Source organism: Notechis scutatus, chromosome 5, assembly GCF_049901735.1.
Source record: "Notechis scutatus isolate UNSWTSFEM ecotype Mainland chromosome 5, rNotScu1.2, whole genome shotgun sequence".
In the NCBI taxonomy this organism is placed as follows: domain Eukaryota; kingdom Metazoa; phylum Chordata; class Lepidosauria; order Squamata; family Elapidae; genus Notechis; species Notechis scutatus.
The window spans coordinates 31,057,887-31,129,975 of record NC_142013.1 but is presented as its reverse complement, the minus strand read 5'-3'; the positions used below and the strand labels follow the sequence as shown (position 1 = coordinate 31,129,975).

The window sequence follows — 72,089 nt, the reverse complement described above, 5'->3', positions numbered from 1 at the left end:
CTTCTCCAACGTCCTCCTGTCATAAAGGGTGGGGTGACTGGGAAGATGGGGTCATGATAAATAATAACATAACGGATAATCAGAGTTGGAAGGGACCTTGTAGGTCATCTAGTCCAACCCCCCCGCCAAAGCAGGAGACCCTACACCATTTCTGACAAATGGCAATCCAATCTCTTCTTGAAAATCTCAAGTGATGGCATTCCCACAAGTTCCAAGGGCAAGGTCTTGTATTGGTTGATTGTTCTCACTGTCAGAAAGTTTCTCCTTATTTCCAGGTTAAATCTCTCCTTGTTCAGTTTCCATCCATTATTTCTTGTCTGGCCTACAGGAGCTTTAGAAAATAGCTGGACCCCTTCCTCCCTGTGGCAGCCCCTCAAATATTGGAAGACCGCTATCATGTATCCCCTGGTCCTTCTCTTTACTAGACTAGCCAAGCCCAGTTCCTGCAACCGTTCGTTGTATGTTTTAGCCTCCAGTCCCCTAATCATCCTGGTTGCTCTTCTCTGTAATTTTTCTAGAGTCTCAACATCTTTTTTATAATGTGGTGAACAAAACTGGATGCAGTACTCTAGGTGTGGTCTTACTAAGGCTTTATAGAGTGGTATTAGTACCTCCCTTGATCTTGACTGTATCCCTCTGTTAATACAATTTAGGATTGCATTAGCTTTTCTGGTGGCGGCTGCACACTGCTGGCTCATATTTAGCTGATTGTCCACTAAGACTCCAAGATCCCTCTCAAAGTTACTGCTATTGAGCCTGGTTTCACCCAGTCTATATGTGTACTTTTGGTTTTTCTTACCTAAATGTAGGACTTTATTTTTCTCTACATTGAATTTCATTTTGTTAGATATGGCTGAGTGTTCTAGTCTGTCAAGATCCATCTGGATCTTGAGCCTATCTTCTTGGGTGTTAGCTATTCCTGCCAGCTTAGTATCATCTGCAAATTTGGTAAGTTCCCCTTCTATTCCCTCATCTAAGTCGTTAATGATCCATTCCTCTGGTGGATACCACATTGATGATGGCTTGCATTTGTGCTGTTTAAGATTGGTGTTCCACATTCTTCATCATTGTTTTAGAAGTAACAAATTCCTCCTCTGAAAATTCTAACTGTACCACATAGTTTTCTTGCAATAAACCACACAATGATTTGTACCATTGATAAATCCAGAAGTGAATTAAAGTTAAAATATGAGACAAATCAATTAATGGGATACTATAAAAGATGATCACATAGAAGCTAGTTACTTGAATCTCACAATTTTATGAATGTGGTAATTCCTGTATTAAGAATATAAAAATTAAGCAAGTAGATTTAGATTTATATTTTTTTGCTTTTTTTTTTTTTTTGCTTTATTATTGCAGCTGAAGCATGTGGCCTGCCTTGAAAAGATTGAATGCAAAATTACAGACTTATCTTCATGTTTTACCAGTTGTGGCATAAAAACATGTTACTAACCATTTTTAATGATGTGCCCTCATCTCATCCCCAGTCTGCTTCTAGGGCAGCCTGAAGTAATCTATAATTATTGTGCTGTTAAAGTGGCATTTCCCCTCTTTTTTCATCACAAATCTTGCCATACAAACATTCTTCTGCATTTTGGTGATGATGAGGACAGAGGCGACGACAGCTCACATCCTATTGGCTGTTTAAGTCTGCTGTGGGCATGTTTCCATCACCAAATAATGCTCTCAATTACTATGGCTTTCGATGAGAAAGAAATCAGACAGCTGTCTTGTACAGTCTGTTCCTCTGGGGATGGGGGATATGGGACAGTATGGTGGGTATAAGAATATCATGGGAGAATAAATGCAGGTCTTTCTGGAGATCAATATTCCTTCATCTACCCTCTCCCTCCAAAAAGGGATTTGAACTTAATAAATTGATAGTCAGAGGAGTGTGCATGATGAAGCTGGAATGAGTTGACATATAAACAGAGGTGTCTGTTGACCTTACACCCAGGGGTGGGATTCAAATTTTTTAACAACCGGTTCTGTGGGTGTGGCTTAGGTGATGGGCGTGGCTTGGTAGTCATGTGACTGGGTGGACATGGCTTGGTGGTCATATTATTGGCTGGGCATGGCCAACTCAATATCACTCACATCAAGGCACGCATCTCCTCACCTGGCCTCTCATGACTGTGGGGATGCTGCAACAGTCGTAAGTGTGAAAAATGGTCATAAGTCACTTTTTTCAGTGCCATTGTAACTTTGAATGGTCACTCCACACAAGCAAAGTACCAGCAAAGGAGGGGGAAAAAACTCCAGAGATGTTCCTGAGACAGGAAGTCTAGTCCTGCCAAGAATGTAATAAGAGTTAACAGAGAGGCAGTTTCTGTAAGCAACACCAGAATGTTTCCTTCCAGCCTTCCTTACAGGATTAGGCCAGTAATTTCTTCTAACAACTGGTACTCCGAACTGCTTAGAATGTTAACAACCAGTTCTAGCGAATAGGTGCAAACTGGTAGAATCCCACCCCTGCTTACACCCTTCTATTACTTAGGTTCACATTGCTGGGAGTTAGGAAGACTGGAAAGGCAAGACTGGAGTTCTTCCCCACCCCCCAAACTTCAGTTGGCAGGCCTTGGAGAATGCTTATGCAGGAGATGTCAGGCAGCCTTTAGCCAGCTTGTACTCGCCACCAGCATTCCTCTGTGAGGGAGCAGAGGTACACTGCTGCTTCCCAGTATCTATATTTACATAATGTTGAGGCCACAAACTCCAATCAGTTCTGGATGGCTTATACTTTAAACACAGGAACAATTTTTAAAAAAATAAAGAACAAATTATAAACATCAAAAAGAAGAAACTGAACATAACAACAACAACAACAACACTACCTATAGCAGCACCCTACTGCAAACTTGGGAGAACAATCAAGTTTTCAAAGATTTTCAGACCATAATCAGTGTGATTTTTTTTCTTGAGTTTATCCATTTTCCCCCCGATAAGAAATTAATAGTCCTTTAAAAAAAGAAAAAAGAAAGAAGAGAGAGGAAGGGGGGAATGACACATAGACATAATAAATCACTACATTTTTCCTTCCTTTCCAGGTTGTACTGCCCTCCCAATTTCAATAGGAACTAAACATTTATGGTTAGGAATGGGAAATAGAGCTTTCTTCATCAGCCAACTTGAGTGAGAGGAAGTGAGGGGCAGATGAACTATTACATTTGCTCATTTTAAGGTAAAGGACGAAAAGTGGGGCTGGCTTTTGTTTCCCCACCCATCTTGTAGTGGGTAATGATACCTGAAATAATCATATCCTCCTATTTGCAGAGATTTAGAACAAGGATTCAGCCCTCAGAACCAAATTGCCTGATGAGTTGGGGTAGAATAATGAAGAGTTTCGGCTTGTAAATAAACTTATCTCCCCAGATTAATTAGTAAAAATATGTGAAATTCAGAGTATTCCTTCTAAAGGTGTCTTAGGAAACACCAACTTCTGCTGACGGCCCAGGTAGTCTACACACTTGACTATCTCTTGCTTTCGCTCATGTGATGCATCCATTGGGTTATCATTTAACAACCGACCTGAGGACTCCAAAATCAGTTAACATTAGCAGACATAAACCAAAGCCATGTTTAGAGTACATAACAGAACAAGGCAGTACTATATTAAGTAAGTTGTAAAAACAAAGTAGTGGCAGAGAAGGGAGTAAGTATTAAGAAACACAGGCTATATTACAATTAGAAACAAGGTTTCTTTGTTCAAATTTCCGTCTTACACAATTCCCCCCAAAATCAGCCAGTTAGAAATATGCAGGGACAATGGAGTTCTTTTCCTAAACCAACTATTATTTGTACCTAATAAGGTAAGTAGGAAAGTGATGAACCTGATCACTTTTTGCTGAAAGTACTTATTTGTTTGCCACTTTTTTGTTTAAAGAGAACATCCCTTTAGCAACAGATCAATAAAACTTCAAAGCATGCTCGTTGTTACAAAACAGGTTGTATTGTTATAAATTGGGATCAGGGAGAAAAAAAATTATGTTGCAATGATGGGAAAAGGAGATAGGTTTGATAAACAACCTCAATTAAATAGCTACGCTCTGTTAGCTTCTATCTCTGAAATGCACAGCGCCAGTTTTAGCTCTTCTGACAGAGGGAAAGCAAGAAGATAAAAATGCTTTCAAAGACTGCTTGAATCATCAGCAGGGAACCCCTAGTTTTAAAAGTATGCTAAATAATATATGAATTGAATTAAAAATTGCTCACCGATCCTTTGATAATGATTCCTAGCCTTTCGATACTGTGAATGACAAGTCTTGTATTTAACAGAGATTAGCTTGTTGTCGTCAGCTTTGCACATGAATCTTGATTTCCAGGTCTTGAAATACAACTGATCGTGTCTCCCCTTCCATTGAAGTAAAACCAGAAACCACCTACGCAACATTGAATGCTGTTGTGGGAAGCATCACACATAGATAGGGCAATGGGTATTAAAAAATGAAATAGAATGCTATAGATATTCTTTAATTTAGAAGAAACAATCCTAGAAACAACTTTTACCGTATCATTTCTTTTGAAATGGCAATGACAAAAAGGATTTTTCACCATGTACTTACTACTATAATAGTAAAAGAAAGTGGAAATGCAATTGACTCAAAACTAATCAAGTTCATTAGGGCATATTACAAGTAATACAATGATAAAAGAAACAAATACAATAAAGTACACTATGTATATGAGCAATATATTATATAAATCACAATGGTTTAGTGACATACCAAGCATACCAAGACAAAAATCAAATGAAATACATTTGGAGTTACATAATAGGTGGATATTTTGATATGAGTTCTACTCTTGCTTTCAGCATGGAAACTGGCTGGATGACTTTAGGACACTCACTTTCTCTCAAACCATCCCACTCCACAGGGTGGTTATTGTGGGAAAACAAGAGAGAAAGGAATATTGGTATGCTCACCACCTTGAGCTACTTATAAAAGTAATAAAGGTGGAATAAAAATCTAATAAATGAATATTTTTTATTTTAAAAATTATGTTGCCTACTGTAAGGATGCTGGACAAAACTGAATTGAGGGCCTCCCTGGATATAAAAAAGGTATATATTGATACTTAGGTCCAGTGGTGGGATTCAATTTTTTACTACCAGTTCTGTGGGCGTGGCTTGGTGGGAGTGGTGTAGCTTGGTGGGTGTGGCAGGGAAGGATACTGTAAAATCTCCATTCCCACCCCACCCCACTATCCTGCTTTCTAGCTCCGTTCTCCTGTGCAGGGCAACAAAGATCCAGCCGATCAGTTGGGACTTGGGAGGCAGAGCATAGCTGGGGGTAGGGCCAATCAGAGGTGGTTATTTGCCGGTTCTCCGGACTACTCAAAATTTCTTCTACTGGTCAGAACCTGCTGAACACCACCTCTGCTTAGGTCCCACTAAAAGATCTGTCTTATAATACAATTCCATGTAATATTGGGGGAGGGGGGGAGGGAAAGAATTCAGACCAGGCCTTCCTTTGGTGTTTGAACCAAAAGAATAGAATCACGCTAAGCAAAGCAGACCCTGACACAACCTGGGTTACCCTGTATAGGGGCTTCATATTACTACCATAATGGTGCCTTATCCAGGGTTGCCTTTTGAAGATACTAACAAATAGTTGAAGGCAGTTGCCTGCCTTTTGACAAGTTAGAAGACAAGTTAGAAATTATTTAGTAGGAGAACGCTATCCAGAAACACCATTACTTGCCAATAGGTTTCAAATTTAATGTGCTGGTAACATCATATAAAATCTTCTATGGCCTAGTCTTTGCTGCCTCCAGGACCATTTGCCCTGTCCAGATTGGCATGCTTCTGATTGCTTCCTTACAAGATGTTAATTATATTCTAGCTGTGTGGAGCACTTCTTCCCAAGTCAGAATGGCTCCTTCTCTGTTATTTTTTAGAAAAGAAGTCAAAAGGGTCCACTAACACCATCCTATTAGGCTTTTGGGATATACATGTAGTCCTCAGTGACTGTTGCTGACCCTTAATTGAGGCCGTAAACTAGATCATCATGTGACCATGATCAATTTTATGACCTTTTTTGTGGTGGTTGTTAAGGAACACCAAGGTCATTAAGTGAACCCGTTGTTCTCTCTGGCATTCCCCCCCCAAAAAAAAAAAACAGAAATAAATGGCAATTTCTGAAGAAATATAAATCGTGGTCATGTCCTGCAAATGGCTATAAATGTGATCCGGATACCAAGTGTCTAAAATGCAATCGTACCTACTACCTCAAGGGGAAAGAAGATGCTGGAAATTCAAATCTGGGTGGTAAGTCCCTTTTAGGGGTGGGGGGTTGTTGTATCTTCAAATGGTTGCAGACTGACTGGTCTTAAGTTGAGGACTACTGCTATTTTACCAGTTGCTGTGCTTTTTATGATTCTATGCCAGAACTGTATTTTTTTTAATGTACCATTTACTACAGCAGTATATATCTTCAACAAAATGAAAAATGAAAAAAATAAAACTTTTAAATCTGGGGCGATATGTCTATTCTTATAGTATGCATAGTTTTTATTTGGATATAATATGCTATTGGTAAACTTTGAGTTTGACTTTATTTCTTGTTGAGGGAATTCATTGAACTCTTACAATTTCATAAGAATAAAAATTAGGAACTTGGACCTACTTTTAGCCTTAGATGCATCAGAAGAGAAGAAATTCTGGACCTATTAGTCAGAAAGAAAGAAAGAAAGAAAGAAAGAAGAAAGAAAGAAAGAAAGAAAGAAAGAAAGAAAGAAAGAAAGAAAGAAAGAAAGAAAGAAAGAAAGAAAGAAAGAAAGAAAGAAAAGAAAAGAAAAGAAAAGAAAAGAAAAGAAACATCATGACATTAATTATAATGTGTTAACATTAAAACTGACCTCTACCCTGCCTGCTAATTTAAGGTTATCTCTCTTTTCTTTCCTATCCCTCTTTTCCTATTCCACATGTTGGTTTTTTTTACCACTGCAAGCAAATAGCTATAACTGTACAATTGTTAGAAAACTGCAGACATTCTATTTTTCTGTCCAAGTGTGATCTTTATGAACTAGAAAAAAAGCTAAATGATCCATGTGACAATACTGAATAGTCACCTTCAACTTTATATCCTTGATTATATGGTTTTATGATACTTGGAGCAAATCCTTATTTGCAATATTTTTTGTTTATTAATATAGCTAACATCTCATAAAAACTGTTTCTGGGTGGCATGCAACAGTTCAATAAAAACATGTTTTACAACAGGATTGTTAAAATACAAGCCACTAGGCACAGGAGAGATTATATATTAACAATAGTGAAGCCATTTTAAAATGTCACTTGTCCAGATGCCAAAATGTTGCTTATCTCCATAAGTTTACAGGGCTTCACCTGCTTGCCAAAAGTTTATTTAGTGAAGGATTACGATTTAAAAAGACGTTAAACCAATTATCTTGGATTCATTATAGAAGTTTATTATGCTTTTTCATACTCCTTTAAAAATAGCTTTATAAATATAAATATAAATATAAATATAAATAATATAAATATAAATATAAATAAATGGTATTCAGCTTTGTTCGGGTATTTTCCCACGTCATTATAGTTGTGCTTTTAAAGTTGTAGCAACGTTTTGGCAGAATCTCATCTGCCATCATCAGGCTTCTGTATTGTGTTCGTCTGTGAGTCAGACTTTTACAGTTGTTTCAGTTTTAAATTTGGGGCTAGCCTACTGCTGTGCCAGAATGGTTTTTTCTTCATCCCCACATTATACTAAGTTAGTGGTTCTCAACCTGTGGGTCATGACCTCTTTGGGGGTCAGACGACCCTTCACAGGGGTCGCCAAAGACCATCGGAAAACACATATTTTCGATGGTCTTAGGAACCGAGCCATAATTTTATGGTTGGGGGTCACCACAACATGGGGAACTGTATTAAAGAGCTGCGGCATTAGGAAGGTTGACAACCACTGTACTAAGTCATAATATCCTATGTTTGATTTTGGATGATCATGTTCTGTGAATTTAGCCACTTTGGCTGGTAAACCATGGCTTATCATTTAGTGTGGTATATGAATGCTAATTCAACAAACCATTGTTAAATTACAGTCTGACGGTGCAATATGTGAATTGGTATTATGTTCCATCTATTTTTCATTGTGTCTTTTGGACTCTGAGGTTTCAGTTGCCTAACACAATTAGGCCCTCTCAATTTCCATTTAATATCTATTCTTCATTAGTTTTAATCAGGGCAAATCCATTTACCTTTCACAGCCTTGCTTACAGATAAGGTGACATTTTTATTACAAATTTTGAACTCATTACTTTTGAATTTATAGTCTGAGTTATTAGTAAATTGTGACATGACCTAGATTTACATTCTATATAAATACATAGTTTTGCTAAACTTCTGAGGAGATTAAAAACTTGTGTATCTTCTAAATGTCAAATTAACATCCAGAAAAATAAAGCAATAATTAACAAAAACTCTTCCAATTAAGAAGTCAGAATGGGACTTCCAGTGGCGCATCCGTCAATGATGGATGAGAGACCGTGATCGTGCGCGGCTTTGATCTGTTTACCTTGTTGGAAGGGTCCCTACGGGACTGGAGTCATCTGACCCACCTTGGAGGGGTGGGGGAAGGGGGGAGACCACCAACTGGGTCGAGGGGAGCCGCATCTCCCCTCCCTAGGTAGGTATTACATTTTAGACAGAAGTCTAAAATGGCTGCCCTGAAGATGGAAAGCTGCCAGGACCCTAAGTTTTGCACTGGAGCAGTGAAGTCGTGAGCGATGTGTAACCAGATAAAAGAACTGAATTTTTTCTTAACAACCCCAAGAAGTAGAAAGTGCCCTCACGTAAGAGTATCACAGCAGCGAGCAGAAAAGAAGAGGAAAATATAAGGTAAACAAAATTGAAATATAAAAAGTTACAACGAAATTAGAGACTAAATTTTTTTTTTTTTGTAAAAGTTTTATTGATTTTAACAACAAACAAAAACACATAAAACATAAAACGTAACATAAAAACATCATCATTCTTCATAAATTTACAAACAGTGTATCGGTTGGTTTACCACTCCTTTTTGTGCATCCGTTTCATAGTCATCATAATAATTATGTTACATAATAACTCATATTATCAATCAACAATTATATATCCTAATATCATTATTAAACAATCATTTGACTATAATTTTACTAATTCATACTTAAGCGAGATAACTATAATTTAGTTAATTTATTTTATAACAGATCGTAAAATCATACCAAGTCTATCTTAATAAAATATTCTAAAAATGCTATCAAAACCAAGAAAAAATGTATATTCGTTATTTCCTAGATTTCTAAATATTCTATTATATTGTATTATCTAACCATTGATAAAAAAGATCCCAAACTTCATAAAATTGTTTATCTTCTTGTTCTCTAATTTCAAATGTCAATCTACTCATTTCAGCACATTCCAGTATTTTCTTAATAATTTCTTCCTCTAATGGTATTTTCCCACTCTTCCAATTTTTAGCAAATACAATCCTAGCCGCTGTTAATACATTTACAATCAAATATTTTAAGTTTTTATTATATGTATCAGGTAAGATTCCCAATAAAAAAATCTCTGGTTTCAAATCTATATGTTTCTTTGTCATTTTTTCCAACCATATGCGAATTCTAGTCCAGTATTTCCTGGCCTCCTCACAAGTCCACCACATATGGTAATATGAGCCAGGAATCTGATGACATTTCCAGCATTTTTCAGATTTGTTCTTGAACATTCTTGCAATTCTTGTCGGGGGAAAGTGCCACCTATAAAACATCTTATACAAATTTTCTTTATATGCTGTTGACATTGTCATTTTGTAATTTTGAGACCACAATTTTTGCCATTTCTCTAAATCAATCCCATATCCAAAATTCTTCCCCCAAGCAATCATTGTTTCTTTAACTTGTTCTTCCTCTAATTTAATTTCCAACAAATAACTATATAATTTTTTGATCACTTTTTCATCAGTACCTGTCAAAATCCTATCTAAATCAGTCAATTTATCATAAAATCCTTCCATTTTAGAATCTTTAAGATACCTTGAATGTATTTGCGCATATGAAAACCAATTCATCTTTATACCTTGTTCTTCTAAATTTTGCATCGTTTTAAGTTCACCCTTTTCATCCAGTAATTCCCCATATCTAACTGTTTGTTCCTTCTTATAGGTTATAGGATAAGAAAAAGCTTCAATAGTTGATAACCAAACTGGGATTTTCAAATAACATTGTTTCTTAATTTTCTCCCAATTCAACCATGATTCCCGTATATAATGCCTTCTAAAGTAACCCTGTGATTTAGTTCCCTTATACCATAGAAAAGCATGCCAACCCAATAATAAATCATGTCCTTCTAATGCCAACAATCTAGTCTTTCTTAACGTTATCCATTCTTTAGCCCACATTAAGTTTGCAGCTTGATAATACAACTCCCAATTAGGAAGGCCAAATCCTCCTCTAATTCTAGCATCCTGTAAGAGTTTTAATTTTATTCTCGCTTTCTTACCTTGCCATATATACTTCAACACAATTTTATTTAATTCTTCAAAGTAATCCTTACCTAACCTAATTGGTATTGTTTGGAACAAATATAAAATTCTGGGTAAAATATTCATCTTAATTGTTGAAATTCTACCTATCAATGACAATTGTAGGTTTTCCCATTTTTTCAGATCAGATGCTATCTGCTGTTTAAGTTTAATATAGTTATTCTCTTTCAGTGTAGTACATTTTGACGTCAAATATATCCCCAAATATTTAACTTTGTTCGTAACTTGAATTTTCAATAGGTCTGCCAGCTCTTCTCTTTGTCTTAATAGCATGTTCTTTGTCAGAATCTTTGTTTTGTCTTTATTTATTTTCAAGCCAGCCATCTCACCATACATCTCTATCTTTTCCAATAGTTTTAAAGCTGTCTCTAGAGGGTCTTCCAAAATAAAGACCAAGTCGTCTGCAAAGGCTTGCAATTTAAATTCCTCCTTTTTAACTTTCATTCCTTTTATGTTTGTATCCTCTCTAATATTTCTATTTAACACTTCCAAGGTCAATACAAATAACCAAGGAGATAATGGGCATCCTTGTCTTGTACCTTTTTTAATATTAATAGAGTCTGTAAATTCTCCGTCTATCATTACTTTTGCCGTTTGCTTATAATATATGGCTTCTATTGCTTGGATAAATTTTCTAGCAAAGCCCATCTGTTCCAATAATAATAACATAAATCTCCAATTCACATTATCAAATGCCTTTTGGGCATCTAAGAATATCAAAGCCATTTGTTTTTCAGGGTGCGCCTCGTAATATTCCAATGTGTCCAGGATTACTCTCATATTGTCTTTAATTTGTCTCTTTGGTAAAAATCCATTCTGATCAGGGTGAATAAAGTTGTTTAAGTATTTTTTAAGCCTTTCTGCCAAGATTGAAGCAAAGATTTTATAGTCTGCATTCAATAAGGAAATAGGTCTATAGTTCTTAATTTGTAATGGGTCAACCCCTTCTTTTGGGATAAGTGTAATATAAGCTTCTGACCATGTTTTAGGTATTTTCTTATTTATCATAACTTCATTCATGACTTCTAACAGTGAAGTGCTCAACGATTCTTGTAATGTTTTATAAAATTCTGCCGGGAGACCATCTGGTCCTGGTGCTTTTCCATTGTTCTGTCTGTTGAGTGCTTTGGTTAATTCCATCATTGTTATAGCACTTTCTAGCATTTTCCCAGTTTCATCATTTATCTTAGGTAGGTTAGCATTTTGTAAATACTGTTTAATTTTTTCCTCATCAGGATCCTCCTGTTTATATAATTGTCCACAGAAGTCTCGAATGATTGCCTTTTTCTCTTTATTACCATAACAAATTTGACCTTGATCATCTATTAACTGTAATATTTTCCTTGATTCTTTCTCTTTTCTCAATTTATATGCTAACCATCTACCTGGCCTATTTGCATCTTCAAAATAGTTCTGTTTAGCACTTCTAATTTTTTGTGCCAGTTCTTCTTTCTCTACTTAATCCATTTTATGTTTGATTATGTCCATTTTAAGTTTAATATCTTTTTTCTGTGGCGTTTTCTGTAATTCTTTTTCCAGTTTTTTATGGTCATCTTCTAGAGCTTTAATCATTTGCCTCTTCCTAATGTTCTTTTTCTTTGTATAGTCTATTATTAATCCTCTTGCATATGCCTTCATTGTATCCCAAACATTCTGTATTGAAGTATCTTCTTTTTTGTTTTCATTAAAGAAGAAGGCCAATTCTTTTTCCATCCATTGTGTAGTTTTTTTCCTTTAAAATAGTATTATTTAATGTCCATCTAGATCTTCTTTTTTGTCCTTTCCATTGAAATTAGAGACTAAGTTTTGAATAATATTAATTAGGCATTGGATAAAATGCTGGACTTGCCTGAAATTGGTTACTATTAAGAAAATTAATCGTGGAAATGGTTGGAAATTAATGTTTAACATAATTAAAAGAGAAAAGAAAAGAACTTTGAAAAGTGGAAAGTGATACAGAGCACCATCTAATGGTCAAAGACTTTTTTTCCTACAAAATCTTATGGAAATTTACTGGACTTATAATTGTTATGAAACAAAAGATAAATAAAATAACAAGAACCCCGGACATTTTTAAAAAGGGGGGAGACACTCTACTAAGAGGATATACAAATGCAATTCCCTGAGACTGTTGGGTGTTGATTGTGAAAGAGACAGAAGGATTAACAAGAGAAACAAAGATTAAAAGAGACTTTTGGCAAGGATTGCAATACAAGATTTTGAATATTAATAACTTAACTGATTGTAAAAAATGGAAGAAATAAGCAAAGACTTTAAGCTGGAATTGCGAATTGTAAGAGGAATGTTGAAATAAAGAAGGGAATTATTGGAAATACTGGAAAAGAAAATAATGGCGATGGCAGAAGAACAAAGAAATTCCAGTGAGGCGGAGTTAAAGGAGGAAGAAAGAGGCCCAGATAGACTTGGAGAACAAGAGACACTGCCAAAAGACACCAAAGAAATTAAAATTATGACATTGATGACAAAATCAATAAATAAAAGAGAAAACACTCCAAGGATTAAACAAAAGAAGAAGAAATTATACAAGAAGAAACTTCCAAAAAGAGAACAGGAAAGGGGGAAGAGAAGATTAAAATATTCTTAATAAGTACTTTGTTCATTACACAGTTGAATGTGCTCACAACAAAATCACACAAAAATTATCAATGGAAATCAAATTTAGCAACCCATGGAGGTCTGGATTTGGAGTTACACTCAAAATTAAAGTGGAAAAAACCACTACAGGCTGATCCAACTTTGATGTAACGTTCTTAAAACAAATCAAAATGAGGCTCAGTAGTGTGTGTCTGTTTGACCACATGTCTGTTTGACCTCCCTACAACGCCTGGGCATGCTCCTGATGAGGTGGCAGATGGTCTCCTGAGGGATCTCGTCCCACACCTGGACTAAAGCATCGTCCAACTCCTGGACAGTCTGTGGTGCAACGTGGCGTTGGTGGATAGAGCGAGACATGATGTCCCAGATGTGCTCAATTGGATTCAGGTCTGAGGAACGGGCGGGCCAGTCCATAGCATCAATGCCTTCATCTTGCAGGAACTGCTGACACACTCCAGCCACATGAGGTCTAGCATTGTCTTGCATTAGGAGGAACCCAGGGCCAATGGCACCAGCATATGGTCTCACAAGGGGTCTGAGGATCTCATCTCAGTACTTAATGGCAGTCAGGGTACCTCTGGCGAGCACATGGAGGGCTGGGCGGCCCCCTAAAGAAATGCCACCCCACACCATTACTGACCCACTGCCAAACCGGTCATGCTGGAGGATGATGCAGGCAGCAGAACGTTCTCCACAGCATCTCCAGACCCTGTCACGTCTGTCACATGTGCTCAGTGTGAACCTGCTTTCATCTGTGAAGAGCACAGGGCACCAGTGGTGAACATGCTAATCTTGGTATTCTCTGGCAAATGCCAAACGTCCTGCACGGTGTTGGGCTGTAAGCACAACCCCCACCTGTGGACATCGGGCCCTCATACCACCCTCATGGAGTCTGTTTCTGACCGTTTGAGCAGCCACATGCACATTTGTGGCCCGCTGGAGGTCATTTTGCAGGGCTCTGGCAGTGCTCCTCCTGTCCCTCCTTGCACAAAGGCGGAGGTAGCGGTCCTGATGCTGGGTTGTTGCCCTCCTACGGCCTTCTCCACGTCTCCTGATGTACTGGCCTGTCTCCATGCTCTGGACACTATGCTGACAGACACAGCAAACCTTCTTGCCACAGCTCGCATTGATGTGCCATCCTGGATGAGCTGTACTACCTAAGCCACTTGTGTGGGCTGTAGACTCCGTCTCAAGTTATCCCTAGAGTGAAATCATCACCAGCATTCAAAAGTGACCAAGCCATCAGCCAGAAAGCATAGGAACTGAGAAGTGGTCTGTGGTCACCACCTGCAGAACCACTCCTTTATTGGGGATGTCTTGCTAACTGCCTATGCTTTCTACCTGTTGTCTATTCCATTTGCACAACAGCACGTGAAATTGATTGTCAATCAGTGTTGCTACCTAAGCGGACAGTTTGATTTCACAGAAGTGTGATTGACTTGGAGTTACATTGTGTTGTTTAAGTGTTCCCTTTATTTTTTTGAACAGTGTATATTGGTATTTAGTTTAAAACTTGTTGGGAAATACTTTAGGAATGTATAATTACGTATGTATGTATGTATGTATGTATGTATGTATGTATGTATGTATGTTATTCAGCTTTGTTCGGGTATTTTCCCATGTCATTGTAGTTGTGCTTTTAAAGTTGTAGCAACGTTTCGGCAGAATCTCATCTGAAACGTTGCTACAACTTTAAAAGCACAACTACAACGACGTGGGAAAATACCCGAACAAAGCTAAATACCATACATGTAAGTACCCATGAAAACTTAAGAATGAATATATATATATATATATATATATATATATATATATATATATATATATATATATATATATATATATATGAACTGTATATATGAACTGTATATAAAACGTGTTGTTATGAACCCTTTTCTTTTTTGGAGGATTGAAACAAGGGAATGGAAATGAATTTAAAAATATGATTATTAATGATTATAAGTAAAGTGAAGATAAAATGAGAGATATTAAGAAGTTATCTTAGTGATTTACTGGAGGGGATATATACAGTTGACTATATAGTTGATTATTTAATGGATATTAGAATTGTATAACGAGAATATTTTATTATGATTAAAGTAGGGGAATGGAAAATATCATGTAGATCCTAAATATATTGGCTTTATTATATTTTTACTCTTTTTAGATTGTTTATTATATATTATATACATTATTATATTATATATGTATAGATGAAATGATATTGAATTAATGAACTGAAATATAAAATGCAAATTTATTTAAAGATGAGTGAAATGGATAATAATATGAGTTAATATTATATAAGATTAATGGAAATGAAAGTATGACTATGTATGACAAAGTATGAGTATGTACAAGTATTATAATCTGGAAACATGGTAAAAAAATTTAAAAAATAAAAAACTTTTTACGAAAAAAAGAAATCAGAGTAATGGCTCTTTGTCTTCATGATTGCCTTATGAGATGGGTTAAATATTTAGATGTAGACCAGAGTTAAATAGTAAAACATTTTTCTTTACCATGCTTTTGGAGTAAGCCACAATTGGTTGGTCTGTGCATAGTGATAAACTATAAACATGCTTGTGAACCATAATCATTGGAGTCACAAAATATGCTAGGCCACACTAAACAAACCAATGCAATTTGTAAATTCAACAGTTTAATTTCAGACCAGATTCTTTTCAAATATAGCCTGAAACTTTGGCAAATACACAGCACTGACACTAAGCCTGTGAACAAAAGTTTTAAAAAGAGAAGCGAAGCCCAACAATTTGGTAACAACAGATGACCGTGATTATGAACCAAATCCTAAAAAGGAGGAAGGTTAAACTAAAAACTCAAAATCGTTTAACTTTTACCTCACAGAGATTAATAGTCACATTTGTCAATCAGCCAGGGAAATCCACTGATACGTGACTTCTTTCACATTTTCCACTAAGTTAAACCATAATGGGATATGTGAATTCAGCCATATAATGTTATTGGCCCAAGGCATCAGGGTATGGTCCAAATGTACTTTTAAATGAAAGTTTTGCCACAGTCATGAGATTTCACAATAGAGGACAGGAAAAGTACATCTAAGAAAATCATGTGAGTTCCACTTTACCTCAAGTACAAACTGTTTCATGGTAGCATTTAAATATTTGTTTACTTCATTGTTTAACCTGAGATTCCAAAAAAAGTATTTGAGAAATTATTTTGAAAAATTAAGATTTAATTGAAAGAATCTGAGCCAACCAACCAACAATATTTGTATGTTGTATGTAACAGTTTGTAGTAGCACAAAATAAAGTTTTCCCATTGTGCAAACTGTTTGCTGTGATAATGTACACACTTTGTTCTATTCTTTCCTAGCTTAATAATAAGTTAATAAGTCAATATCAAGTTCTGTGTATTCCAAGTATATATAATATATAATACCTACTACAGAACAATGTATCTTTTCCGAAAACCATAATGCCTGTTCCAAAAGGTCCTGTCAGGTTTTTGCTTGAATGCTAACTCATTATTTGAATTTATTCCTGAACCAAATAACATGCTATTATAAAATAAATGATCAGCATGACTTAATGTATATTAAACTTGGTTATTATCCTGGTAAAATTCTTATAGAGCAGGGATTTCCAACCCGGGGTCTGCAGACCAGGAGTAATCCATGGACCGTTGGGAACTGGGCCACACAAGCAGTGGGCAAGCATGCGAAACTCCATTCACACAAGCAGTTGGTGGGTGTGCACAACCATCTTTTCCCCCCTCCCCCGCCGCTGTTCCATGGAGCAGGAAGAGTTGGGGACATCTAAGAAAACCATGTGATTAACATGATTTGCTGCCATCCAGTGTTATCAGAATGTTTGCAACCCAAAGATGATGGCCTTAGCTCACATGATGATAAAACCAAGTAACTTAGATCTTGGGAGCTCTAGTTAATTCACTGATTTCTATGCCTTTTTAAGTAAAATATTTTTTTTTATTGTTCTGAAGTTTTTAAAAGCTTATTCTGTGTCCTACAATGTGTGTCCTGCACATTTTAAAAATGAATAATTATGAGCTTTATAAAAACTTAACAATAAGTCATATAAAAATACTGTTTGGAATATATACACTAATAAACATTAAAATATACCCTAAATTTCCAATTAATGCTTATTGGGAAGGGAAGCCACTCAAGCTTTCCACTAGACACTAAGTATCTCAATTCCAACTACAACTGGCCTTAAATGCAAGCTACTTAATGCAAGAAGCCTTGTAAATAAACTCCCAAAACCAGGAAAAACAAACTACCCATAACAATAAGGAAGCTCCAATCCAAAAAGAAATCCCTTTGGCAGAAAAACAAAACTGGTCACATTGCCAACTTTAAAAGCTGATACAAAAATTTATGCCACCAGATAAAGACTGAATGCACCAATTATCACATTAAACAAGAGGAAAACCTACGCACCAATTCCACCCGCGCTTTCTACAATTTTGTAAACAACAAACTAAAAGACTCAAGGTCTATCCCACCCCTGAAAGGACCTAGTGGTAAAGACTGCAATGATGACACCATTAAAGCCAACCTCTTTAACACATTCTTTGGCTCAGTATTTGTAAACAGCAATGGATCCTGCCCAATATTTCGTCGTCGAACCACAGACAACTACAATGATCTAATACATATCAATTTTACAGTAGACAATGTTGAAAAAGCACTACACAATCTAAAACCATCTCTATCTATTGGACCGGATGGAATATGTGCTTACTTCTTAAAAAAGCTATCCACTGCCATAGTCGAACCTCTAAGCATAATCTTTGAAAAATCTTTCAGGACCAGCTCCTTGCAAAACCTATGATCACTAGCCACGGTCATCCCCATTTTCAAAAAGGAAGACACCAGCCTAGTTGAAAATTACAGACCAATCTCTTTATGCTGCATCATCTGTAAAGTAATGGAATCAATTATTAACCAATTCATTATCTTCCACTTAGAGACAAACAACTACTCTCTAACAAACAATTTGATTTCAGAAAAAAACTATCCTGTAATCTCCAACTCTTACACTGCAAAAACATATGACTACACAACTCGATCAGGGCAAAGCAATAGACACAATTTACATAGACTTCTGTAAAGCCTTTGATTCAGTGGTACATGACAAACTACTCCTAAAATTAAAATCTTACGGTATCTCTGGACACCTGCATAACTGGATAGAATAATTCCTGTCAAACAGGCAACAAATGGTCAAAATTGGGAGCATCCTATCAAAGCCTGTACCTGTCAACATTGGTGTCCCCCACGGCAGCTTTCTAGGACCAACTCTCTTCATACTCTACATAAATGACCTCTGTGATCATATTAAGAGCAACTGCGTTCTTTTTGCTGATGATGTAAAGCTATTCAAAACCACCGACAATACTGATACCCTTCAAAAAGACCTCAAATATGTATCAGAATGGTCAAACAAATGGCAACTTCAAATCTCAACAAATAAATGCTCTGTCTTACATATTGGCAAAAAAATATCAGAAAATAAAATACAAGCTGAATAGTCAAGACCTTGTTAATGACCCAAACTTTGTCAAGGACCTTGGAGTACTCATCTCAAATGATGTAAGTGCTAGAGCCCACTGTAACTACATAGCCAAAAAGGCCGTAAGAGTTGTAAACCTAATCCTGCATAGCTTTTTCTCTGGTAATATCACTCTACTAACTAGAGCATATAAAACATTTGCTAGACCAATACTTGAATACAGCTCACCTGCATTACATATCTGATATTAATACAATTTAGAAAGTCCAGAAATATTTCACAAGAAGAGTTCTCCATTCCTCTACTCATTGCAGAATACCTTATGCCACTAGACTTGAAATTTTAGACCTAGACAACCTAGAAGTACGCTGCCTTCGGTTCGATCTAAGTACAGTACATAAAATTATATATTACAATGTCCTACCTGTCAATACTTCAGCTTCAACCACAACAATACAAGAGCACACAATAGATACAAACTCAAGGTAAACCGCACCATAATTGATTGCAGGAAATACAACTTCAGCAACAAAATGGTCAATGTCTGGAATACTCTACCTGACTCTGTAGTTTCTTCCCCAAACCCCCAAAAACTTTAACCTTAGACTGTCTACAATTAACCTCACCCCTTTCCTAAGAGGTCTGTAGGGGGCGTGCATAAGCGCACCAACATGCCTACTGTCCCTGTCCTATTGTTTCTTTTTTTTCTATTCATATCCATTTCATGTATTCATAACCATGTTTATACTTATACCAGTTATCTAATAATCGCTTGACAAAATAAAATAAATAAATAAAATCTCCCAATGGTTATGTTGGAGTGGAATTATAATGGCAAGTTTTATATTCTAGTCATCCAGTCCTCATTGTTTTAACATGGAACATAAAAATGTGCTTTAAAATTGTTGTTATTTGGTCACTTAAATAAACCTGAATGGAGTAAACCAACATTAAACTCTTATGTTGGGTTTATTGATTGCACTAAACCTTTGCTTGGATTTGTTTTTTGTTTGAATCAAGACATTTAAGTTTCTAATCCATGATTTATGGCTTTGTATGTTATGTGAACCCAACTAATTGTGGCTTATTTAAAATATGGAAAAATAAAACATGGCTTATTACAATAGGTGAACGTGCCCTAAGCCTTTAATGTCTAACAGCTTACACAAGCAACAGGATCTTAAAAAATCATTGAAAAAGAATATCACGTTTACATTGCAATCTTATGTGCATTTATATATTTTTCAATAGTTTACAATTGTGAAGCTGATTTAGTTAAATCTGTATTCTATTAATACTGTAAGACTTAGTATGTGCCTTTTATTCTTGTTCAAATAAAGATTAAAGAACAGCAAATTCCATATTAATGTAAGATTAATTTGAAAGATCTTAACACTCTAAGCAAAAAAGAATGACTTCACCTGGTCCTGAAAAAGCATCCAACTTGGTGCCAAGCAAAATTCGTTAGATAAAATACAGTATATCAACCTTTGGTATCTATCTCAAAGCCTTTTCTTTAGTTATCCTCCATCTCATCTTGCGGACACTGGATAGGAAAGAGATCTAGACAATAATCAGCAGAGAAAACCTTGAAGTCTATTCATACTATTATGCTGGTTTTGACACAAAAACAACTAATCATGTATCAATATTTATTATTCTAACAAACTTAATATTGTCTGGAACTTCCACTTCTGTCTTACTGATACTTTGAGGAAACTGTTTTAGTTCATCTTACTCTGAAGAATAGAATTGGAATTCACTTTGCAAAAACACATTGACCAAGATCTAATATATTGTGATTTTTAAAAGCCAGCCTTTCTTATTCTAGGCCTCAATAAAAGTGGGTTGTACAGTAGGCAGAAGGCCTGGAAGTTAGATATTCGGGCAGATAGCAGTAACTTTTCCCATCTTTATTACAACTGAATTATTTCAACACTCTGATCTCTTCCTAACTTTTTTCCCCCAAGATCATACATGTTCCACATATGAGGCGTTTTCCACTGATCAAGTTGATGTGTTATTTGTCAGGGTGATAATTGGAAGATATTACTATTTCCAATAAGAATATTGTGCCTAAATTTGTTCAAGTGTAGAGACCAAATCTGTATCACGTCTTTTCACTGTACATAACCCTCTTAAAAGAAGGAAAATCAGTGGTAAATTAATATGACCAAAAAAGCAAAAGGTAATGTCATACGATTATAAAGATTAAAAGATTATCAGTTTTATGTTTTTGAGACTAACATCCATACTTTGAGGAAGGCTACAACTCATTTTATTAGCAACAAGCAAAGGGAAACAGTTTAATAATGCTATCTAGAAACATGTTGGAAATGTCACCAGACACCTGGCTCATATTACCATATGTGGTGGACTTGTGTGGATGCTAAAAAATACTGGACTAAAATCCACATGTGGTTGGAAAAAATGACAAAAAAACATGTAGATTTGAAACCAGAGATATTTTTATTGGGAATTTTACCTGAAATATATAGTAAAGGCTTGAAATACCTGATTGTAAATGTATTAACAGTGGCTAGGATTGTATTTGCTAAAAACTGGAAAAATGAGAAAACACCATCACAGGAGGAAATCATTAAGAAAATATTGGAATGTGCTAAAATGAGCAGATTGACATTTGAAATTAGAGAACAGGATGATAAACAATTTTATAAAATTTGGGATCTACTCTATCAATGGTTAGACAATATAGTAACGAAATATGTAGACTTTTAAAAAATATTAAATATATAAAGATGTATTCTTTCTTTATTATATCTACAAAATGATTTTAGGATAGATTTGGGATGATAATATGAATTGTCACAAAACAAATTAAGTAAAATATGATTATTTCTTAAAGCATGAATGAATAAAAGTATAGTTAAATGATTAATAATACTAATGTATTTAATATTGGATTGAAAATACGAGATCATATACAATGTAATTGTAATTGAAGACTACGAAATGGAAGCACAAAACAATTTGTAAACCAACCGGCACACTGTACGTACATATATGGAAGATGGCCTGATGTTTTTATGTTATGTTTATTTATGTTTGTTTTAAAAACCAATAAAAATTAAGAAAAACATTGTTTCAATCTCTTTAGGTATCTGGGGTAAATTAGCATTCGGCAAATACTGTTTAACTCTTTCCTCATCAATATTCTCTTGTGTGTATAGTTTCCCACAATAGTCTCGTATGATTTCCTTCTTCTCTTTACTACCATAGCAAACTTGGCCTTGGTCATCTATTAATTGCAATATTTTCCTTGATTCTTTCTCCTTTCTCAATTTATATGCTAACCATCTACCTGGTTTATTTGCATCTTCAAAATAATTCTGTTTAGCACCTCTGATATTCTGTGCTAATTCTTCTTTTTCTATTAGACCCATTTTATGTTTGATTATATCAATTTTTAACTTAATGTCTTTTTTCTGTGGCATTTTCTGTAGCTCTTTTTCAAGTCCTTTATACTCACCCTCTAATGCCTTAGAGGCTAGTCTTTTCATGGTATTTCTTTTCCTTGTATAATCTATTATCAAGCCTCTGGCATATGCCTTTATTGTATCCCATACATTCTGGATTGATGTATCTTCTTTTTCGTTTTCTCTAAAGAAGAAGGCCAGTTCTTTCTCCATCCACTGTGTGAAGTCTTTTTCCTTTAATATAGTATTATTTAACGTCCATCTAGATCTTCTTCTTTGTCCTTTCCATTTAATTGTCATTGGATTGTGATCTGCCCAAGTACTTGTTTCAATATTTATTTATTGAATATTAGCTAACAATTCTGTTGACATCCATATCATATCTATTCTGGACCATGATAAATGTCTATTTGAGTAGAAAGTGTATTGTTTAGTTTTAGCATTTCTTTCTCTTCATGTATCTTTTAAATTTATTTCATCTACCATGTAATCTGCAACTCTTACACTGCAAAAACATATGGACGACACAACTCGACCAGGGCAAAGCAATAGACGCAATCTACATAGACTTCTGTAAAGCCTTTGATTCAGTGGTACACGACAAACTACTCCTAAAAATAAAATCCTATGGTATCTCTGGACAACTGAATAACTGGATAGAAGCATTCCTGTCAAACAGACAACAAATGGTCAAAATCGGGAGCGTCCTATCAAATCCAGTACCTGTCAATAGTGGTGTCCCCCAGGGCAGTGTTCTAGGACCAACTCTCTTCATACTCTACATAAACGACCTCTGTGATCATATTAAGAGCAATTGCGTTCTCTTCGCTGATGATGTAAAGCTGTTCAATACCACAGACAATACTGCTACCCTACAAAAAGATCTTGACTATGTATCTGAATGGTCAAACAAATGGCAACTTCAAATCTCAACAAATAAATGCTCTGTCTTACATATTGGCAAAAAAATCAGAAAATAAAATACAAGCTGAATAGTCAAGATCTTGTTGATGACCCAAGCTCTGTAAAGGACCTTGGAATACTCACCTCTAATGATCTAAGTGCTAGAGCCCACTGCAACTACATAGCCAAAAGGCATTAAGAGTTGTTAACCTAATTCTACGTAGCTTTTTCTCTGGTAATATCACACTACTAACCAGAGCATACAAAACATTTGCTAGACCAATACTCGAATATAAGTTCATCAGTCTGGAACCCTCATTACGTATCTGATATTAGCACAATTGAGAAAGTCCAGAAATATTTCACAAGAAGAGTTCTCCACTCTTCTACTCGTTGTAGAATACCTTATGCCACCAGACTTGAAATTCTAGAACTAGAAAACCTTGAATTACGCCGCCTTCGGTCTGACTTAAGCATGGTATATAAAATCATACATTGCAATGTCCTACCTGTCAATGAATACTTCAACTTCAACCATAACAATACAAGAGCACACAATAGATACAAACTCAAAGTAAACCGCACCAAACTTGATTGCAGGAAATACGACTTCAGTAATAGAGTGGTCAATGTCTGGAATACTCTACCCGACTCTGTAGTCTCTTCCCCAAACCCCAAAAACTTTAACCTTAGACTGTCTACTATTGACCTCACCCCTTTCCTAAGAGGTCTGTAGGGGCGTGCATAAGCGCACCAACGTGCCTACCGTCCCTGTCCTATTGTTTCTCTTATTCTTTTATTTTTCTTATATGTACCCATTTCATGTATTCACAACTATGTATACACTTATACTTATTATCTTGTAAACAATTGGCAAATCAAATAAATAAAATAAATAAATAAATAAATAAATGTTTCTTGTACCAGGGTTTTTTCCTTTGCCATACACCGGTCCACAGCATGCCAGCAATTGGTCTGTGCAAACAAGCAAAGCCCAATCCGTGGGATGCAGGCCACATGCATCTAAACTGCCCTGCAAACAGTGGGAGAGGAAAAGAAATTGTCACCCCTGAATTCAGCCTTCTAAGGGAAAGTGGCAGCAACAAACAAAAGGGATGAGTATGGAGAAAAGCAAGAAGTTTGTAAAAGGCATATGTCTCTTACAAACCAATAAGATAACCCTGCCAATCCTGAACAATAAACAGAAGCAGATGGGGATCTAAAAAAATACATCACCCAGATCCTAAGCCAGCTACTACGTTGTGAAAGACAACTGATGCACTTACAACAGACAGAATGGCTTCCTCCTAGAGACAGTCACAGTCTAGTCCTGAACAGTCTGTAATTCTCAGCATGTCCTTTAAAATGAAACCTTTCCAACTCATGCTTTTCATTCTGAGGAAGTCACTCCACTTCTAACTCGGTACAGATATAAAGATGTTATCACTTTAGCACACAAAAGTAAAATTCCCCACTCAGACAACTTCAAGAACACCTCAGCAACTGAGTCGTGGAATGGAAAAATTTAAATAAACAACTTATCCAACTCACAGCAACACAGCTATCTAATGAACCAGAAGAAGAAAGTCTAATTAACTCTTTCAGTGCCTTGTCAGAACATGCTAGGCTGACATCATTAAAAGGCTGGAGAAGTCTAAACAATGGCCTAAAAACAGCCAAACCATTAATAAATTTAACTCTATTAATTACTCAGGATAATAAATCTCACCTTGAAAAACAATATGATTGTGCTGCTGAGGAGGAACAATTTATCTGCACTCTGACAGCTGCCTTGAATAATTCAGATTCACAACAATCCATACAGAGCCTGATATTGACAATGTATCTCTGACACAATCAGAATTTTTTATAATTTCTCAGGATGATGAGTCAATCTGCTGATCATTCTAATCCTCAGAACTTTGAAACTTCACAAGCTATGCTTATTGGTGGAGCTCATCAGAACCATAAAGTGGGCACTGATAGGTCAGCACTCATAATGCAGAAGGCATGACAGCATGGAAACCAACCAGTACCAGATCAATACTTTAAACATTCTAACATGGAATCTTGCTTGCAATAGAGGCTCCAATTTTTCTGCCTGTCTGTATGGCAAAGATATAAACCTGGTACAAGAAACATGGACAATTGATGGCCTCCTACTCAATGGGTATCACTCATATAAAATGAAGGCAACTCCAGGCAAGGGGCCAGAATGGTTGAAAGGCAATTGGGGTATCTTTATTTATTTATTTTATTTATTTTATTTGCCAATTGTTTACAAGATAATAAGTATAAGCGTATACATAGTTGTGAATACATGAAATGGGTACATATAAGAAAAATAAAAGAATAAGAGAAACAATAGGACAGGGACGGTAGGCACGTTGGTGCGCTTTTATGCACGCCCCCTACAGGCCTCTTAGGAAAGGGGTGAGGTCAATAGTAGACAGTCTAAGGTTAAAGTTTTTGGGGTTTGGGGAAGAAACTACAGAGTCGGGTAGAGTATTCCAGACGTTGACCACTCTGTTGCTGAAGTCGTATTTCCTGCAATCAAGTTTGGTGCGGTTTACTTTGAGTTTGTATCTCTTGTGTGCTCTTGTGTTGTTATGGTTGAAGCTGAAGTATTCATTGACAGGTAGGACATTGCAATGTATGATTTTATATACCATGCTTAAGTCAGACCGAAGACGGCGTAATTCAAGGTTTTCTAGTTCTAGAATTTCAAGTCTGGTGGCATAAGGTATTCTACAACGAGTAGAAGAGTGGAGAACTCTCCTTGTGAAATATTTCTGGACTTTCTCAATTGTGCTAATATCAGATACGTAATGAGGGTTCCAGACTGAATTTTAGAATCTTCATTCCTATCCCTGAGAGTAGCAGTTACAACAATCCCTCTTTTAAAGCAAATGGCTACCACCCTATTTCTCAGTTAGGTATCAAGTCATTGTTAATGTTAGTGTTTACTTTCCACCATTACAAAGAAAAGCTATAATCAATGTACTATGAGCTTTACTCTAAATGGTTCTAAATGGCAGATAAATTTACATTCATGACAGGCATCAAATATACAATGGATAACATGCTAATTACTGTGAACTTTCCATCCTATGCAGAAAATTTCAAAGTACAGGACTTCCTTATCTAGAGTACTATCATTTTTCACTTTGTCTATATTTGAAGTCTCCCACTCGGCAGGTGTACCTAAAGACTTGTTTCACTCCTTCAACTTCTCCAGTAAGTCAACCAAGATGTGCCAAATGGACCAGTCAGGTTAAGCAAAAGATGAAGAGGGCATTAGCAGAAGACAATAAAAAAAACTGTCAATTGACCCTCCTGTCTCCCAATCACATTTGAGATCCTTTGCCTATATGCAAAACTCTTACTACAAAAGCTGCAACTTTTATTGGCTTGTGTCATCCTTCCCTTCCCTTCCGTTACAAGATTTATAAGACCATCTATTCTATTTCATATAAGAGCTAGTTGGAAATTAAGGTACCAGGCTGGTAGATCATAGTTTTAGCCAGCTAGGTGACCTTAAATAAAATAAACATTTAAAATTAAATAAACCGTAAATAAACATTTGGCTGCTTTTAGGAGCCTGACTGCACTTACAACCTGCAGGGGTGCTTCAACTCTTCCCACCTATCCATCATCTCCAGCCCCATCTAAGCCCACCACCCCAACTGACCTTTGCCATCTTGCTCTCACTGCTGACAAGGCATGCCCACCCTGGCTGCTGGGCTGGAGCTTTGCAGTTTGTGTGTGGGAGGGAGGAGGCAAAACATAGACCCATGGCCATGCCAGCCTCTTCATAAAAAAACTTCTAGTCAAAGCTGGGCTTCACATTCCACCAGCAAGGAGCAAGAGCAACCCCTTTGCAAAGATCTTCTTGCTGGTATTGAGCTGGGGCAGCTGCAGATTTCCTAGGTGTGGCCTGTATGCACAGTGCCCAAGGCAACCAAAAGCGCAGAGATGGTGTGGGGGAATGGAATAGGCAGGTGCGGCGAATTGGAGGCAGTTCCTTTACCTTACTGAGGTTTGGGGCTGGAGGGACCAAACCCAGAATGGCTTAAATTGAGATGGGTACTTACTTGCCTTTTTCTATAAAGCAAAATTTGAGCAGCTATATCCATGCTTTTTCAAGCACGAGTGAAAATTGTAAGCATTTTAACTTTGACATAAAATCAAGGTAATTTTTTAAAAATTAGTTTCTAATGATGAAAATATAATAATGATGGTAATAATAAATTAGAATTTTTATTTTAATCAGATCAACTTATTTCAGGATGCTTGAATGTCACCAATGCTATGGTTTTTTTCCCTTTAGAAATGACCGTAGGAATTTACCTTAACTTTGCAGTGAGCTTATATAAAATTACTGTAAATATTCCAAATGGCTGTACAAACTTGTTAAAACTGAAAATCTAGAAGGTTATCTTCCTCTAGACAAAGGTATTAATTACAATTACTTCTTTTTTGCTTAGTTATTTTTAATGTTTAATATTGCCATATTTATTTTTTAAACAAAAAGGCCATTGAAGAGATGGTCAGTGAATAGCAATCTCTTATATTTTCCTCTCATATCCTATCTTCCTCATTTTTCTGAGCAATTTAAAAGGGTGAATTATTCCCAGATAATTATTTAGAGCAAAAGGTCTTAACTCTTTTTTCTTCCATAGATCTTTTTGACAATCTGGTGAAATGTATGGCTCTTAGAAAATTACATTTAAATGCATACATCAACTAGATATAAATTGCACTACAAAGGAAACCAATTGCAATCAGAGTTTTTAAAATATTAAAATATAAATATAACAAATATAAAATGTAATAATGTATAGAAAAAAAATATTTGTAGCTCAGGACTGAAATATCTGGTGCTTGCTGAGCTTGGTGCTGAGGTGGTTGTTTTTTTGCAGACATTACCCAATCAAATGATATCTTCAATGCTAGAAGGGAGTGGGTTTGTTCTCTTTTTATATACAATGGTATACAATATACTCTGTTTGATTGCTTGTCCCTGTTGGTAGTTGGTAGTTCCTTGACTTGGGTATTGTTTGTCAATCTGGTATAAATCCTGGTGTTAAACCTTGTTTAATCTGGGTATTCATTGCTGGTGAGGAAGTATTCTGGTCTTTTTGGTTCCTTTTTACCTTTTTGACTGTCTGTTTTGCTTGGTGTGTACAAGCTGCTGATACAGTTCTACAGAGGAATTATTGAGTCTGTCATCTGCACCTCTATAACTATCTGGTTTAGTTCTGCAACCCAACCAGACAGACATAGACTCCAGAGAGTAATTAGGACTGCAGAAAAAACAATTACTACCAACCTACCTTCAATCAAGGACCTGTATACTGCAGAAGTCAAAAAGAGGGCTGTGAAAATATTTACAGACCCCTCACATCCTGGACATAAACTGTTTCAACTCCTACCCTCAAAACAATGCTATAGAGCACTGCACTCCAGAACAATTAGACACAAGAACAGTTTTTTCCCAAATGCCATCACTCTGCTAAACAAATAATTCCCTCAATACTGTCCAACTATTTACAAAGTCTGCATTACTATTAATTTTCTCATCATTCCTTATCACCCATTCCCTCCCACTTGTGACTGTATGACTGTAACTTTGTGGCTTGTATCTTTACGATTTATATTAACTGTTTCCTAGTATGATTTGATTGCTTATTGTACCCTATGACTATTATTAAGTGTTGTACCTTATGATTTTTAACTCGACGAATGTATCTTTTCTTTTATGTACGCTGAGACCATTTGCACAAAGACAAATTTCTTGTGTGTCCAATCACACTTGGAAATAAAGAATTCCATTCCATTCCATCCCTCTATGTGCTGTTGGTGGCTGATCTGTCTGAGTAGCAAGCTTCTAGGACAACGGTGTCAAACTGGATTTCTTCAAGGGCTGAATCAGCATTGTAGTTCTCCATCAGCTGGCCAGGAGGGAAAATGGGGGTGGAGGAGATAGGACACGCCTGCAGCACCCTGAAGGTCCACAGGAGTCACATGTGACCTTCCACACCCCGTTTTTGGCCTGGGTGGCCTCCTGCAGGACTCTGCTGGCCAAAACGGGGCACAGGAGCCCCTGCGCCCCGTTTTGGCTGGTAGAGTGCTGCAAGAGGAAGGAACATGAGACTGAAACTGTGCACTCTAGGGCAGGGTTGTTAAACTGGTGGCCCATGGGTCGGATGCATCACACCCACCCCAGCTCCATAAATGGGAAAAACATTGCGAAGCATCATGTGACAGCAATGTGATGCGGCGAACTTAACACCTGTGTTCTAGGGCAATAATTTTGAACCAATGTATCTCAAATGGACTAACTTACAGAATGGGTCCAAAATCCAGAAACATGACTCAAATTTGGCAAATTTTATAATTGGCCAAATTGGCCAATTAGTGATTTTTGATTGCACTATACAGTTCAATGTTTGCTGTTTACAATCTCTGAATGTATCCTAATTTTTCCAGTGAAGTCAGTACATTAATTCTGCCATTGTTGAAGGCATTGAGGAATCCGGCAAGGAAATGTCTCTGAAACGATGACCGAGTCATGTGTTGTCTAAGGATCATACTACAATAAATCATGGTGATTGTCAGGTTTATGGTACATCGCAATGTATAAATCCAGCTCCATTCCAAAAGGTGTGCACCTTTGTTGCGTCTACCCTATCAGGGCCATAAAAGCCATACTTTTAGGGAGGGGGTATCATGGGGGATGGGGGGGGACAGGTCCCAGGCACAAGGAAGAGTAGATGATGATGTACATTGTGACATGATTGTGCAAATGTTGCAATTTATCAATCTGCATCAGATAAATCTTGTATGTGGGAATGACCTTGGGAAACGGAAAATCAGATAAAAGACAACTTAGCCCAGGGCAGGAATGTGAACACAGAAGGGTTTCTTGGGATATAAAGAGAAGGGGTGGTGCTGGTTAGAAATGTACTCACTTGAAAGATCTGTAATGTAACCAAAGAAAAAAGTAGAATTAACTCACCTGGCCTGCTTCCTGTCTGGTTTACCTCATAAGGCCAACATCATTACATTATTGGACCATTGATTCAATGGCACAACTTTTGGTAATTCTTTTGACCCCATTGTAGCTTGTTACAGATGCTGTTCTACCCAGCTCCTTGGGCCTATTTTTGCACCCATTTATTGCCTGGAGTGCGGGGGGGTGGGTGGGGGGGAGCTGCTGGTTCATCCCTGCCTTCCGGCTTTCAAAGGGACCAAGCGGAGGTGTTTGCTTGTGCCTTTCTGTATCAAGCCGAAGCTCCATAATGTATGTCCAAGCGAAGAAGAAAAAGTAGGAAGGGGTAGAAATTGTGATGTCTTCTATTGTAAGGAATCCCCTGCCTTTCCGAGCAATACCAGAATTCAAAAGCAGTTTTGCCCTTATCTGGAGAAGGAGAGGGTAACAGTTGGGAAGTTAGTTCCCTTTTCCACCCTCTGTTGGTTATTCACACTTTATCGCTTCTTGTCTGTTGTTTTTTCTCTCGAGCGAGATTACATGCCCTTTCCAAATAGGCGTTCGGTCTCATTCAACTCAAAGGACAATTGCACAACTTACCAATTTGCACAACTTACCAATTTGCACAACTTAATTTGCACAACCATTACCAACACACTGCAGGACGCGGGACGGAGGGCAATTAATAAACACATTGTACTCTTCTGCTTGTCGCAACTAAGTCCCACGTTTGAAAAGCTTAAGCATGCTTAATGACGAGCCACATGCCGCTGAATTTGACAAACCTCTCCACCACCACCACGAGGAGAAGGTAAAGAAAACACCCTGTTAATTTTTACGCAACGACGCTGCAACCTTCTCTTCCTACGCGAATTCTGCCCCACGCCTCAAGAAACGTAGCGCTTTCTTTACGCCCCTTTTATCCCACGGGTGCTGCTGGGAGTTGTAGTCTAAATGCAATGTTAAGAGATGGGCACGATTGCCAGTGAAACTACTCCCTCCCCGTGAGCTTATGATAGCTCTGCATTCCCCACCCCTTCCGGGCTCGCAGCTGAAGGGGCGTGCGCAGCGCACTTTCCTGGCTTGGCGCCCATCCGGACGGCTTGCTGAAGGAACCGGGCGCTCGCCGTCATGTCTTTACTGTTGTGCGGGGTTCGCCACTTTGGCGGCCGGGGTTTCAGGCTCCGGTCCGGTCCGCGCTGCTCCAGGATCTTCAGTTCTGGCTCTTGGGAATCGCCGCCGGGCGGTTCTTCCCGTTGGGGTGATGGTCGGTGGCAGCGATCGGCGTTCGTCTGGACTGCGGGAGCCACGGCGGTGCTGGCCGGGCTGGGACTGATGCGGCGGGCGGAGATGAAGGAGCAGCCTCGGCGGCAGCAACAGCAGCAACAAGTAGAACCGGAAAAGCCGTGGGGAAAGAAGGACGAGGAGGACCTGGCAAGACTGTGCGAGGGCTTCATGGCTCCTCCGGTGAGCGGGCTGCGAGAGCTGCGCGACCGGCGCGGAGACATGCGAAGTCGCATGGAGCTGCTCATCATGGAGACGCAGAGCCAGGTGTGCAACGCGCTGGCCCAGGTCGACCGCGGCGCCGCTTTCACCGTGGACCGCTGGGAAAGGAAGGAAGGTGACCCGAATCCCGGGGTAGAGTGGGGGCGCGTTCCTTTCTCGGGGGCCGCGCACTGACTGGCACCTCTGCAGGTTGGAACTAATTCGGAGTAATTGCCCCTGCCTGCCGGTGTGGAACTGAATTTGGCTAGATCTGAAATCTGGCCTCTTCATTCGGTCACAAGTTTCACTGAATAGAGTAGCATTCTTATTTTCCCTTTAGCAGATCCAAGATTGTAATAAACACCTCAAAGGTCTCAGTCATTTTGAAACTTCTTTTTATTCCGTTTTAAAAACACACGCAAGCAAAGCAGCATGGAAGTGCCCAAGATTCTGCATGACACCAAGAGATAGGTGTCAAAAGGGCTAAGGACTTGGAGGATAGTAAAAGCTGCTTCAAGGATCTTCAGGAATACAAAATATAGAAGACCCAGCTGGGTAGTGGGAAACCGACCTCAGCCCTGCAGAGTGGCACTTAATTAATATAGTACTTGGATAAGAGGTAACTAGGTAACTAGTCTAAATATTTTGTAAAGTCTTGCAAAAAGATAGCAGCAAAACATGTATGTATTATGTAGGTGGAGAACCATGTTGGTTTTATGATGCAAACAAAAAAAAATCAGGAAGATTCTGGTAACAACTTTATAACTAACAAATTTAATTTAAAAGGCATAGATGTGCAACTCATGATAATGTATGCCTTTCAATATTTTTTTAGTTGGAAAAGGTGCTACCAGAAATTGGTATTGTTACTAAGAAAACTAGAGAGCCCAACATCCTTTAATCTATATCAAGTGATTAAATCTAGATTGATGCAAATAATTTATCAGATTCATGCTGTACTTTCTGGAACTCAAAGAGATACACATGGAACTCCTTCCTCCAATTCTTCTCCACAACAGCTTGAGAGGTACGCTGGGCTGGAAAGATCAACTGGTTCAAAATCACCCAGTGAACTTTTGTAGTGAAGGTGCATTTGAACCTGGATCTCCTAGGTTGAGGTCCATGACCTCAACTACTACATCAAGCTGACTCTTTGTCGATTTGTGTGTGCTTGTATCTGTAATACAAAATTTCCTGCAAAGACCTGTTTGTGTTATGAAATACTACAGTAATACTTTGATTGTGTGCTGTTGATTGCAGCATTGCCTCTACCCTCTTTTATCTGCCACATAAAGGTAAAAGGTATAATATTATTCCCCTACTTTTTTACAGACCAAAAAAGGAATCAGTGGTATGTCCTTGTTCAGGAAACACAATTGATATTATTTAGACATTACTGAAGGACATTTAAGTGGTACGAATTTGATCAACAAAATTTATGTCCAGTATTTTTTACTAAGCATAATTTTATCTCTTTTAATATACAGCTTTAGTGAGACAGTTTGGCATAGTGGTTAAGGCATCAGGCTATAAACCAGAAGACCATTAGAAATAAAGCCACTTGGTGATCTTGGGCCACACGTTCTCTCTTGGCCCTAGGAAGGAGGCAGTAGCAAACCACTTTTGAAATCTTTGAGTAATTAAGAGTAATTAAGAGACAGACTATCATTTATAACTTGTCTTATGCCTCAGATGCTATGCTGCTGGGAAAGGAGCTGAATAGAATGTGCCTGACCTCTACTTTTATTATTTTGGCATTGTGGCAGTGAATGTGCCTGACCTCTACTTTTATTATTTTGGCATTGTGGCAGTGAAATTTTTAACTATGCTTCCTTTTCCCCCAAAAGAAGCAAAGAAAACAGTTTTGTTGGTTCTGAATAAATAAACCAGGTCTTGCCACAGAGACTGCAAATGTAATACATCAGTTTTACCTTCATCAGTTCTTGCTTGAATTACACACAATTCCTAGTACCCTTGTAAAATTAATTGCTGGGAGGCCATAGCGAAGAGTAACAGAATTTGATTCCTTGGGTCTCCTGTAAGCCAATTGCTACTCCTGACAAAAACAGTGCTGTTGAACTGCCTGCATTCAAAAACAAAGGATCTGTTTGATAACTGAAGAGGTCCATAATTGGAAAATATTATTCTAAAATTTGTAAATCAGTTAGCCATTGAAATAATTGCTGGTTTCTTTATTTAATAGGTGGTGGAGGCATCACCTGTGTACTTCAAGATGGCGAAATCTTTGAGAAGGCTGGTGTCAACGTTTCAGTCGTTTTTGGACATCTTTCTGAAGAAGCAGCTCAGCAGATGAGAAGCAGGGGGAAAACTCTGAAGACCAAAAGCGGTAAGGTTTCATACATGAAATCTGCTAAAGAATCTAACAACTTTTATTGAGTTAAACAAAAAGTGAATCTAATCCATCATGCAGCTTCCCATGGGGGCTAGGCACAAGTCCACCATACAAGTATTCTTCGGATATAGATAGTTCTTTGCATGCTAATATCAACGTCAACTCTACTGAGATCAGTATGATTTTTTTCTGGTTAATGAGGGTCATAGCAAATTCTTGACACAAAAATATGAAATTTCCTCAGATCTTTTTCAAACTCTTTTCGGAATAGCAAGACATATTAACTTATTTCTTGCAAAATGTTAAATAACAATTATGTCTTTTCTTTTAGAGGTTGCAGATCCAGAGGTGCTTCTGGAATGTAAAATCCAGAGTCAAAAGGACATTTAGAAAGCTTGCAATTTTGTTTTGTTTTTGAATTGTTTTATTATGCATAATAGTTATTATATTTATATGCTGCTTGATTCACAGTAGCTCTGGACTTACATTTTCACTGTTGACTAAGACATTCTTTCTTCATTGCTATTTAGGAAAATTGCCCTTTTGTGCTATGGGAGTGAGTTCTGTCATTCATCCAAAGAATCCTTACATTCCCACTATACACTTCAATTACAGATACTTTGAAATTGAAGATGCAGATGGTAAGTGCTATACCTTGATCCAGAGTTATATAAACTACCCAAGGGAGAAGTTGCATGCTTGAGCCTTCTTCTTTTTTGTGTACTGTGACATTGCATGCATGCTCAAAGAGGGCTGAGCTTGCATTTGATGCTACTGTTATCATTTTGATGAGATACTCCTGACATGTTAGTAATAGTAGAGACAGACAAAAGAAACTTTATGATTAACAGTAAAAATCCCTACAGATTTTACTCCATTAGTCATAAGCGACTATAGAAGGTAGTTAGCTCATCTCTGTTTCAAGGGCCATTGGGCCAGCGCTGTCCAAAGACACTATCACACCCATTAGCGCCATATTCACATGCTCACAAATTTCAGAAAGGCTAGTTGTATTGGAAAAAAAAAATAAGGTAGTAGTTGTTGAGCACAAGATTTTACAAGGAAGGTCTTATTTTAAGAAACTTTTTTTGGAGAGAGATAAATTGTGTGTCCAAGAAACCGAACTAGTATCTTTCTTTTTATATGCACGCTGTACTTGTTTGCCTTTGTATGACATTAAACCTGAGGAGTAACTATGCATGTAATGAGTCTCTTAAAGTTAAATTAAGTCCTTAAGATCATAATAGCTGTTTTTCTGCATTAAAGATGAGTTGTAACTAAATGGACATGATGATTCTTACAAGAGTATCTACAAAACAAATAAGAAAAAGAAATGATGGTCCTTTTCTGTTCTTTTAGGTGCTAAACAATGGTGGTTTGGTGGTGGAACAGACCTCACGCCAACTTACTTGAATGAAGAAGATGCTATTCATTTTCATAAAACTCTGAAGGATGCCTGTGATCAGCATAATCCTGAGCTATATCCTAAGTTCAAGAAATGGTATGTAGAAATTTCATATCAGAATTTTTTTCTGTCATTCTTGGAACTGATGAAGCTAAATGTATATTTAGCTCTTGAAATTAATAGTTCTCTCTTCTACCCAGGAAAGTGCTTAAAGGTCTTTCTGTTTTTAAAACAGTTTTAGAAAACATTGCAATATTTTCTGTTTAGTAATACAGTAAGTTTACTTTTGAAATAAAGCAGTCCCACTAGGTTGTTTTCTTGTATTTTGACTCAGTCTTTCAGATTTCTGTGTCTATGTTATCCATTTAACCAGCACTATTGGGGTTAACAGGTGTGACGAATATTTTTATATCACACACCGTGGAGAACGGAGGGGAATAGGAGGCATCTTCTTTGATGATTTGGACTCGCCTTCAAAAGAAGAAGTTTTTCAGTTTGTGCAGAGTTGCGCCAAAGCTATTGTGCCTTGTTACATTCCCATTGTGAAGAAACATTCACAGGACAAGTTCTCACCAAAAGAAAAATTATGGCAGCAGATCCGTAGGGGGAGGTGAGTAAGAGAAGCATTTTGAGTATCAGGATAGAAGATTGCGACACTCTTTGGAACCACTAATCCAAACATTTTGGCTCTTTAGCCGATATTTTCTGGCTTAGTGCCTCGAAACTAACATCCAGATTTTCTATTACTATGGCTTTTGGAAGACTCAGATCTAATAACTGCAACACACATGCCTCCCATCTTTTATTTCCAAGGATATTGTACAGCACTTTAAAATTAAGCACTAACATCTTAATATGATTTTGGAAAAGGTTTTAAAACTTTGAATGCTGTCAAAGTATGTGTTTTTGGCTCATTCCATGTTTATATTTTAAGATTTCTGCTATTCCCAAATAGCTTTATTTCATGTTTTTGAGTGTTGGAACTATCCACCAATTCTAAACTTAAGGTCTTCTGATGATATGACAATTGTTGATGTTACCCATTCTATTTAGATGGAATTGAATTCTATTTTTCTGGATTAGGCTTTATTTTTTTAAATAAAAAATGCCTTTTGTGTCTTATGATAAACCATGTGGCATGTAACTATTGTAGCCCCACCTCCACCCACTGTCATTTCTTATGGCTGGTCTGAAAGATAAGAATGAGGTTTTTGAAATGAAGTAACTGTCACCCACATTTCATTTTATGAAATAGATGCTGTATCATGTCATACTTAGTCTTTCTATGGCTAACCACAGAAATAACAATACAATAAATTAATAGGAAACTTTATAAGTCAAAATTGTACACATAAAATGCAGTATCTTACTATCCCTATTTCTACCATCAGTTCTTTATCTTCTTCCCAAATTATAAATTGTTGATTCTGATCTTTATGACAGACACCAATTTTTGCCATATATGAAGATGTCAGTTGTGATTTCAGTATCCTCTCCACTGTCCCTTTGATTTCTAGTTTAAAATAATTGATTTATTTTTATGCTTATTGACATTTTATCCGGTCTTTCCATCAAACATATGATTAACTGTTCTTGACCCTGTATGATGATAAAAAATATTTTATAATTTTATTGTAAGCTATAGAAATATATGCATTAGGGTGAAAGGACCAATAAATATTCTAGAAAATTGTGTTATAGTTCAAACATCTTATTAAATAATAAATTTAATATTTGTTCCAGTGAAGAAGACAAATGAAGTTTTTTTTAAAAAAAAAAAATAGGGAAATATGAGCAATAAGTTAATAAGGATTTTGTATAGAGAAGACATATTCCCCTCATCTCCTTATCTTCTTTCCAGAATTATATAAGTGGCAAAAGATGGATAATTTACTTTGTAAGAGTACAATACATTCCCCATACTTTTAGAAAGATGCTGTTAGATCCATTATTGTTATAAAAATGTTACTACATGTTTCAATGATGCTTCTGTTTGTTATCCAAGGATCTGAATGGGTGGGGGGGAGATAATTTCTAAAACTGCTCTTTATGATGACAGTTCATTAATATGTGTTTCACGAGTCTGTGCAGCCATGGAAACCTGAACTATTGAGCATTCAGCTCAAGACTTTCTATGTGTGTTTTAATAGTTGTCTCTGAGGGCTATCCTAAAACTAGGTAAATAATGCTTTGTGAAATGTTGAAAGCCAGAGTAAAAGCTAGGCAGGATCAGTAATTAAATTGCAGTGTGCCATGTTGTTTTTGCTTTTTTCAGTGGTTAGCAAAATCAGAAAAAATAGTGCCATTTAAGATATTAGAGGAATGCCTTTGTCGTCGTTTGTTTCCAACAGATATGTGGAATTCAATCTTGTGTATGATAGAGGCACAAAGTTTGGCCTTGCAACCCCAGGATCAAGAATTGAAAGTATTCTTATGTCTCTGCCACTCACTGCCAGGTAAGGTCATAATAGCAAAACCACTTTGTGAGGTACTTTTTTAAAAAAAAAGATGGGATATAATTGCAGTAAACTTAAAGCCATTCTCTTTATCTGGCCTTCTGGAGGGCCATGAAGACCAAACTCTTCTCCCAAGCATTAGACTAGGATGGAGATTGAACTGAGAGTCTGTTTGGCTGGGGAGAGGGAGTTAGTTGGAGAATATTCAAGGGACATAAATGAAACTAGGACATTCTGGAAATTCTCTATTTCTGTCTTACCTGCATAGCCTGCTTTGCCTTGTCTTTCAAGCTCAGCTGCAGTTTGCTTTAGAAATTGTGTGTTGATATTTGGGGGGAAATAATAGAAAGTAAATCCTTTTCTCTGCTATACAGATTTTTATTGGGTAAGCTTTATTTACAGTGTTAACAGGGGTAAATTCACAATAAGGTAAGAATGAAATGGACAGATCATATTTTTTGCTTTGGATGTTAAAACCTGACATTGTAAATAGTGTATAAGGGGAAAAGTACTAACAGTTGTTTTGCACACATCCATTTTTCAGATGGGAATACATGCATTTACCACCAGAGAATTCCAAGGAAGCAGAAATCCTAGAAGTTTTGCGCCATCCCAAAGACTGGGCACAGTGAATAGAATGCTGGCCATGTTCAGTGATGAGGAAAGAACTTGTTCTGCTGCCGACTCCCAAATCCACCTGTCACTGCATGGCAGTTAATGAATGTTTATCTATTCTCTCACCTCATGCCTTAGGAGTAGTATTAGATTCTATCCTCTGTGAATGTTCTCTTAGAACCCACCTACTGCTCCTTTGTAGATTCTTGACCATTTGTATTAATGTAACTGTAAAGATCTAGTAAGGCAAGAAATCATGCACTGAACAACAGACTGTAGTGAAGTGCTGCAAGTTACTGAGGTGTAGACTACATGTCCCTCTTTCAGAGATTTAAACACACTTTCATACTTTTCACAAAAAAACAATTGTTGATGATTCAGTTCAGCCTTCTGTTGCCTGAGGTCTTTCTGGTTTCTTGCCAATCAGTTTCCAGTAGAATGATTTTTGTAATTTAAACTGAAATGCTAGTCCATCTGATTTGTAATCATCTGTTAAATTGCAGAAAAAATGTCTGCATTGGCTACTATCAGTTATGGTGGAACAAATGGATAAATTATCTTAGTAGCACAGTACTTGACTGTAGGTGAAATACAGCCCAGCCTTTTATCAGGGTCCCAAGCTCCTGGTTTTGCATTTGTATAGCACTTGGCACCGAGTTTTTAATGAAAACAAATTAAATTTCTGTAGTAAATTTGATAAATGTAAATTCATAAAAGTGTAAATTCATTATGTTTGAACAGTTGAACACATTGGAACTTAAATTCAGGAAGAGTATAAGGTAGTATTGTTCCTCGGGTTACCAATATTTTTCTCATGTACTCTTTTGAAATATGTTTCTCAGCAAACATGTTCGGGAGAAGGTAACAGTCTTATATGAAGTGCTAATAATCAATTCTTCATAAAGTAACTGCATGTATGTGCATAAACATATGGTTTTTGCTGAGACAATCATAGAGAAGTATTTCCTTCAGTAAACTATGTGCTGGGATAGTCCAAATTCAAGTTTTAAGAATTAAGTAATGGTAAGGACAGAAACAAACTTCTGAGGAACAGAGATATCTAATGCTTAATTTTGGCCATTTTTTTTTTTTACATTTTTGTCAACAGAGACTTAAGTCCCCAGCTAATCCCATTAATATTTTTTTTGAAGCCAAGTCAATAAAAAGGGTTTGCAGGAATCCTGGATGGAATTGCAAACTGCTATATATTAACAATGGTTTAGAAAAATGTAAAACTCACATCACAGCTGGAATAACCAGATTACCGTACTTGTCAGCAAGCCGCCTGGGTTCACCCTGGTCTGCTTCTAAGGAGATAATGGGCTGCATTAGAATGAGGTTCTGAAAGATATCTTTGAATCTAAACCATTGGCTTAAGTTCAACTTTGTGTTTTGAATATTGGCAAAGAATAAATGAAAAACAACTAACATTTAAGAAAATTTTAAGAAAAAGAAGCTCTTCTGGTTTTGTCTACTAGATAGATCTTCAGCATTATCAGACAGAAACTGAAGGGGGAAAGCCATGAGTATCTCTAGACATTTTCAATAACTTCTCTAACATTAAGAATAGCAATACATTCAAAATTTGTATGGGTGTTTCCCCATCTTTATGAGCTTGAGAAAGTTGAGATTTTCTTAGTGAACCCAACTTTTTCACACTATTTCTTCATTATTTGTATGCATCTTTAAACTTTCTTCAGTGTTTATTGGTGCAGAAAAATAAAAATCTAGAACTATGGAACAGACGAACAGGCATTTCAAGCTGTTGCAGACAATGCTTTAATGTGATTGGTAAATTGCCAGTTAGTGTGCTAAATATCTTCCTTACTGTGGGCTCTTCATGTGGTTTTCTTACAGACTTTTCATTACCAAGTTAAATAACATTACTGCTGGGCATCAGTGCACTGATGATGTTACCTAAATTGGTAATGAAATGTCTAAAAGAAAACCATCTAGCTCAGAGAGCACCAGAGGACACCCTCCCCAGTTCAAACCTGAGCTGCAAATATTCTCTTTGATCAGATGTTCCTTAGTTTGATATGCTTTTTTCAGCATCATGTTCCTAAGAGTGTTGTTAATTAAATATGCAGGAGGCATTAACATGATTACTTTTAAAATTTTAGACCTCTGATTTGCAGCAGCATTTTAAAACATTGTGTTTCAATTTTGAGCAAGAATAAGGATTTTCTCAATTTTTGCTTTTAATTTTGTTTCAGAGTTTTGCAAAATTGAAAATGTTTTCTGTACTGCCACAATATGTTATTGATACATTATTTTTGATAGCGGGATCTTTATTTTTTCTGTATTGTAAAACCAAAACTGAATAAAAGATTTGGATCTACAAACACATTTGTGTAGCATTTTTATTTCAAGCATCGTAGTGCTAACATTTCTGATAAAGCATTTCAGTTCATGTTGAGTAATTTAACTTTTTATTACTCAAGACTTCAGACCATGAAGTAATCTTAAAGAATGATGATGCAGCATAAAAGTTAGGAGAGAAGAATCCTAACTATAATACCAGTTTGAAAGGGGAATCAATTCCAGGATGATAATGTGCTTCTGTTTGGGTGGGTTCAAATATTTGTTACGCTAAACAATCCCTTCTACTGGAGATATTCTTTGTGTATTTCTACACCAAACATGGAGCTAGACTCAGTGGCCTAAATGGCTCATTTAACTTAAATGATTCTTTAATGGATTCAGCATTATAATCAAAACATCTAACATGCAAAGCTTAAATATGTTAGCTGTTGTGTAAACCAAATCTTGGGTTCAGCTACATGTCATACCATTAAATTCAAATACTGGGACCCAAATATCTGCAAACATCCATGGTTTTCAGATCTCTCATCAGGAAGAATTGACAAAACACAGAATGGGGAATAAACAGGGATGTCCAAAAATTAGGCGTTGTGATAACCATTAGGTTTGTACCATTGATAGACTATATTAAAAGTAACTTCATTCTTTTCTGTAATAATTCCTTCTTCAGTGGAAGAAAACGTAATTTTTTTCACTGTTAAATAGGCAGTATAGGGGATTCAAAATGCACAATTCAGGTGCTGTACATTATGAATCGGATGCAGAGGACTATTTGAAATCTCTGCAAAACCTAAATTATATACTGGAAAGCAAATTGAATAATGTGAGAAAACGCGAAACAATTGTTTCCGTTTAGAAAAGAAACAGGAAACAGTTGGCCCGTACGGGGATCGAACCCGCGACCTTGGCGTTATTAGCACCACGCTCTAACCAACTGAGCTAACCGGCCAGTTGGTACGTCCCAAATACCTGCAAGTATCCATGGTTTTCAGACCTTTCATCAGGAAGACTTGATAAAATACAGAATGGGGAATAAACAGGGATGTCCAAAAATCAGGTGATGTGATTAAGTTTGTACCATTGACCTGAATATGTTTTTTAGAAACTGCACTGTACATGGTATTGGGCTTTACCTGGCATTTAAGGGTAAAGAAGATAGTGCTCTGACAATCCAAAGGCTATTTATTTTGCCTTATTCCTCACCATTGACAAACTTGACAGACTCCCTGCCAGCAAAAAACAGGTTTCTATATATAAAAAAAATTCAGTATAATGTTTCATGACACCAGTGAAGCCAGATATTAATTTGGAACTTTTCCCAGAAGTCAAAATCACAATTCATACGAAGAAACCATAGCCTTGATTTCCTTGTTAAAGGCAGGGAAGGTAACTCAAAGATCCTTTTTCAAAAGTTGGACTTTTTTCTTTGAGGAAGAACAAAACATTTCGTTTCTCATCCAAGAAACATTTACAATACTATCTTTGAATATTAGTAGCTCGGGTTGGTAGTTATGTTGTCGGTTTGAGCTCCAAGCTTGGCGATTTGGTCACAAAAGTTTCATCCCCATTTGAGGAAACATCTTCAGTGCGCTTTGGATTGTACTTATGGCTTGTCTAGGGGAGCACTGGCCTTTAAATACCCTTCTGAATCCTGGTCTGATTTCAGTTTGTATGATTGGCTGGTTGTAGTTGCTGAGTTATAGGCCTTGGTTTTAAGTATGTGTGATGAAATTAGTGTAAATTAGTGCTGATGTCTTCTGATGATGTCATGGTCTGGTTTCGGGTTTGTTCAGATGTCATGGTCTGGTTTCGGGTTGATTTGATCAGCTATGTGTGATGTGGTCCAATTTCTTGTGATCTGTCGAGTTATAACTTTGTTTGCAGCGTGGCTGTTCGTTGGTTTTTAAATGCTGCCTTCGGGATCGTGGTTGATGTTGATCTTTCATTCTAAGTGGTTGATAGATTGGGTCAATGGCAATCTCTTTATTGATTTATTGGTGGAAAACCAGGCTTCCAGGAATTCCCTTTCTTTCCTTGACTTCCCCTGGGTTACAACTGTGGTCCAGTTAAATCAAATTTGTGTCCTTTTGAGTCTTCGTGGACGGACATGAGAGATAGAGGGTCATGTCTCTTGATGGCCAGGACGTGTTTGTGCAATCTGGTTGATAGGTTTCTTCCTGTTTGGCCGACATAGTTGTTCTCCCAGTTGTGACCCTCTATCCCTCACCATCCATGAAGACTCAACGGGGTTCTTCCCTTGTTTTATCCTATAAAATTCAATTCAATCTAGGGGAGTAGGAGGAGATCAAAAGTTCCAAGATCCTCCAATAAGCTTCACTGGGAAGGGTAAAATTAAAGTCGGACAGGCCCAGCAGCGTCAAACTAACTTGACAACTCTGATCTTTTCACACTTTGGGCTGTTGTGAATTTAACATGAGATCTTCCAAATTTGGTATGCATTGCTTTGAGAATAGCAATCACGTTTAAACCTATGAGTGCTCCCAACCCCAAATAAATGGATTCATTTTATCCATAGAGAGCCACCCATAATCACGTGTCATTTTAAGGGCAATACATTATCTCAAGTCTAAGAAGCATCAGCAATTCAGTTCAGGAGCTTTTCCAAAATCTTCCAACCTATTAAGGCTTGAAGGATATCTTGCTAGTGCGAAGTCTGCAAAGAACGGGCAGCTTATACGTAGCCCGTTGTACACAAGAAGCAAAGGCTCGGGATTAAACCCACTTAATCGAAACCACGTATTCCTAATGTATTGCTTACAGTTTTGTAACAGCAACTTTCAGTTCCCATAAGCTCCACCGAGCTGCGGGAGAGCTCAGCTGATATAACCCTTTCCTCAACAACAAGGAGTTTGAATTCAGTCCGCTGTTTAGTAGCCGGATTTAAAAGCCCACATTTATGGAAATACCTTTCTGAAGTTATATGGTCTTTTTTTTTGCCTCGCCCTCCGTTCTTTGAAACGTGGCAGAAGTGGCAACCAAAACGTTGGCAACCGAAACGTTGCTTCGGTTTGAAAAGCCGCGCTCGCTCACCCGGCATCGGGTTGCTCAAGGCTCAACACGTGGGAAGAAACGGATTCTTGCCGCCTGGTTCGCTCTCCTTTGCTGGTTAACCCTCTTTTTGTCCCTTTTGTTTCTGCTGATTAAAAACCCAAAGCAAAAATAAAGCAAGAGAGTTTTAAAGTTCCAGAGAAAGTATCTCGGAAAAGAGAAAAACCAAATAGGCTTTATGCTCCATTGTTAGTTGTCCTTTTTTTTTTTGGCAAGTCTGTTATGTATCATTTTACCAAATGTGTTTATCGGCTCTCCAGTGGCGCGCCGTGATCGTATAGTGGTTAGTACTCTGCGTTGTGGCCGCAGCAACCTCGGTTCGAATCCGAGTCACGGCAGTTCCTCATTCAATTTTTCTCGCCTTCTAATGTCCCATTTAATAAGTATGATAGACTATATTAAAAGTAACTTCATTCTTTTCTGTAATAATTCCTTCTTCGGTGGAACAAAACGTTTTATTTTTTCACTGTTAAATAGGCAGTATAGGGGATTCAAAATGCACATTTCGGGTGCTGTACAATCTGATACAGAGGACAATTTGAAATCTCAGCAAAACCTAAATTATATACTGGAAAGCAAACTGAATAATGTGAGAAAACGCGAAACAATTGTTTTCGTTCAAAGAAAACAAAAAACAGTTGGCCCGTACGGGGATCGAACCCGCGACCTTGGCGTTATTAGCACCACGCTCTAACCAACTGAGCTAACCGGCCAGTTGCGAAGCAATGCTGTAAGTTTTCTCTCGTTCAGAAAATCAATTCTTAAAATGAGATCGTTTTAAATGTCTCCAGATAACTGTTTAACACGCATATTTTTCATTAGGAAAACAAACGTTTTCATTAAATATGTTCAAGAACGTTCTCCAAACTAGAATTTATATAAGTATTTTCAGTGTGAAGGAAAACTAAGAGTTTTCAATTCAAGCAGTTTTTAAATTAATTATTTAACCGTACTAAGAAGCTGTAAAACAATACACACACACACAATTGTCCAATATATCGTCATTCCTGTAATCAAGCTCAGTTTAAATGGTCCACTCCTTTTTGCTTAGCCTTTAGTGTGAAAGACTTCTAGTAATCCAAATTCATTCTCTGCAAATAGTATACTTTATTCTGTGTGTCTCACGATTTCTTAGATTTTAAGTAATTGTTCCTGGCCACGGAGTACAGTTTACAGTCAAACAAGATATCCTTAACAGCTGGAGCACTACATATATATAATATTTCTGCAAAGATGGACCCTGTAGTATTGTACTTCGTAACTATCATAGCTTTTTGTAGTTTGACTATTTTTTCTCTCTTTCAAGTGATCAAACGATTGCAGACTGGAATGTAGAAAACTTTATCCTATTGTGGTATGGATTGATTCATTAGCTTCTAACGTTGCTAAACTGAAAAGATTAAAAAAAATGTTTTCCCCCCAGGTCAGGATAGGATTATGGAGTTTATCTTCTGACAAGACAAAGCTTGTTAGCACTGATTGGTATTTTTGTCTCTCTTGAACTCCAAACAACCTTATGATTTTTCTTCCTCATTAACATCTTAAATTTTACACTTCTGCTTTCCTCAGACTTCATTTAAATGGACACATGGGCTCCATCCCATTCTGGGTTCCCCAGGCCCATTGGCTTGAGCGCATTATGGAAAAGTGTCAAAGTGGGGGTCAGTGTAAGTTCTGCAGGGATGATATTCCAAAGAGGGAGAGAAAAACCATTTTCATACCCTTCACGATTTCAAGTTTGAACTGGAAGCTGAAAAGAAAATCCATTTTGTAGAATGGTGTTTATATTACAGGCAGCTCAAATGTGAGAGGATTTGTTGACAGTTTACTCTTCAAAACATAGCTGAGGTGATTATCTGAGTCCATTCATAGGCTCTTCAGCCAACAGTTAAATATTTTAATTGTCAAAACACGTTGTCTGGATTTTGGAGATGTTCCTAGCTCTGCCCTAACTTGCAGAAACTGAAACACAGATTTTCTGTTTACACTGAAATATCCTGCCATTCCTGAGCATAATTTTATTAACCATGAATTGCTGACTGAGTCTGCAGTGAGTCTTAAACCACAGTACAATATACCAACTGCAGTGTAGGGCTAACAAAATGCACTAGGTGTGCCATATGAATTCTGATTGGAGATATAGACAATATAAACTCTTTTGAAAGGACTGGAAAGTGCAACCAGATAGAACTGAGGGCAGGATATCAGGACATTGGCTATCTTTGAAGTAAAATTAGTTAAAACATTGCAAAAGTTAGGTTTTTACTTTATGTGTGTTCTTGAGTCTAACTTTGTCACCGGTTGTTTATGTTCTCCATATATGCTCACTAACTCATTTTTTGCAAGTTGGAGCTTCTTTCAGCAATCTTACCTTAAAATTAGGAACAAAGTGGCAGTATCTGAACTTACTATCTGTGCTTTGAAACGATATTGTATTTTTCTTTCCTTTGGCACTCCTTAAAGCCAAAAACAAATGTAACCGGATTTTGACATTGTATTTTGTTTAACAAGGGTGATGCAGCCAATATTATATCTGCAGAGAATGCATTAGCAAGAGTCAGTGTACTTAAAGAGAACACAAGAGTTTAGGAAAATCAGTTCATAATCTTTTTTATTTAATATATGAAAAGATGATAACAAAAAGCAGTGCTCTAGATTTATTTTTTTTACTGACAACCATAAAGATAAAGTTTGTTTGAGATCAGCTCGTGATAGCATTGTGGTTGGGTTCACCTGACCAAAATATGGAAATAAAGATAGACTTGCTACTCTAGGCTGCAGGATAGATTTTTCCTGGGTAATGTATTCACCTATTATTTTAAAAAAAAAAATTAAAATGATTTTATTCTTTAGAGAGTCTCCTGGAAGAATTTGCGGCCAAGGTTAGGTGCCGTGGCTTAGCTGGTTAAAGCGCCTGTCTAGTAAACAGGAGATCCTGGGTTCGAATCCCAGCGGTGCCTATGATGTCTCTCTCAAGGTGAACAAGGGTTTAGTTTTCAACTGCTGTATTGTATTTATTGCCATACACGTTCTGTGTCACATAGAACATACTCTTGCATTGTAGGGCAAAAGGTTTTTGGTCAGAAAGAATGAGCTGAAGCCCAATAAAAGCATCAGAAGAAAAATCCAAAACACAATATGAGGTAAAGCGGAATATTTATGTTTGACCCACTACAATATATTTAATTTCTCCCATTTGTTGGATTTTCAGCAGATTATTTAAATTGCACCTCTGTTTATTAATATAATTCCAAAAACGAAAGTGAATTTACAGCGTTTTTAAGAATTAAACAGAATCAAACTAAACATCTCCTTTGACTGTCCCTTTTCCTACATTGGGTTCTCACACCTCTCTAGACGTGGCATTTGGTGTGCTACAGATCGTCTGAGGTTATTGTACAAAAGGGCACCTGAGCTTCTGCAGAGTAAGACTCTTTTCAAGAAATTTTGAGCAGTCACAAGATGAAAGAGAATAGAGCCGAGCCTACTAGAAGGCGGAACAACCAGCAAGTTTTTCAAGCAAACGCATTCACAAGGGCCCGTTTGCAAAAAAAAAAAAAAAAAATTGTGGCTCGTGCAGGTTGCCCTCCGAAAGATTTGTCGGGTTTCCAGCGCTTCTGATCTTACTCAACGAAGCGACGCCAAACCGGCGGAAGGGGGCCTCAGTTCTTTACGTGAAACCGTCGTGTCTCCTGCGTGCAGCGGCCCCCTTCTTGGGATACAGAGGGAACGCTTGTTACATGTTTGTATATGCTAACCTAAGGGTATCCTTTTCATTAAGTGATCGCGTTCCAATTTGCAAAACAGCAGGCTCTTTGCAAGAAGTCTTATATTAACATGGCAGGAAATAAAAAGCAGATATTGTCAGAAGTGGGATTCGAACCCACGCCTCCAGGGGAGACTGCGACCTGAACGCAGCGCCTTAGACCGCTCGGCCATCCTGACATTCGTGCTTATTTTATAAATTGTTATTAGTAATGAATTACAACAGATGAGACGTTCACACTTAAAATTCTGCTTTAGGTTCAAAACATTTTAGATTTTATTCAAGGGATTCTACTGATGTTTCCATTGCTGTTTGGATAACCATGCACATTTTCTCATGTCTCAAACTGAATATATGGGAGTTAAGTTTACCAATGTTCCTATGGCCATTACTTTTAGATAAGTTACATGTAGTCTTGTCTACTTCTCAGTATTAAACAGGTTACCAGTGGCTGTATCAGCGACAAATTCATAATTCAAAACAGATGCAAAAGTTCCTCTATATCAATGTTTCTTGAATTTTTTCTCTCAGGTCTTTTCCCATTTTTAAAAATTATGAAGAACCAATGCTTGTATGTATTATATTTATATGTAAAATTAAAATCAATGCATTAACTGCCACTATCGCTCCTCACAATTGTTTGATTTTTAATATTGTAATACTTTTCAACATTAACTAGGCCAATCATTTTGATTTTATGGACTCCAGAGAATCTTGGGGAATCCAGTTGAGGTCCTAGGACCACATGTTAAGATTAAACACTGCTCTATATTTTAACTTTTTAAACTATTCTGAACCGTCTTTAGAATATAGCAAACTCAATTTTTTAAAGTGATGCATTTTAGAATTTATCCAAAGTTATACATTTTGTAATGTATCCAATTATAACATGAAATAAGCTTTAATTTTGTTTTTTTCACCAAGACACAGGAGCATATTTAAAGAACCACACCATTCTTAATATCAGCTTCTCATATTGGTTTCTTGGATTATTCAGTAAATGTCCAAACTACTTCACTGGACTTCTTTTGTCAAGTACTGATAATCCCCACACTGGACAGCTATTCTGTATTCCCTCAGCTGATTTTTCTGTGGATCTGTGACAAGACACAGGGGAAACTGGAGTTGTCATAGGAATGTATACAACAGCTTCTAGATCTATCATTAACTAGTACAATTGACTGAAGAAGCACTCACTGTTATTGAGAATTGCTAGTCTTATCAACATCAGGGTGACCAGTCCTCACCTGAACATTGAAGAATATTTGAGCCACATTTGCATGCAGAAATGTCCATCTTTCTGCATTTCTATCCACAATGTGCTTATTTATGGAATGTATAAACAATCTGAAGATTTAAGAATCATACCAGAGCTACAGTAAAAGCCAATACAAAACAGCAAAATGAAAGTACAATTATATAATAAATCCAACTGCATTAAAATCAGTTTAATAGTTCAATTTCTGGTGCAGTAGCTCCAAGTATGTTGTAGCATATGAATGTAATATGTGTTACCAGGTGCCTGGATGGGGAACAAGTCTTCTGCTGAACCCAGGTGAGACAGTGGCTGTGAGTAGTGGACTCCTCTATATCCAGGGGTTTGTCACAGGGGAGGGTTCCTACCGGTTCTGTCCACCTCTGTAGAACTGGTAGCTCTGAAGGGCAGCAGACAGAACCAGTTTTATGTCTGCTGATGTTTTTGCGCACCTGCCCACCCGGGCTCTTACCTGATCTTTATTTCCTGATTTTTCAACTTCAGCTGCTGAACGAGGCACAGCTGCAGTTAAAAAAAGCAGGAAAAGAGGGCTGTTTCAAAGGCTGCTCTGCACACAGTGCTGATGACGATTTACAGGTGCGTGGCTCGCAGCATGCAGGGAAGCTCGTAAATCCTGAACCGTTAGTTAACCCTGTCGTATCCCACCCCTGGTTGCTCAGGTAGATCCGGTGCATAATCTGGGAGTCCTCCTGGAATCATGACTCCTGCTCAAGGAGTAGGCAGTAGTTGAGGTAAAGAGGACCTTTGCCAAACTGTGGCATGCCAGATAGGCCTCTTCCTGAACCAGGAAACCCATCAGTCACTCATGTCTGGTCATCTCCATATGACCATTGCAATGTGCTTTACATGGGGCTACCCTGAAGAATATTTGAAGCATCAGTTGGTGCAGAATGTGGTTGCAAAGCAATCTTGGTTATCCCAAGAATGACACATGTAACACCTTTGCTGCATGAGCTTCATTGGATGCTGGTTTGTTTCTGGTTCCAGTTCAAGGTGTGAGTTCTTACCTTTAAAGCCAACAGGACATAGGGCCATGTTATCCCATCATATCAGTCATTCCCACTTGGTCAGGCAGGGAAGATGTTACAGACCAGAGGTGGTATTCAGCTAGTTCTGACCAGTTCTGGAGAACCGGTAGCAGAAATTTTGAGTAGTTCGGAGAACCACTAAATACCCCCTCTGGTTGGCCCCACCCCCATCTATTCTCTGTCTCCTGAGTCCAAGCTGATTGGCTGGGTCTTCTTTTGTTGTCCTGCATAGGAGAACGGAGCTGGAAAGCAGGTTAGTGGGGTGTGGAAGGAATGGGATTTTGCAATATCCTTCCCCTAGGAGTGGGGAGGGAATGGAGATTTTACAGTATCCTTCCCCTGCCATGCCCACCAAGCCACGCCCACCAAACCAAGCCACACCCAAGTCACACCACACCCAAGCCATGCCCACCAAACCAAGCCACACCCAAGCCACGCCCACAGAACCAGTAGTAAAAAAAATTGAGTATCACCACTGTTACAGACCTAATCAGCTAAAGAATTTGGCAGATATGAAGAGAGATTTCTCTGCTGTTTCCCCGACCCTGTGGACTATCTCCTCCTGGAGGTAAGGTGGGAACCCTGTCTCCTGGCCTTTCAAAGGAGTTTGAAGACTTGGCTCTGCCAACTCACAGGGGGATCACAGGGGGCAACCTTGGGGATAGTTGGCACCCTAAGGCCGTTTTCCTGCCTTTTCACTTATTTTAATTTTGTTTCTATACCCATCTACTTTTACTGCTGCACTTTTATAGGTGATACCTACATTTAATAAATAAGTAAGTCCTTTTTGTGGAAATATGATTTATACATAAAAAGAGGTGTAGCATAATAATATTCAAACATTTTATTAATAAAAAACAGTGCACTTTTTAAATGCACATTTATTCTGTGCGTTGGAAGAAATTTTTTAAAAAATGAGCAGCTAAATGCGAAACAGAAGTCTTAGATCAGCCAGAGTGAGCTTGGTGAAGGACTCTCCTTTTCCTGACAACACCTTCTGGGCTAATTCTTTTTTCTTGGTTTGCAGCTCTGATATCTTTTCTTCCACAGTTCCTTCACAGACAAACCTAAACCCAAGCACAATATACAATTATGTCAGTTTTTAAAGCATCCTTCCTATAAATTCTGAAGCACCACCAGATTGTTTTCAGCAAAGTGGTAATTCTTCACTGGATCAAGTGACTGAACGAGTTGAACAATCTCAAGTAGAAATTCTTACAAATCTTTAAATACAGTAGTCAAACTGAAATAATGCAATTTTCAGCTCTGTTATTCAGTTCTTGACACAATTTCTCTGACAAGACTTATAGCAACGGTGCAAGACATTTTGTGAAGCACTACCTATGGATCTTAACATCCTTCTGCTGCCCCATCCGGTAAATGCGGTCACAGGCTTGGTCTTCTAGCGCTGGATTCCTGATATTTAAGAGAAAAGTAACAAAGCACTTATGACCAATAGGAAAAAAGTGAAAACATTTCTCACACAAATTAACTTCAGAGCCAAATAGCAAGCAATAGATTTCCCTTTCTACCTTGTTAGATCCACCTTTTCCTTGGAAGAATCAGTAATAGCATCCCTCATTTCCCCCAGTATCTATTCACCTGCCTCTGTTTGTTCTATTGCACACTTAGAATCTTGTTCAACACAATGAATATGCAATATGGAAAGAGTAATGGATAAGAGTAGCCACTCACAGCTCATCACCTGGGGCAGCACTTAAAAGATCATTGAAAATCCAGATGATATAGCAATAGCAATAGCACTTAGACTTATATACTGCTTCAGAGTGCTTTACAGCCTTCTCTAAGCGATTTACAGAGTCAACATATTGCCCCCAACAATTTGGGTCCTCAGTTTACCGACCTTGGAAGGATGGAGGCTGAGTCAGCCTTGAGCAGGTGAGAATCGAATTGCCCAACTGCTGGTAGCCAGCAGTCAGAATTCGCCACCACCATATAGTAGTTAAGGTGCTGGCATAGAAAACTCTAAGCTTTCTTGGGGATGAAAACCACTTGGATGGCTTTAGCCAATCACTCACTCTCAGCCAACCCACCTCACAGGATGTTATAGTAGGGAATATAGTAGTTTTATGTATGTTTGCCATCTTCAGTTGAACACACACACACATATATATATATATATATAAAATAAGGCAGGATGAAAATATAATAATTCAGAAAGTAATTGGCGAATATAGGGAGATGTTAGATTTATTTCATTAACAGCCAACAAGTATAGATATGTTATTTTGAATGGCAAATGACAAAAAGAATTAAGGACATAATTTGGGAACCTAAATTAATAATGCAATTCTTTTAATAAGATTAAAAGACTGTAACTGGGAACAACATATTTTTTTTCTAACATAGAGATAACAAAATTGCTATATCTTACCAGTGCATATCTAGAAGGAAGAGGTGGTTTCCTCCAACCAGATTAAGGCCAACACCTCCAGCCAGAAGTGATATCAATATCACCTATGAGAAGAATAAGAAGGATAGTTGGTTTATTATTTCACAAGTTATTGATATACTATATATTCAAGGTTGATATATACTGCCATCCAGATATACATCATAATTTGACTATGATGACTGGAAGTATTGGGAGTTGTAGTCCAACACATCTGGTGGGCCAGATGGGGAAGATATAAAGCAAAATTCCCACAAAGTTCACTAAGTTACCGGGGGGAGGGATTTTTCTTTGCCTTAATGATGTATAAATCAACACATTAAGGTGTGTATCGAGAAGTTAGAAATAGTTTTTCTGAAGCAGCAGCATTGAAAAATAATTACATTTGAACTCTTTTTTCATACCTTGGTTCCTTTAGGATTATTATTGAATTCTTCAACGATATCCATCCTCTGTTTCGGGTTCACTGAACCATCCACTGTGGCATGTTTCAGGCCAAGCATGTCAAGATGCATTGCCACAGTTTTTAGCATACTTGTCCACTGAGATACAACAACACTACAAAGGTACAAAAGCAAAGCAAATATAACCTTGTTTCTGGTTCAAACCTTATGTTTCAGCAACAAGTTCACCCATCTTCTTCAATATTCACACAATGCTAGACAATCTAGCACAGTGGTCCCCAACCTTTTTTGTACCAGGGACCGGTTTCAGTGTCCCGTTCTGCCTGCCTGCCTGCCTGCCTTAGTTTCTGGTTGTTTGGGAGCAGCTTCGGCTGAGAATAATAACTATTCGCCTTTTTACTCAGCCGAAGCTGTTCCGATTCAACCATTAACGAAGGCAGGCAGGCAGGCAGAACGGAGCACTGGGTTGAACCCGCGCGCACTTGGCGGCAGGCGAGCGAGGCGGGCGGGCGGACGGGGTGGGGGTGGGGAGAAACGGGCGCTTCGGCGACAGGAAAAGCCCCCCCGCTTCTTTGAAGCAGTTTCTTCCTGTGCTGGTGGAGGAGCGAGAGAGCGACTGAGAGAGCTGACCCAGAGAGAAGGACAGGCTTGGTTGCTTCCTCCCTCCCCTTCTTTCATTTGTGTCCTTGATCCCGATCCCAGCAGCATTCACCGAAGGTGAAGAAAGCTGCCATTTTTTTAAAAAAATTCTTTGCGGCCCGGTAGAGAGTGCTCCACGGCCCGGTGCCGGTCCGCGCCCGGTGGTTGGGGACCCTGATCTAGCATAACTGGTGTAACAATACACAGAGAGAGAGAGAGATTTGAGAATTGTGATGGAATGAAGAGTCAATAAGTAGATAATTCCACTCTGGATTAGGGGAGGATATGAGATCATCCGTAAATGCTCCACACAGTGTATGACTTGGTTTCTGGTGGGTTGAGAGTTCAAGAAGTCAAGGGAATAGGCAGCTTGCTCATAGCTGATACTTTCAAAAGGACATTGGGTTCTTTCTTTTCTAATCACTTTCAGAAATTGCTTATTAACTATTTTTTAGCTATTACGAACCTTTGGATCAATAGGTTTTTAACTATACCACTGAGTTTGCTTGGATGTTAGAGAAAGACATTTTAAATACAAGTTTAAGAATGTAAGTTTTTTTTAATAAACAACAAAAGGGTGATTAGAACTTTGATTTTGGAACATTAAAATGGAATGTCCAGATGGATTTGAAATACTGTATTTTTCACATTATAAGACCCCCCCTCCAATAAAAGTGTATAAGACACACAGCGAATGTTGCCGAAGCCCCGCCCATTTCTTCTCTTTAATTTTTTTCTTTTCTATACTTTCCATTATTTATCATTTTTTGTTTTATTTTTGTTATTGTATTTTTTTAATAAAATTACAATTAAAATGTTTATTACATATTAACATTCAAAAACATTTGGAATACCACACATGAATCTCTTCAGGAAAATATCTGTATGTTATTCTACAGCTAGCCTTTGCTTAACAACCACAACTGGGACGGACAACTCTGTTACTAAGTCATGTGCTCATTAGGTGAGACATTACATGACCATGATTTCACTTCCGCTGTGGTCATTAAGTGAGATACCACCTTATTAAAACTTGAGGTTTTATTGATAGCTTTTCCATTGACTTTGTTTGTCGGAATCTATCTATGAAATTGCCCATATGGTTTGGAAAGGGGCAGGTAGGGCCTTCTTGCAAAGCCTTCCAAAGCATTGCAAGAAGGCAGGGACAATTTAGAAAAGGACGAGCATGGCTAGGAGCTGCCTCATGTAGAGTCAGGCTAAACAAGCCTCATCAGCAGAGGGAGAAAAAAAGACAGCAATGTTCAGTTGGGCCCAGCAAAGCTACTAGAAAGGAGGGTAACTGGGGCTCTGTGCTCAGATGGCTTGACACAACAATCCTTACTATAGCTATACTCACCATTTTTGAGAATGATTTTGAATTCTCTTCAGTTCTTCTAACAGATGGGAAATCTAAAAGGATGAGAGTGGAAAGAACACATAACAGTGAGCCTGCCCAACATTAAACCTGTTCAGTTAGAATAAGTTCCACCGCATTTAAAGCTCAAAAGCTTTATTGTTTTAAAGCATTTTTATTTTACTGTTATCTGAAAAGACTTGCTGAGCTTAAATAAATTCATTAGGAAATAAGACAATTTCTCCATTATGTATACTAATTTTAAAAGGTACCAAGAAAGAAATGGGAGGGGAAAGGAAAACAAGCTAAATAAGTAATTAAGTCTTAAAACTGCATAATTGCAATCATCAATTTGAATGCAAGCTGTTCTGGAAAATGGGTTTCTCAGGAGAACTACTCACTTTTCTACCTGTACTTCAGCCAACCTTACATTCTCTATTGTAATTAGAGAGGCCTCTGAAGCCAACCTAGCTATAATAATACATGTATATTTATGTATGTATACAAGCATGCACAAACGCTTTAGCTCCTACTCAGGTGAATACAATGTTCTGCACAATCAGGAGCTGATGAAGACTCCTAACTGCACAAATTCTATTCAAAGAAATTAAAGTAATATTCCTTGGAGATTGGCCATTAAGATGGCGATCAGGAGTCTGAAATGAAGAATTGGTGCTGATGCAGAGGATGGAGTCAAAACTACTGTGATAAGACTCAAATCTCTTCCCATGAAGAAGTTCTTTAACAACATAGGAATGTAGTGAGGGTCTGTCTCCATGTTGATAAATATATATAAATAATCCTTTTACTCTCCTTATTTTAGTTAAAAATGACACTAAATCTGGGATTCTCTTGAAAGGACCGCCGCTGTCTTCCTACCTTGGTGCTCTGCTTGGTCATTTCAAAAAGATCAGCACCAAAAGCTGTACCAAAGAGATTCACCATTGAGAGTGGATCGCTGCTATCAGGTTCAGACAGAGTTAAAGCACTGAGTTGTTCTTCCATTGACAAAGAGATGCCTTCGCTATTCATGTTAGCCTGGTCAACAGCCTGAAAGAAAAAGGATATTGCCAAGGATCTACAATTTTTGAACTCAAACATCAGAAGGGATGAATAATTGTAAGCCTGCCATAGTTACCACTTTCAGCAAAGAAAGATGGCAGCAGCACTGACGAAGCCTCAGCAAGAGGGACAGGATGTGAATAGTGGTGGAGACGGGAGGGCTGCATTTCACCATCTTTCCTGAGGAATCCTGCTGACACACTTTAAACTGCTGTGCTCCTATCAAAGATGTATCAGAGACAAAACTCTCAGGCTAAAAACAGAATTTATTTCAGAAGTGTGCAATCTGATTTCTGAAAGCTATCATTACAATTTGAGGGTGGAAGACCAAACCAGTGGATAGGAAAATTAGGTTTCCTATTCATAAGTTTCCTTCCTAACAAGGTTACAAAAACAGCAACAAAAATGTTGAACAGCCTGATCAGATTCCTTTCAACACCTTTCTACACAGCGTACAGGAGAAATTTAACACCTTACCTATATCAAATGGGTTGTCTCCAGAATAGCCTGTATACGAAGTTTCCTGATGTTTGAGAAAAGACTGCAGTGTTGACCTAAACATCAAGAAAGTATAACAAAGCAACGTGAATACAGGTCTCTTTCCCTGTTTTTATACAAACCCAAGACAAACAAACACAGATTGTTGATCTTCACTATATCCATACATCTAAACATCAATCTTTTGTGGCAATGTGTCACTGAGGTGGTAACTCTGTCATGCAGACAACTGATTTCTCTGTGCTTTTAAACAAATGGAAATACAGAACTCACATCAGAAAGAAAACAGAGCAAGAAATGCTTCTCACAAGAAAGAAGGAACACTGTTAACTGTAGTCTCAAAACAGAGCTAATCACTGAAACTAAGTTTGCAGATACATTTATAAATTTATGCCCTTACAGGCATCACACCTTGATCGTTTGAAAAGTACATCATAAACTGACTGTTCATCTTCAGAGAGTTTCAATCTGTGCACCTGAACACAACGTTGAGGCAGAGATATCTAAAGGGAAGGAAGAACCAGAACAATTTTAAAGACTGTATCAACATGATTAGTACAATTCAGGTACTCAAAATTAATAAGGTAGAATACTGTTTTGTCCTATGAAAAATTCAGACGACACATTTTTCATTCACTCCCAGGCCAAGAACTGTACAGATGCTATGTGAACAAAATACTGGCAATAAGGAAATTTTGCAGAATATTTAACATCTTAAACATAGATTTATCTAAGTAACAAAACAACAGTGTTGTGCAGAAATGATTCAAAAGTCTGTTGCCTTACCAATTTTTTTTCTCAAAATCCTATCAATAGTCAAGTATAATAAAACTTGGAGACCAGGAGCACATAGTACAAAATTTAAAATCTCTGCTTGGCAGAAGCAAACAATGAAAACATCTTGTTTTCAAATATTGCATTTTTTAAATTAAACTTTTACTGCTATGGGGAAGATGTGGTTGATGCTGGGCAAAAATGCTGAGTGAGGAATGGAGAGCATATGTGATTTTGTCCTACTTCTTTTTAGCTACACTGATATACAGAGCTGCTGTTTGTCACCAATATTCAAGTAACATTCTGGGTTTTTTAAATATATGGAATTGTATAAATAGAAAATATTTGAGTTTTAAATGAAATTTATCTAATTAATTAAAAAGCAATATACTCTATTTTCACATTTGGGCAAGAAAAACTATAATTCTGTGATTTATTAAGGAATGAAGAATGGCAAAAATAAATGGAGAGATGTTATTACTAAAGGCTTGCCAGATGAATCAAGCTGATCTTTAGTTCTTCGTAGTAAGAGACTCTTGGTTAAAATCATCAATCTCTCTCCTCCTTTTCTTGTGTTATTATCAACTTGGTTCTTCCACACCTTAAACTCATCAAAAGGAGAACAACGAAGAAACCTGTAGGTAAAAGGCAGTAAGAGAAAGGTAATAGAGACAGGTAAGACATCACTATTGAGGATTAACGGATTCAGGACAAATCACTTTAATTTAAAACTGCTGACAAAATGTAAGCCCAATATGTCAACAAAATACTTGTGTCAGGCTTATATTAAGTTAGCATCTCCTTTACAAATTAGAAAATATGAGCATGTATTACAGAAAGAGGAAGACAATACCGAAAGAAAGAAAGAAGAAAGAAAGAAAGAAAGAAAGAAAGAAAGAAAGAAAGAAAGAAAGAAAGAAAGAAAGAAAGAAAGAAAGAAAGAAAGAAGATGCTTAGTTTACACAGCCTTTGCCTGCTCATTAACGAGATTAACTTACTTAAGCAAAGAGTACATATCCAAGAGGTTGTTCTGAATGGGTGTTCCAGTTACAGCCCATCTGGCAGTAGCTCTCAGTTTATAAGCAGCTATTGAGGCCTGCACTTTCGGGTTTTTGATATTGTGGGCTTCATCCAGTATAATTCGAGCCCAGCATATGCATACAAGAGGACAGGAGGGAAATGATTTATCCTATAGAAATAGATTTCAGCATTAGTTTGCAAAAATGTTAGCACATTTGAATTTAATGTATCTAGCAGTGTACATGAAAGGCTATCTTTTCTCAACATACGTGGTCTAAAATGTACTGCAATACTTTTTTGAACTGAAGACATCAGAATAATAAAAAGTATGAAATTAATTGGATCCACAAACTTGTCTGAAAATTGTAGATCAGGTCAATATGTAAAGAGCTTTTTTAAAAAAGATCAAAAGTATCTTAATCAGAAACATTAAGAAACCATTTAACTCCTTCAATTAATGCCATAAAATTTACTTGTAATATGAACATCATGTTTTAGAGTTCATATTATAATAGACATAAAATTAATTTTTAAATTAATCTTTAAATTAACTTTTACTACTTGCTTTTATAGCATATAATTAAGATTACAATGAGAATTATTTCAGTTCAAATACAGACAAGCCAGAAAAGTCATAAAGATAATCCACTGAATTGTAACAAATGAATCTGTAACCACTCCAGCATAAATCATTTTATATCAAGGTTCGTAGGTCTGTCTGTCTATCTTTAAATATAGTCTTTTATTTCAACAGAGATTCCTTGTTTCTCTTTTAAAATCAGTTTTGCACATTTCAGTCACCTGAAGTAGACAATCTTCAGCAACATCTATTTCTTCTTTTTGTATAGGAATTTCCTTGGCTAGAATACTGTAAGTAGTGATAACAATCTCATATTGAGAAAGGCTGCAAAGACAAAGAGAAATAGTAAAGAACCTGGCACCTCAGACTTATCTTTCTGTTTTTAATTATAATGTTGATGAATAATAAACATGACTGCTTTCAAAGTTTCTAATGAATTGTATGTTTCTGCTCACTCTTTTCTTCCAAACATGAGGGATGGGACCAACAAATCAGCAGACAGCTGCTTCTAGTTCCACCACAAAATTACGTCACACCTCATCTTAAGGAAACTGGGACAGTATTTTTATCAGCTTCACAAAGATGTACCGGAGCACAACTGCTAACAACAAATATAGAACCGTAGATCACAAATATTTTTTATGAAAAATTTAGGGGATTCCAAATCAATTTTCCAAGGAAACTTTGTACTGAATAAATCTATATACTTAGTTATATCCTTGAATAGCTCTGATAAAAGCACTGGCCATAGAGTAAGCTAAGATACTCATCACTAATGATGACTGAAGATGACTGCTGAGCTTAGAGGCCTAAGTCAGACCTGAAATGTCAGTGTGTGCTTTTATTCTTAAATGGCTTTACAGGCATGCTTTTCTTTCAGCATCCAAACATATCAAAGCAATAGCATAGGGCAAAATACATTACATCTTAGAATTCTTGGCACTTACATACTAGCATTCTTAATTCGGTTAGGTCCATGGTACAAGCACACTTTCAGCTTGCCATATTTTACATGTTTTTCCACTTCCTTTTTCCAGTGATGAATCAGAGATGCAGGACAGACAATCAAGGTACCGTGTGAACAGGTATCAATAGAACCTGAAAATGCAAACGTTACTAGGTGAAATGGGATGTAAACAAAGTACCACAGTGCATAGTATGTCTCTTCAGGATTCTTGCCCCTCATGTTTTCCCTCCCTAACATCAACTTTAGATCTTTCTTAATGGTCAGTATTTCATGGCCACAGATCTTGGCTAATCCTGTTTGTGGAGAGGAGAAGGAACTCTTTTCCTTAGTATTTTTTCCCTACAGTTTTAATATTTCACCTAATCTAGTGATCAATCCTGCCAATACCTAACTTACCTGCATAAATAGTTCATGAAGATATTTTAAATAGTTCAGGAAGATATTTTAAATAGTTCATGAAGATATTTTAATCAGAAACAATCCAATTACACTGTATAAATGAATTGACAGATCGTGATTTTTATTTTACCTTGTTTGGACATACAAAGCTCTAATTTCTTCTCTTTTTCTTTTTCTGTGCACTTTTGGGCCAGGATGAGGGCAATCATTGTTAAAGTCTTCCCTAAGCCCATATCATCCGCTGGAAAGAAAAAAACAGAAAACAAAAATACGGATTTATGTACATGGGTACCTTAATTCTGATTCATCTTTGAGTCATTTTCCATATGATCCTGTTTTCCACTAATAATTCTATATTTTTCCATTTTTATGTAAAAATAAAAAAGTTGAATGGATGGATTAAATTTTGTCTATAAAAATGGCTAAAGTGCTGATTGGAGCTGAAACCAAATCCACTTCTGATAATTAAAATTAAAATCCTACTGTAAATTATATTTCCACAAAGAGTATGTGTAAATAGGAAAAGTTTAACCTTTTTAAAAACTGAAAGGCAGAATTCAAGGAGGAACTTGTTGAACTTTACTAAGGCCTAAAAAGGATGGAGTTTAATACTGCTGAAACAGCTTCGGATAAACAGCAGGAAATTTCAAAGAAGAAATAGAGAGAACATAAATTTTCAATATTAAAAAAACTAGTTTTTTTCTGCTCAATTGTTTATTTTCACTGAAGTTCAAAGCCTAATTGTGTCTACTTCTCTGAAAAAGATATTAAATTGGTTGTCAGCTTTCTTCTCATTCTTCTTCAGGCTGGACATGAAGTTACTCACTTTATTTAGGATAGTCTGTGATCTGACATGTACTTTAGGATCTTAGCAATATCTCTTCTGTAGAACATGGGGCTATGTATGACATGAACACCATGAACTCTGGGCTTTCAGGTCTCCCGCCTTTTAACCTATGGGCACAGCGATTTTGCTACACATATATTACCCAGAATTCCTCCACATGGCTTCTGATTCTCCCTCCACAAAAGCCAACTAAGGGCTTGCTTTTGATGCAGCAATAGAGAGATCTGGAAAAAAAAAAAGAATCAACTGCTATTGTAAGATCTAATGTTATTTTGTAATTATACATAAATATAGTAAGTATTGGTAATCTGTGGTACTGAAGGTCTCTCTTAAATCCCACAATGAACTAGTCCGGGTGTCAGCAACCTGCAGCTCCTCTTTGGGCCCTCTGATGCAGATCCCTGTTCCATCACTGGCTTCCCCTGCCCCTCTCCCTCCCTTGCCTGGCCTGAGAAGATAAGGGTGATGGCAGGTATGGAGAAGCGGCTGGGGCCGATTCTCTGGCGCCTCACTCTTGCTGGAGCTTCTTCCAGCCCTTGTTGATGCTGGGTGTGCCTTGGTCACTTGAGAAGATGTGCAACCTGCACTCCGCCCCGAGACACTACCCCGGCCACAACCAACGCCATCCTCGCTAACACGAGAGCTGGCGGGGTGGGAATGGGATCTAGGAGGATAGGATGATGGAAAGGGGGAATAGACCCGCAGTACCCAGCCGCGGCTTTAAGAAGCTCAGGGCAGCAGGAAAAGGGGGCCGGCCCTACCAACCTCGCATGTCCACCCTTGGGATCAGGCTCAGAGAAAGCCAGAGCGCCTTCGCCAAAGATGCTCGCCCGTCAGCCAGTTTCCCCCTCTCTATGTCTCTCCCTCTGTATGTGTGTTTCTCTCTCACGCTCTGTCTCTGCATCTCTTCTCTCTCAGAAAGCCAAGGCTGGGCCAAGCCAGCAAGCTCTCTTTGGGGTTCTTGGTTACTCCTTTTATTTCTTCTTTTTGGAAATCCAGGCTGGTGAAGAACTATTGCCAGCCACGGCAGAGGCTTCCCTTCGGATGACCCCTCTCCTCCTCCTCTTGCGACCCCCTGGCTGGCTTGCTTGAGGAGGGTCTCCCCACGCATGCGACAGCAAGACGACATGGCAAGGCGATGGCCAGAGCCTTAGTACAGGAGAGAAGCTGTGTCCTGTTAAGACTCTCAAGTGAGCGGCCAACTGTCCCGTGTGCGCCTTTCCTGCGCTTTGGTGCTCGCTTGAGGAGGGTCTTCCCATGCATGCACACCTTCCTGGCCCCGCCACATCTGGCCAGGGGGATGTAAGACAAGGAGGGGGAGGAGGGTCACCCGAAGGGAAGCTTCTGCCACAGCTGGTGATTGTTCCTCGGCCAGCCCGGATTTCCAAAAAGAAGAAATAAAAGGAATAGCCAAGAGCCCAAAGAGAGCTTGCTGGCTTGACCCAGCAGCGGCTTTCCGAGAGAGAGAGAGAGAGAGAGAGAGAGACAGACAGACAGACAGACAGACAGACAGACAGAGACAGAGAGACAGAGAGGGGTGGAAAGAGAGAGAGACATAGACACACACACAGAGTGATACACAGAGAGAGGGGGAGAGACGTAGAGAGAGAGATATAGAGGGAGAGAGACAGAGAAATGGGGGAAGAGATAGAGAGAGGGGGGAAGAGGGTAAGATAGGGAGAGAGACAGAGAGAGAGAGACAGAGAGATTGAGGGCGGGGAGAAAGAGACATAGAGAGAGCGAGAGAGAAGGGTTTTGTGGCTGGGTAGGCATTGCTAAGGGGTCATGTGACTGTGTGAGAGTGACATTGAATTGGCCACCGCCCACCCAGGTTTTGTGGATGCCAGTGTTTTGTTTTGTTTTCTGTGGGAAACGGGTCCAAATGGCTCTTTGAGTATTTAAGGTTGCGGACCCCTGGTCTAGTCAACACAATTTATTTTTCCTTGCTACTGACAGACTACATTAAATCAAAAAAGTAGCTTCTCCTAAAAAATTACTAATATGATTAATATTAATATATTAATTTTCTCTCAATTATATAATGGTCTCAAGAGTTCACCTCTCTATCTCAAATATTCCAAAATAAAGAAATATTCTATTATGAACCCAACTTATAGGATTATTTTTATTAAACTGATTTTGGGTGACAAACAATACATCACAAACAATACACAAAAAAATCCCATGAATATTTAGGAGGCTGGACTGCATTTATCAGTTTATATTGTTAAGAATTTTAATTGTCCATTACATTTATATATAATTACATGTATTAATAATGTTAAGTTAAAGGTGTATAATACATGTAGTCCTAGGTTAACAACAATTGGGACTGGCAACTTATTGTGCTTATGATTTTACTTCAGTTTTCCTTTACTTTACAGACCTAAAAAGTTCATAAATGTAACGACCAGTAGTTATGTTACTTTTTCATCACTACCATAATTATGAAGGGTCACCAAACAAGTAATTGCTAAATGTAGACTACCTGTATGTATACTTCTTGTTTTTTTGTTTTTCCATAATACAAATATATATTATATGAATGATGATTGTTCAATATAGCCAAGTATTTGCATTGGATTAATGACAGAAATCATGCAGACAGATGTAGTTTGAAAATTAAGTTTATAAAATAAATGTGCCATTTTTTATGTTTAATTTGGATCATACATCTCTACAATTTTCTAAAATTCATAGATATTTAATGCTGCTGTTGCAACCCTAATAATTTTATGAGACCTCATTCTTTAACATTAGATGCCTACACAATTTTTAAACACTCTTATCGGAAATGAAAACAAAGCTTTAGTAGGCTTTATTGAAACCAGAATATTGTAAGCAAACTATTTAAATTCCATTGTCTCCTCCCTTGTGCAAAAATTCATTTTGAATTTTAGGGCACTTTATGAATAGTCTTTAAGTGGAACTGGTGACACATTGATTGAAAACATTGCAGGAAGTTTTCATTTTGTTTTCACTTACTTTCAATCCATGGGGATCTTCACTGATAGATGTCTCTGTGGGACAACTTTCAAGAGATTTGTGGAGCTGATTAATTGCATCACTTGTAGCATTTTGTACTGCCAGAAGTTTATCATTAGTCATTGGGCCTCCATAAAGCATCTTCCTTTTGAAATCATCTAGAAGTCAATTTCAGAAGTTATACAATTAGCAACCTTAAACTTGTTGTGCCATAGTGATTATTATAGGACCAGCCATCAAATAAATCAAGACAAGGTCTTCATGAAAATGTTATTTCATGAAAACTGATGAACAAAAACATATATTGCATTTATGCTTTTTCTTGTCTTTCCATTTGTAAACTTGAGAGTTAATTAAATAATGAGTTTTGATTTACTTCCATTATTAAACATATATTCCATATCCATTTCTGATATCAGTATGGTTATCCCTTTCCCCACATATTTTTAAAAGTATTATGGCAGAACTGATTGGGTCCCCAAGGAAGAAGAACAGAACTAGGCACAGGATTCTTCTTGAAAATCTGTGGCTCTTTCCCCGTGACAGCACCTGGCTCCATTAGGTTGACTTTGGTGAACAGATCAGGCTGTATCTTCTTATGCCTCACATCTGCTGTACTGCAGAAATTGTCTGAAACATGAAGAAAATAATTGTGACTGTCTTTTCCGGATAGGCTAATTTCAGAATGCAAATAGAAAAGAGTGTCCTACTAGTCACATATCAGCTATGATTTTATTCTGTAACATGGATCCAGGTGTTGTATTAGTGATGGGCACAACTCAGAAATGTTTCTATCTAAATAGATAGTTCAAGATAATTTAACAGCAAACACCTCACCAATATTACCCTGCCTGCTTTCCCAGGATTTATCTCTGGAGCCAACTATTGTGGAAATACAGTAGGTGAAACTTAAGAGAAATTGCATTATGCTACCATTCTGTTATTGAAAAGGCTTACCTTCCTTTGTACATTCTTCTGCTTCCAGATTCAAAGAGCTAAGGGCAGCTTCTAGTTCCTGCACTTGCTTTAATAATCGTTTACCTTTATCTGGGAGAGCTTGCACATTCACTGTTTTCAAAGTCCTCTATAGACAAATTTAAAAAACAAAACAAAGGGGAAAAAGAGAAGCTACTGATTACTTACCAATAGGCTAAGTCATTTAACTCACTTTTATTTTCTCCATAGGTGAAATATTTAAGAACTATATCATAAATGAAATGTGTTTATCAGAAAAAGGTTAATAATCCCAAACTCTTACTCATGTCTATGTTTCCCTTCCTTTCTAACCCTAAAAACTACCAGTATTTTCTGTGCAATCCACTGCTTGGTGGAAAAGAAAGCTTCTGAATGAAAGAAAAAAGGATAAAGCAATCACACACTTTGGGTTCCGGCCCCATGTATTACTTGTTTCAGCTCTACTTACAAATCTAGCCTTCAGCAAATTATTCCTAAGGCAATGCAACTATTAAAACTTATGCCTTCATTCTCAAGTGGACCATCAAAGACCTTTAAAGTGACTGCTGGTAATTTGTAATTAAATAACCGTTAAACAGCTATAATAGCCCAATCTGCCCTAGCAATTTAGTACAGAGTAAGAAACTAATATTTTAATACAGAAAATATTTTGGCTCACTGAAAAATTAATACTTAGATGCAAGATGAATGCAAGAAGATTAATACTTAGATGCAAGACCTGCTTCTGATTCAGCTGAGCTGAAAGTTGGCTGTGAAGAGTTTTGTTATCCATGCTGTTAGCCATCTGCAAAGAAGCTACTTCAGACAATACGGAAGGCGATTTTTTCTGAATGCAATCCTTTCCTTGCTGGGAATCAGTTGCCTGCCCATTGAATGACACAAGTGTTTCTTGTTTATCACTGTCCAAATGTTTCTCTGTATACTTTTGCTCTTCTGGAGTTTTCCCTGTCTGAAATAGTATTGGTGTTTTTGCTATACTGTCTCTAGCATGTTCTACTGAGAAGCTTCTTGGTTCTTGAAGAGTCACAAACTCTTTGGGTATCTGTGTTTTTCCTTCTGTTTTCCAGTTGTTACTTTTTTTCATTGTAACTATTTTGCTTGTACAGGTTTCTGATTCATCTTTTCCAAGTTTTTCTCCATTAATAGGTTTTATGCTTGATGTGTTGCAACTGAAGCTTGACAATGATAGTTTTGGATTTTCATTTTTCTGCAAATCATGTCCAGCAAATCTCAAAGATGAATCCTCTTGCATGTGGTTAGAAGAAATCTCAAATCTTTTGCTAGAATTACTTTTTTGTCTGTCTAACATTTTTTTGCTTTCAGTCTGAGGCTCACTTGATTTTATTTGAGTTTTTGTTTCTTCTCTGGATAAAGATTCATGTTTGCCTTCAAAAACTTTTTTTATGTGCATGGCTGATGAAAATTTTTTCTTGATAGACAAAGTCTTTAAATTGGGCAGTTGTTCTCCATCAGATGTCTGCACATCTCTTTTCTGATTTTCTTTTTCTCCTGAATTTCTATCTCCATCTTCATTAATTTGTTTGTAAGAAAATTGCTTGTGATTCCCACTGGAAACTTTAAATGGATTTCTTTCATTTGTATGATCATGCAGCAATTCCGAAGGAAGCTGAGACTGTGGATTAGCTGGCAGTTCACTGGTATTTGAATCCTTTAAAACAGCCACATGAAATTTTAGTATACATTTAAATTAGAGTATCTGCTGTAGTTTTTTTAACATGCAAATTGAGAAATACCTTAATTTTTATATTATCTTGCAAAATCTCTAACTATAATAAGAAATAGCAATTATTGATAATTTATAAGTTATGCAACTACTAATTATATAATGATTTTTCCACATTATGTTGTTCTACATTATTATCCTAATTCAGATTATTATAACCAACCCAACATTCTCTCTTTTTCTTTTTTTCTTTTCACTATACCTTGGGCTCTTGGGCTCAATTCCAAAGCAATACGAAATCTCCAGTTATAAATACCACCTTGGTGAATATTTAGGTGATCTTTTATTAATGTTGTCTTCAGTTTTCACTAATATCCACTAAATATCTTTAACAAAAATATTCTTTCCTGAAAAGCAAATTTTACTTTGCTTTTTTTCTAGAATTTCCCATAGTTAATCTGGAATAGTAGTTTATATCATGATGAATAGAAGAAGATAAAGAAATAGTAATAAATCAAGGTACAAGAGTTTAAGATATCTAATTATTATAAATAGGCATGGTATACCTGCCAGGGGACATGTCCACACATTTTCTTCCCTTCAGTTTTACCTTTACTGCATCGATAAAACAATCTAGTTTAGAGAACAAAACATGGATCATCACACTGGGCATAAATGCTGAATATTACCATAATTAATTGATGCTATTTTGTCAAAGCATCTAATGTCCCCCTGAAAATATACCTGTAGAGGTCTGTTTTTGTTTGCCTAATCAAAACTTGCAGCTCCACTATATAGTCCTCATGCACCAAGCAATGAGAAGGAGAAAGACTGTAGAAAGAAAAGGCAATTATTTACATAAATATTTGTCACAAAAAAATAAATGTCTATGCTACTTCAGTAGTATCAAAGATGGTAAAAAATATTTAAACCTGACTACCTTCTCAATATTGTAAGGTGGATACAAGAATTAATGGCCTTCTTCTATCCTGCCTTTGGGACAAGCACGTGTTAATTCAGCTATAATAAAATGTTTTATAAAAAGGGCCCGAAAAGCAAGATGTAAAATGAACAGCACAAAAATCTGAGCCTTTAAACCTCTGCAGAAGCAGGCAACTAACATTTCAACTTCAAAGAATATATTGTATAATTATGGCATAAATGTATTTTCCAATGATACCTCATTGTCACTCAAGTTAAAATTATAAACTAAACATAAAACTGTATTTCAGTTATGATTGGATATACCATGCTACATATTTAGAAATATTTTTCTATGTTAAAGTGGCACAGATATTACTTTCTGATAAACAACTGCTGAACAGTAGGTAAGCAACTGATAATTCTCCAAGTTTGTATTTTTAAAACTCAACTTACTCAGTGGGGAGCACAAAGCCACATGGCTCCTGATTTTGGACTCCACACATATAAAAGCTTTTGCCTTTATTTGGGCCATCTCGGTTTCCAGTCTTCAAAAAACAGGGAAACCCTGAATGGGAAGGAAATGAAAATATGAAGTTCAATCAGAGACAGAAAAGTACCAAGCCAACTAATTTTTTTTAAAAAAAATCTCACTTCAAGTATTCAGAAGGCTCACATATCAATTTTATATTTGTTCTTAGAAAATGCTGCTTAGATTACCAAGTCCACCCTGTTGAAAGCAGGAATCCAAACTGTAACTTTTCCCTCCAAATGTTTATCCAGACACATTGAACATATCCAATGAAAGGTAGCATAAATCACAGTAGTTAAACTGATTCTACAATCAAACTGTTTTTAACAACTTTAATATCCTCTGATTTAACAGACACCAAGGCTAGTAGTATAACACCCTTTAGAAACTTATTGCCATGAATAGCCCTCTCCCCAGGATTTCCAATTTTACTCATCTCCTCATTGATTTTATTTGATTTGTCAATCGCTTACAAAATAATAAGAATGCAGGAAATAGGTACGAATAAATGGCGACAATAGGACAGGGACGGGAGGCACAATGGTGCACTTATGCACGCCCTTATTTATCATCTAGTGAAGAGAGTTAGGCAGACAGAAATAATAAACAGACAAGGGCTACCATGCCTAGTGCTTATACAAAAAGATTTATCTGTGCCATATGATGAATATAACTTTGAGGATTCCTGGGGCCCTGATTTTTGCTTTATAGGTAACAAAAGGCACCCTCGATTTCTGAGCTGAATTCTGTCCTATTGTCAGCTACTGGATTTTTCCCATTCAACCGAAAAGAATGAACTTTTTTTTTGGTAAATTTTATTTGAGTTTTCACAAAGAGAAAAAAAATACAAATAAAACATCTTTTTTGAAAGTAGCGTAATCCCGGGTTACATTTCTTTGTACAGACACAAATTCAGGTTCATGCTCATTTTTATATTCTATTCCATATCTTATTACTATTTTACATTTTCTGCATAGCTTCTCCCCTCTTTTATTTTTCTCAATTTTATTTTAATTATCTCATCTCAATTCAAATCATTGTATTTATATTTTTTCTCTGTCCTGTTTCAATTACCTATTATCTTTTTTCATTAAACAAAATTTCTCCTGTAGTTACTGATTGGAGTATGACGCCTTTATATCTTTTCCCTAAAGTTGTAACATTCAATATAATACATAACTTCCATTCAGATTCTGCTTGGTACATTCTTAAAGTACACACTGTATTCTTAAAAAAAGAAAAAAATATAAATGTATATAATTAAAACAACATTCCATTCATTAATATTAATATTCATTAAAGTCTTAACATCTTTAACATTACTTTTCAATTAAATATCATACTTCTATGGGAACAATTATAAGCTTTCCATAGTTAATTCCCCCCCTCTTCACTTATATTTTATAAAACATTAACTAATTAAAATGTTCCCGTTCCTTCCTAATTCAATTTTCTCATTTATTTTATTGCACTTATTTTATTCACAAACATTTCACTAAATTACACTAACTATTTTATCCCTCATTTTAATCATACGTTGTTTCCAATTTTCTAAAGTTATTTCTATCACTAATATAACAATACAATCTTATGTACCTTTACAGAATCCCCTTTTCAGTTAGATTTTCACCCATTATCTCTAAATAGGTCCTGTTTCTCTATATCTTGCTCCGGTCCTTTGTAACTTCTTTTCCTTTCCTTCTTCCCTCTCTTCTTCTCTCTCCCTTTTTACCCCCCTTGTCTCTCTACCTCTATTTCTCTCTTCTGTATTCCCCTTTTCTGTTGCTTTCCAGTATTATACTTATTTTTCGAATTATTTTTCTTTTCTTTGGTTGTTTTTTTAAGTCTTAAATTCTCCATTCTCTTTCCCCCCGTTCCTTTTTCTTCCCCACATAAAATTGCTTGTTGATTAAAGATGGCTTCTTCTTTGTCCCAGTCTTCTTGTTTTGCAGTCGTTTCTTGTTTCTCATAGTTCCAAATCTCCATTTCTAAGAATTGAAAATGAAGCCAAAAGAACCCTTCCCTTCTTGTGCATCTTCTTTATACTTTTTAAGTTCCATTTTCAATTCATCCAGAAGTGGTGCCATTGTATAAATTTTTAAACAACCACCCGATTGATTTTAGTCATTCAAATATAACCACCAAGAATCCAAAGATCACCAAATAATCCAAATACACGCAAGCTGTTTCTTTTTTGCTCTTTTTTTTCACTTTCTCTTCCTGGGGTTACTATTTAGTTGCAAAGTTTCAGTTAAAATGTATCTTTTAGAAGTCTTGTTGAAGTTTTACTGTAGATTCTTTTTAATTCCAGGCAGTCTCCTCCCTCTTCCAGATCCTGCCCTTATTCTTTTTCTCTCCCTTCCTGCTTATGAAAAAGAAAAATTTTAATGTCCAGAAATCTTTATTATCTCTTTGGCATTTTGTTTTATTTTCAGCTTAATTGCCTATTGATGTCAAAGCGGATTTTTCCGATTTCTTATTTAAGTCTCTTAGTCGTCAGTATAGGGAAGGAGAGAGAAGGGGAAAAAAGCCAAACCTTTCCCTTTTCCCTTTCCTTCGCTGCTTCAGAATCTTCTTTGGAAGCGATGTTATTTTTTGTAAGTTTAAATTCCAGGATACCTTAGTTGTTGCTTTTACAATTTAACCCGGTTAGCCAAAACTTTCACTTCTTATCTTCCTCCTGCACATTCTTTTCTGGTCAAGTTCTTCTTTGTGGTGGCCATTTCTGACCACCGCTGCAACCGCCTTTGGAAAAGGGAGTAATGGCCAGCTGAGGAGGAGAGATGTGGCTCTCCTCAACCCTGCTGGCAGTCTCCACCCTCTTCACCACCTCTACGGGGTGGCTTAGCCCCGAAACCAGCCGGCTCGGGGCGCTCCAGCAGCGAGCCCAGACAGAATGAACTTCTGATCACTGGATATTTCAAAAGGAATTCTTTATTGAAATGAGATGATTCCAGCAGGATTCAAAGCAAAGTCTAAAGGCTTCCAGGCATGCAGTGGTAGATAAGGGAAGTTAGAACCCTTCCCCTATCTTGATGTGTATTTTGTCAAACAAAGACCCAACGTGTTAATTCCCCCTTCCCTTCTTTGGGACCGATCTTTTGAAGAGTTTCTCAGGACTTAATCTTCCAGAGGTGGAATTTTTATGGTCCCTTTTGCCCTTGCTGTCTCTTCAAGAGGTGATAGGTTTCTGGACATCTGGCCCTCAACCTTCAGTTGTATATCATGTGTAGGTTATACAAATTCAATATTTGATTTAATATATTCAGGTTACATCAAAAAGGATTACTTATACCGACTTCCCTCCCCTTTCTTCTTCCATTGAATAATGGCAGATACACGGATCTGACACCTATATGAAATCTTTCCACTACCATTATTTCAATCCCTCTTTAACAAGCAAGAATTTCCTTGATCAATATCAAGATTTGATTTCATAGAATGAAGCTTGTTTGTATTACAGTAGTGCCCTAAAGCAGGGAAAAAAAAAGATTTTCTGCTTATGGTGCTACATGTGACTAGGAAAGGCTTTTACTTTCTGTAAATGGGGCGGGGGAGGGGAGCCGTTTAATACTTCACACCAGGAAGCAAATGTTTTAAACTTTCTCTAAGAACCAAAACATTTTTTAACTTGCATATATTTACGTTATGTATTAATCTACCTGCCTTTTTTTTCTGGCGCTGCATAAGTATTATTATGAAAAAAAACTGACGGGGGGGAATAGCCCGATCACTTCCGAATTTTACAAGCCATTCTCGATCAAGGTTTCCTGCTCATAACCCCGTCGTCCACCCTCCTACGGCCTCACCGTGAGCAGAGCACAACACTTTCTCCATGGCTCAATCTCTAAAGCTAGGGATTCCCTTCACGGCAATCAAATCCTAACCGGAGAAAAGGGAAGGTCGCTTTGGCTTTCCCGGGAATCGCCAGCCCCGCTCGGCTTCAAAGCTGCCAATCCCCCTTTTCCCCTTCTCCTGGCGGAACCAATCGCAATTCCTCTCCCGCCCACGAAAAGCCGAGTTTTAGTCTCAGAGCAGCGACTGAGGAGTTTTTGCCCAATCGCAGAGGAGATAGAAACGCCTCCGAGAGACGAGAGAAGCGCAATTGGTCAGAGAGGCAGCCAATATTTTCATACTTCGCTACATTACGCGTTAGCGCAAAAAAGCAAGCTCAGTCGAGTTAGCCTTAGAACAGTTGGGTAAAAAGGGTAGCGCCCCCTTGGCAATTCAATAGAACA

General features: G+C 37.3%; 2 protein-coding genes and 5 non-coding genes across 7 annotated transcripts; 3 read left to right on the top strand and 4 right to left on the bottom strand.

The window, feature by feature from the left end:
* Positions 1–31,060: 31,060 nt before the first annotated feature.
* On the top strand, positions 31,061–40,678 carry CPOX (coproporphyrinogen oxidase). The gene is made up of 7 exons (XM_026681747.2): positions 31,061–31,640; positions 33,708–33,851; positions 34,388–34,498; positions 35,217–35,358; positions 35,654–35,872; positions 37,614–37,718; positions 38,263–40,678. Exons 1-7 carry the CDS (start codon positions 31,151–31,153, stop codon positions 38,348–38,350), a joined length of 1,299 nt encoding a protein of 432 aa, XP_026537532.2. The 5' UTR covers positions 31,061–31,150; the 3' UTR covers positions 38,351–40,678.
* An 855-nt stretch (positions 40,679–41,533) lies between these two features.
* Positions 41,534–41,607, bottom strand: TRNAI-AAU (transfer RNA isoleucine (anticodon AAU)). The gene has a single exon. It is a non-coding gene; the product is annotated as a tRNA-Ile (tRNA).
* Positions 41,608–43,993: 2,386 nt separating this feature from the next.
* TRNAH-GUG (transfer RNA histidin (anticodon GUG)) lies at positions 43,994–44,065 on the top strand. The gene has a single exon. It is a non-coding gene; the product is annotated as a tRNA-His (tRNA).
* A 301-nt stretch (positions 44,066–44,366) lies between these two features.
* On the bottom strand, positions 44,367–44,440 carry TRNAI-AAU (transfer RNA isoleucine (anticodon AAU)). The gene has a single exon. It is a non-coding gene; the product is annotated as a tRNA-Ile (tRNA).
* A 2,173-nt stretch (positions 44,441–46,613) lies between these two features.
* On the top strand, positions 46,614–46,687 carry TRNAT-AGU (transfer RNA threonine (anticodon AGU)). The gene has a single exon. It is a non-coding gene; the product is annotated as a tRNA-Thr (tRNA).
* Positions 46,688–47,589: 902 nt separating this feature from the next.
* TRNAL-CAG (transfer RNA leucine (anticodon CAG)) lies at positions 47,590–47,672 on the bottom strand. Its single transcript has one exon. It is a non-coding gene; the product is annotated as a tRNA-Leu (tRNA).
* A 2,954-nt stretch (positions 47,673–50,626) lies between these two features.
* On the bottom strand, positions 50,627–71,834 carry TTF2 (transcription termination factor 2). The gene is made up of 23 exons (XM_026681767.2): positions 71,661–71,834; positions 67,776–67,887; positions 67,143–67,229; positions 66,965–67,031; positions 65,433–66,383; positions 64,697–64,823; positions 64,289–64,369; positions 63,740–63,897; positions 60,897–60,978; positions 60,038–60,148; positions 59,489–59,639; positions 58,763–58,865; positions 57,940–58,130; positions 57,423–57,576; positions 56,579–56,670; positions 56,147–56,223; positions 55,746–55,888; positions 55,487–55,657; positions 54,611–54,663; positions 52,615–52,768; positions 52,193–52,275; positions 51,139–51,213; positions 50,627–50,864 (listed from the first exon to the last, which is right to left on the bottom strand). The coding sequence occupies exons 1-23, from the start codon at positions 71,686–71,688 to the stop codon at positions 50,720–50,722; spliced, it is 3,396 nt and encodes a 1,131-aa protein (XP_026537552.2). The 5' UTR covers positions 71,689–71,834; the 3' UTR covers positions 50,627–50,719.
* Between the last annotated feature and the right edge of the window lie 255 nt (positions 71,835–72,089).

Excerpts from the sequence above, each read along its gene's own strand:
- CPOX (XM_026681747.2), top strand. The coding sequence starts at position 31,151 with ATGTCTTTACTGTTGTGCGGGGTTCGCCACTTTGGCGGCCGGGGTTTC. Across the intron at positions 35,359-35,653 it reads TATCCTAAGTTCAAGAAATG|GTGTGACGAATATTTTTATA; the intron begins GTATGTAGAAAT and ends TGGGGTTAACAG. Across the intron at positions 37,719-38,262 it reads TCTCTGCCACTCACTGCCAG|ATGGGAATACATGCATTTAC; the intron begins GTAAGGTCATAA and ends TCCATTTTTCAG.
- TTF2 (XM_026681767.2), bottom strand. The coding sequence starts at position 71,688 with ATGGAGAAAGTGTTGTGCTCTGCTCACG. Across the intron at positions 58,866-59,488 it reads CGAATTAAGAATGCTAGTAT|CCTTTCTCAATATGAGATTG; the intron begins GTAAGTGCCAAG and ends TTGTCTTTGCAG. Across the intron at positions 52,276-52,614 it reads ATAATCCTAAAGGAACCAAG|GTGATATTGATATCACTTCT; the intron begins GTATGAAAAAAG and ends TTCTTCTCATAG.